The sequence below is a fragment of the Phocoena sinus genome, chromosome 1 (assembly GCF_008692025.1).
Source record: "Phocoena sinus isolate mPhoSin1 chromosome 1, mPhoSin1.pri, whole genome shotgun sequence".
Classification (NCBI taxonomy): Eukaryota; Metazoa; Chordata; class Mammalia; order Artiodactyla; family Phocoenidae; genus Phocoena; species Phocoena sinus.
In genome coordinates, this window is record NC_045763.1 from 150,467,043 (window position 1) to 150,539,131 (window position 72,089).

Genomic DNA, 72,089 nt, shown 5'->3' on the forward strand with positions numbered 1-72,089 from the left:
ATAAAGCAGGAAATATTTATCAGGAAACCAGCAGTAGAATTCAGAATCTATAACTGTTTATAACTCACAAAACTAGATTATAAAATAGTTTATAACTCACAAAACTAGCTTATAAAATATTCTTACCACTGTAAGAATTTAAATAGACTAATAATTTCAATCAAAAACTATCATTTTCAGTCAACAATAAAGCAGGATAAATATCACATCACAAATATATATATATATATATATATGTTCATTTTGTCATTATTTACTTATTTTTCTTAAATAAATATATATTAAGCACCTTTAATGGATCAGTACATTGAAAGGGGTGGAAATGCAATGCTCAGTAGGATAAATATGGTTCCTGCTTTCAAGGAGTTTACAGTTGAGTGATAAGACATAAAATTAAGCAAAACATACAATTACAATAACAAAGAATGATAAGTTGTATGGAACAGTACGTGGGGGATGTGAAAGTGTGCTTCTGGTGCAGCATAAATTAAGAGACAGAGAGAGGTGAAAGGTGTGGTTAGAACAGAGGGGCAGGCAGGCAGATCATAAAATGTCTCTGTTTTGTCTGGGTGAGAGGCAAATTATGCTCAGAGACTGAGATCGTTTTTTTTCCAATAGTCTAACACAGGTTCACTGCGGGAATTTCACAAGCCAGTAGCATACAATAATAAGTCAATCAAGAAATAACATACTCCAAACCAATGATAAATTCATCACACTATTGTTCCAGGCAAGGGGAAATAAGAGGAATAAAGTCCAAATTTAGTTCGAGAGTTTTGGTTTCTAACAGAGAACCGACGTCCAGCGGCCAGCGCAAAAAATAAAACTCTTACTAGAGCACTGTTGCTAGGGAACCGACGCACCAGTGTTGGCCGGCCCCCTAAGCTGCTCCCAGGGTTTTCACTGGGACCTGTCACCGGGCTTGAGCCACTGCCTAAGTGCCTCGCCGGGCAGGAACAGATGTCCTTTCTCTCCCTGAAACGGTTGCATGGTTTACTACCACTGCCCACCAAAAGTAGCCTGGTCACACACAGCAGAAGCAAATGTCTCAAGATCTTCAGAGAGCAAGATCAGCAAAGGGTAGCTTTGTCCTGACCCAAAGTTTAGGATACTCCTCACAAAATCTCTGTATCTTCAGTCTAAATGTACCCTCGTCATAGTTGCTTCCCCACATAGCTGCCGCCCCAGAGGGGCCCCTCAACATCTGACCTGCAAGTGCTTATCAACGACAACAGAAGGGATGATGACATCCTGACCTCATGCTTATAACAAAACAACTTTACTTCTAAAAACGACTTTTTTTGTATTTGTCATAAACAAGTGGATTAAAACAACTCCACTTAAGTTATAAATAAGTGGATTTGAAATTATATAAAACCAATACAGGACAGTCATTAAGACTGAAATCTACAGAATAAAACTAGCATCTTGTGTGAAGGTTCTTTGGAGGAAAATAACTGAGAGAAAATGTCACTCAAAAGTTTTGTCTTTAAAAATGAAATACTCATATATTTCATCAAAACAGGACTAAAATGTTCTGTTAAAACTCATGCTCAAAGAAAAGTTGTGATCATCAAAAAGAAAAATTAAAAACACATATTAAATAAATTCTACCTTAAAATATTTGAAATAACAAAATTTCTGAAAAAATATTTTATTTCAGTATGTGGATAAAATAAGTGAAACAAGTTAAAATAAACCATCATAATTTTAACACTATGATTAAATAGAAAAAATAATGAAGCATTTTCAGGTAAAATATTTAATACAGTTTCAAAAAAATATTGATATGATCTTATCATTGCTACCCAGGTTTATGGAACACTTATCACAACACATATTCTACTAAAATGAGAATATAAATCTTAGGAAAAATTACAAAGCAACATTATTGTTTCAATCAGTCGACCATTGTTGTAGCATTATTAATTTAATAAACCACATTTTCCACACCATAATATATGATACCTTAATCATATATTAAGATCCCTCATAGAACCGAGTCTATTCCTAAATTTTATTTGACATTTTTTTTTTTTTTTTTTTTTTTTTTTTTGCGTTACGCGGGCCTCTCAATGTTGTGGCCTCTCCCGTTGCGGAGCACAGGCTCCGGACGCGCAGGCTCAGCGGCCATGGCTCACGGGCCTAGCCGCTCCGCGGCATGTGGGATCTTCCCGGACCGGGGCACGAACCCGTGTCCCCTGCATCGGCAGGCGGACTCTCAACCACTGCGCCACCAGGGAAGCCCCTATTTGACATTTTATTTAATTTTATTTAATTACTTCAAATGTAAAATTCCTTATAATTTAATAATTTTGGTAGAATTAGAATTAACATAACATCTAAATTAACATAAAATTTTATATTTATTTCTTGATAAAAATGGTTTCCATTAGAAACATTTATTTGAAAATTCAATAAAATCTGGACAGATAATACCAGTGTAATGCTAGGAAAAATGTCTGTAACTTATTAGCCAAAATTTGAGAAAATTTCCAGATGTTTGAATTTGCCGCTAAAAGACAATAAATTTAATTATCTTGGAATGATCTAATACAAGATTTAAATCAAGCGAATCTCTTCAAATCATTTCTCAATAAACTTGTATTCACTTCTACACATCAAATAGACATTTAAAAAAAATAAGAAAATATAGTGATGGAATATATAAATAATGAAACCTCAAAGAGTCATACGTTGGTGGGCAGGCTATAATAATGTTAGAGGTGCAAAAGCAGTTCAGAAGTCATTCACACTTTTTCTATTCACTTTGATACAAATTTGTAATGAGAATAGTTAAACATCTGAAATGAATTCTTATGAGACTTAGCTTAAATGCATAAAAGCAATGTTAAGAATTTCTTTCCCCTTATGAGAAAAATACATTATTAAAATGAAAGATTAATTTAATAGAAATACACATATACAACAAAATATATAAAATTATGAAAATTAAAAGCTATTGGTGAAAGAAATATGATATATTCTTAAACAGAATGCACTAATCTTGTTTGCTTCTTAAGATCTATGTATCTATTTTTCCAGGGACAAGTGGACGGTATAGTGGACAAAAATATATAATTTTAAAACTTCTGTTGGAAGATACATACATGTTTAAAACTTGGTCAGGAAAATGTTTAAAATATGTGTGTGCGATAATTTAAAAGACTGTAAGCTTTGTCATTTTTAAGATGGTACCTAATTCACAAATATGCGAAATTACCAAGATCTATTACCAACTAAAAAGACACTTAAGATGGATAAAGAAGATGTGGCACATATATACAATGGAATATTACTCAGCCATACAAAGAAATGAAATTGAGCTATTTTTAATGAGGTGGATGGACCTAGAGTCTGTCATGCAGAGTGAAGTAAGTCAGAAAGAGAAAGACAAATACCATATGCTAACACATATATTTGGAATTTAAGAAAAAAAATGTCATGAAGAACCTAGGGGTAAGACAGGAATAAAGACACAGACCTACTAGAGAATGGATTTGAGGATATGGGGAGGGGAAAGGGTAAGCTGGGACAAAGTGAGAGTGCTACATGGACATATATACACTACCAAACGTAAAATAGATAGCTAGTGGGAAGCAGCCGCATAGCACAGGGAGATCAGCTCGGTGCTTTGTGACCACCTAGAGGGGTGGGAATGGGAGGGTGGGAGGGAGACGCAAGAGGGAGGAGACATGGGAACATATGTATATGTATAACTGATTCACTTTGTTATAAAGCAGAAACTAACACACCATTGTAAAGCAATTATACCCCAATAAAGATGTTAAAAAAATAGATACTTAAGTGGATTGTAGTTTTTGCTAATTTATTTTAGTCATAATTTATAAGATGATATTATTGGACTAGAACAAATAAAATATTGACTACCCATGCCAATATTTAGATAATAATTATTGTTTTCTTTCTCTTTTAAAATGAATTTAAAATCTTGATAGTGACTACAACTTTGAACTTCTGTAGAGAAAAAAGAGGGTAGAAACTGGGAGTTACTTTTAGAGACAGCAGAGCATGCTGATAAGTAGCACTGCTATAGAGTATCCCATTTCTACTTCTTTTTTGTGGAGCCATAGGAAAGCCCTTATGTTACAGAACCAATCTTGGTGTCCTCTTGCCTGTATGCAGTAAAGCCAATATACTGACACCAGGTTGTGGTGAAGGGAAGTGAAGCATTTACTGCCAAGTGCCAGGCAAGGAGTCTGGGCAGCTCAAAACCTCAAACTCCTGATGTGTTTTAAGAAAGCATGTTTAAAGGCAAGCTGAGGGAAGGGAGTCAGAGGGTGTGTGATTAGCTTCTGCACAATTCTGTGTTTGAAGTGACAGAATAGTGTCACAGGCATTAACATTATCAATCTTCAGGCTCTAGTTGGTCTGGGGACTACTTGCTCATGGTAATCAAGTAGTTAACATCTTCCATTTGGTGGGGGTTTTAGCATTAATTCTCCTGGCCCAACTGTTATTTTTGTCACTACATATTCACATCCCTTGAATCATTAATTCTTGAGCCAGGCTTTTGTGACTTAGGGAAGGCCTGGGAGGCTATAGCTTTAGATTTATTCAAACACAGATTTTTTAAAGTCTTTGTCTTGTTTCCATTAAAAAATAACAATTGGTACTGTGAAGCAGAGGACAAAACCCAGCGGGAATGCTTTTAAAAGAACCTGCCTTCCTCTAACTTTTCACTGTAAACTATTCTGAACCACCTTAAATGAGGTATCTGCTGAGAAAATCTATGGATACCATGCTGTGGGAAAGCAGAAGCACTGAGAGATTGTATTTTTGTAGCTTCTACCCATTTACTTGTAGGGAACCACAGTATAGATGGATTCAGCATGCAATTGTTAATTAATTTATTGCTTTACTTAATGAAGTCTTAGGGGAGCAAAGTTCACCATGCCAAATTGTCTCTTTGGCATAAGGATTAATCTAGGCTGATTGTTTTTAAGGCCCAAAAGTCTCAGGAAGAATTTTGACCTTCCCCCTAACTGCTTAAAAGAATGTAGATAGAGGACCTGTTCCAGGAAGGGAGCTATCATCATAGATAACTATGGTATGTACTAGGCATGATAGACAGGGAGGAACCTAGCAATGTCTGTTTGTTAAAATTCCTCTCTGTGTCCCATTATCTTTGCCTGGCCCAGCAAACATTTGTTTACCAAACATTTGCTTTTCCATCCCCACTAAATTGCCTTCCCTCCCCACTCCCCCCTTGAAGCCCCAAACCCCTACCCCAACATCCTCTTTGATCTTGAGCTGAAGATGGTATTTAAGATGAGGGTCAGGCATTTTAGTGAGTTATTCAGTTTTCCTGGGTCTCTCCCAGGTATATATGCTACTAAACTTTTGTGTGATTTTCTCTTGTTAATCTGTCTCATGTCAATTTAATTCTTAGAAAAAAAAGTAGAAGAAAAAAAGTAGAAAGATGGAGAAAAATTTCTTTCTCCCCAACAAAGTGAAAGAGATCTGCTAGCATCAGGATAAGAGAACGAGTGTTTAATGTCTGTCTTTTAGGAATAGATATTTCTGTGTTTGAGAGCTGATTAGGTTAGAATTATCTACTTCGGGGCAAGAAGTTTGTTCCTTTGTGAGACCTATAGCTTCAGGAGACAAAGTTTTCTAGCACTACAGGTAGACTAGGAGTACAGAGCTGAAGCTCTGGTGAACTCCTATCTTTAGTAGGAGGCTGTTCCTCACCACAAGAAACTGCCACCATCTGGAGAGTGAGAATGCAACGCAGGTGAAGATCTGGTTAGCAGAAGTGGAAGCTCAGGGGAGCTGCGTAAAAGGAAAGCTGTGTGTATTTTTTCTTCTGAATGTGTGCTTCACTCTTGAACCTGTGTCAAGCAGGCAAGCAGAAAGATGACCTTTTATCTGCTTACCTAAACTTGTTCTGAGTATATACAGTTCTTTCTTTTCTGTGGAAAAAAAGTGTAGTCACTGTTTAAGGGTCATTTCCTCCCTACCGTTTGTGAAAGCCAACATGAATGGAGATGGGGAGTGGCCAGAGGAGGATTTATGCTTGAAGCTGATAAAAGATATTTTCACATATTGAGGTATGGGCAAGACATTCTGGATTATACATGAGTTAACTTGAATTTTATGCCAACTAAAACAGCCAGGTTGTGGTCTATCAAACATGTATTGCAATCTGCTTTAATTATTAGGAAAAGGGCACATTGACCAGAAATAATGTCCATGTTAAAGGTTAAATGCATTTTTTCCTGGGACACCAAGGCAAGTACTCCCCTAATGATAAGACTCCCTTTCCAGGTGCCAAGGCCATATTTTTTTTTTTTTTTTTTTTTGCAGTACACAGGCCTCTCACTGTTGTGGCCTCTCCCGCCGTGGAGCACAGGCTCCGGACGCTCAGGCTCAGCGGCCATGGCTCATGGGCCTAGCCGCTCCGCGGCATGTGGTATCTTCCCGGACCGGGGCACGAACCCGTGTCCCCTGCATCAGCAGGCAGACTCTCAAACACTGCACCACCAGGGAAGTCCTAGACTAGTTTTTATTTTAGGGTTTCTTTTTTTCCTGTTAAACCTTTGGAAAAAAGTTTACTCCTGTTCTGTTTCTTCTTCTGAAAAAACAATTATGCATATGTTAGATCTCTTTTTGTCTTTCATGTCTATCATCTCTCAGGTACTGTTTTTCAATCACAGTACCTTTTTTTATGACCTTTTTATGTTGTTTTACATGCCTTTTCCATTCTAGCTACTATTACAATTATGACTGTATTTTTCATTGTGTTTAGTCCACTTTTTATTATGACTAAAGAGGCTTTCATTTCTATTTTATCTCCTTTTTTATCCAAAGCTCTGTCATTTTACTTATATCATTCTCTGTAAATGTTGTCTGTTGGCTTAAAAATCTCTTTTTTGAGTTCTCTTTCAGAGATCATGTTATAATTTCTTTAAGATTCAAAAGAATTATATTTATCTGAACTTTTCCACTATTTTCTTGATCTTTCTTTGATGGAGTTGGAGGGCTTAGGTTGCTTGCTTTTCCTTTCCATCTTTACTAATCTTTTTTTTTTTTTTTCCTAGTTTTGGCCATACCACGCAGTGTGGAGGATCTTAATTCCCTGACCAGGGATCGAACCTATGCCCCCTGCAGTGGAAGCATGAAGTCTTAACCACTGGACTGTTAGGGAGATCCTGTCCATCTTTAAATGAGGCCAGTTATTTGTCAAAATATAAGGTGGGAGGAGCAGGCTGTTGTCTCACACAGCCTACCACAATGTTTGTTATGTCCCCTGCCTGAGATGCTCTTCCCTCAGTTTTTAGCATGATGGAGATCATTGTGGCTCCTACTAAAGTCTTTTTGTTTTTTCACAGTTTCCTGTATTGGGATATAGTAATTGTTACTTTGCTTTCCACTTTCACCCTGCTTCACCTCTAGCAGTGTTACTTAGTAGATTACTGGTTTATTATAAGAGGATATAACTCAGGAACAGCTCAATGGGAGAGAAGCATGGGACAAGGGATGGTGAAAGGGTAAGGAGCTTCCATGCCCTCTCCAGGTGTGCCACTCTCCCCACATTACCAAACGTTCACCAACTTTAGTTTTAATCTATCCTTTTTCTTAATAACAAAGGCCTGCAAAAACAGTTTTCTCTGTGTTCCACATGGTTTGGTGAAAATTGTTCTTCTTTTCACTGTTTTTTAAATTGTTCATTTTTCAATTTTATCTTTAATATAAGGGTGATCTAAGAGTGTGTTTCTTAATTTCCAAGAAAAGATTTTGCTGATCACCTTCTTTCTTCTTATCATTTCATATTTACTATTGTAGCCTTTTTTAAAAGTTAACACACTTCGTGACAAACTATATGATGTCTATGCACAAAAGTTTTATGGACATATGAAAAACAAAAAATATTTTTTATTCTGAAACACATTTTCTCCCACATTTTTACCTCTCTGGAATTGAGGTGCAATTATGGCTGTCAACCCATAGAAATAGTGATGCAATTGTGTAAAACATTCAGTTCACACATTCTGCTAAGATCAAGAAGTCAAGAAAACACCAGCGTCAAAGTGTCTTAGAGTAAAGGAAAACCATCACATTCTCTCCTTGAGTGATATAAGGTTCTTTTTCTATGCCCTTCATCTCTTTCTGTCTACTATATCTGATTCTGGCAGAGGTATATTGAAATCTCATTATAATTGTATTTTAACAAATTTAGTGAATTACTAATAATTTTGTTTATATATTTAGATAGCTGCTATGTAGTTTGATATCTACATATTTATGAGTGTTTTTTTTGTAAAATTTTCCTATTATATCAATATTTTATATTTGCCCATCTTTTTATATTCTATCTTTCTTTACTGATTTAATCATGTCCCTATAGATAAGTTTTGTTTTCTAGCCTAGAGCATCAGTCTTTGTGCTTTAATGGAAGGATAAGATAGTCCATTCACATTTTATATAATGCCTGTAACTTATTTTTGTTGTTACCTATTTTATTTCATTATTTCCTTTTTTAACTTTTTCTTTTCTTTTCTTTCTTTTTTTTTGTATAAATTCATCTCACTTGTTCTTTCAAAGGTTAGTTGTGTGTTTTCATCCCTTTCATTGCTCACATTATGCTCTCAAGGTCAGAAATATGTGAATGTGTATCTTTCTCCATACAGCTGCATTAGCCCAAATTTCTTCTTACATAAACTAGATGAGATCTCTGGAACACTTTTCTTTTCTTTCTTCTTCCTTCCTTTATTCTCTGTCCTTCTCTACTGATGAGGCTTTCGGGAATAATGTTACTTTGTTCTTTTGCAGATTTCCTCAATCCTTAAAGTCTCACAAAGTCATTATTTAAAACTTACATTCCAAAACGGTCTATATTTATTGAGAGTCAGGGAAGATTCAGCCTACCTCCTTAGTGCCTTCTTGACCTTTGGGGGATCTAAAGAGTCTAGAAAAATCACATGGAGCAAATATCAGTCTTCCTAAGCAAGTTCATTAGATCAGCGGTCCCCAACCTTTTTGGCACCAGGGACTGCTTTCGTGGAAGACAATTTTTCCACAGATGGAGGGGGGATGGTTTCAGGATGATTTAAGCACATTATATTTATTGTGCATTTTATTTCTGTTACTATTACACTGTAATATATAATGAAATAATTATACAACTCACCATAATGCTGACAGGAGGCAGAGCTCGGGCAGTAATGTGAACAGTGGGGAGTGGTTGTAAATACAGATGAAGCTTCACTAGCCCATCCACCGCTCACCTCCTGCTGTGTGGACCCATAATGGTCAGTGGCCCAGGGGTTGGGGACCCCTGCATTAGATCACTGAACATCACACTTTTCCTTGGGTTTTATGGCTTTTGTTCCTTTGTCTCAAGGCACTAAATATCTTCTTCAATACCTTGCTCAAGACAGGGAATAAAGGTTTATAATATATCTAGCGAAAACCTCAAGCAATCACAAGTTCAGATAACAATTAACTGTTTGGAGCTTACAGTAGCCATTGGCTCAGATGAGGCAACTAGGTTGGAGTTGGGAAGGAAGAAGGAGAAAGCCCAGTGAAGGTCTCCAAATCCCCAGATTTTACAGTGGTTTGTTTTGAGAGACTTCATATTATGGAACCATCCTTGATGCCCCAGAATAATCCGTGTTTGATCATGATTGAGCTTTCTTTTAATACAGTGTAGAATTAAATATGCTAATTTCATCTGTATTTATACCATTTTGTACTTATATTAATAATAATATTTTGTACTTAAATAATAATTTCATCTGTACTTATACCATTTTGTACTTATATTAATAATGTTTATTCTATTTTAATAATGTTTTGCATTTTTATTCATAAGTAAAAGTACAATTGCAGGGATTTTTTTCATGCAATCTTAATGATGTGTTGGTTATCTTTTGTTAACTCTATAAAATAAAATGATAAGCTTTCCAAATTTATATGATTTGAAATATTTTGAATAATAGAATGAATATCTTAAAAAAACTCACTTAAAAAACGATCCAGTCTTGAAACTGGGGCCATTTGAAATTACAGATCTTTAACAATGTTTCTGGTTAATTTTTTGTCATTTTTGAGGCATTCTGTCCTTTGGGGTCAATTTTAGTCATTTATACTTTACTGAAATGGTTTCCTAAAATTTCAAATTTGCATTTCCAAAGAGTTCATTTTTTAAGCTGATGTGTGTTGAGTGATAATATGTGTCAGGCTCCATCTATGCAATGGACATATAATGAAAAACAGTGCAATGCTCCCATAAAGCTTATATTTTAGTGAGTCTGGGGCAGAAAGAAAGCAATCATGCCATTGTGTGATTGTGAAAGGGTGATATTTTTTCCATCACGTACAGTTATATGACAGTTCTTTCCACAAATATTTAATTATGTAAAATATATTGTATAGTTTCATTAATGACAAATATCAAGTTTTCTCTAATTGTGTTACACAAGGTAAAATATTACATTTTTACAAACTTACACTTGGATAACAGGAAAGGATAATGTATCTTTAGTAAATTATTAATTTTTATAAACCTTGATGATTGGTTTATGTTCTTAATCTACAAGCAGTAGACGTCAGTGAAAGGGTCACAGTGGTGACATTATTACAAGGATCTGAGGAATGCATATGTCGATGATGCATTATCTCCCAAATAATAAATAATTTCTAGTATTAACACTACTTTTGGGACTTCTGCACTCCCAGTGCAAGGGGCCAGATTTCAATCCCTGCTCAGGGAACTAGATCCCACATGCATGCCACAACTAAGAGCTCACATGCCACAACTAAGGAGCCCGCCTGCTGCAATTAAGGAGCCCACATGCTGCAACTAAGGGAGCCAGTGGGCTGCAACTAAGATCCGGTGCAACAAATAAATTAATAAATAAAAATTAATTAAAAAACATTACTTTTTACAACCATATGTACCTGTTAAGTTTATTAATAAAATTTAAATTTATTTAAAAGAGAAAAAATTATTTGATCACCAGGTAAAGTGGTATCAAGACTTCAGAAGCCTCACAATCCTCTACCAAATCCCCATTAAAACAGTGAAAAAAAAAAGGACAAGACCCTAAAAATTCTGTATTATCAGATGGGTGAGAATGAAGCATAGCTATAGATTGTCATACATAATGACAAGTATATGATGACTCCCCCTTCAAAATGAGAAAATAAAGCTTGACTCAGATTTAAGGTAGAAATATACCCATACATAATGGATGGGTATAAATCTTTAAAATGTCTGTAAATGTATCATTAAAGTATTTTGCAATCCACAAAACTCTTATCTATGTCACATAGGTGTACATTTGTAATCTCACAAATCTTGAACTTAAATATAATTTTTGGAATGGAAACAGAATCAACTAACTTTATGCTCTTTGGAGAAGAACAGTGTATAGAAAAGGAAGACGATCTGCCTGGCCAAGATTAGAAGAAAATCAAAGATCTTGGAAATATTCACCCAAACACAGTAAAGAGCTCCATGACACAGAGATTATTCCTCCACATTCTGTGACAAATTTATCACCACTGTGAACTTTATATCTAATTCCACTTCCTTATTATGAAAATTAGTAATGGACATTGTGTTTTAGGAAAGCTTAATGAAGATAAACCACATACGGTGACATTATTTTCAAATTTGCAGAATAAAAAAAAGATACTATAAACATCCAGGTAAATTAATTGGGTTATCCTCCAATAATCAAATTTCAAAACAAATTACACCTTTTCAACTCTAAACACAGTAAAATAATAGCATAACACTAATAGAGCTTTCAAGAAAATATGTGACTCTAAAGTTCAAAACACTCGTGAAAGCAACTGGATACAGGACAGATGCGATAACCATTTACCTCTTCTTTCTTTTGAGTAGAATTCTCTATTTTTGCATCAGTACAGAGCCACCTGCAATAGACAATGTATCTACCAAACTTGTGACTAAGTAGAAGTCAATTGCCCATAAGGAGAACTAGTATGTGTTAATTCCAGAACGTTACCTTAAAAGGAAGAGATGTGTATCTTTTCTGTCCTTTCTCAATTTCTTGTCTTTGCAATGCAGACATAATCTTTGGATTTTCACCAGCCATCTTGGATCATAAGTGGAAATTATGTTTGAGAATGACAGAGAAACAAGACAAAATAAACTGGGGTCTCTAAAGATTTTGGTACCAGGTTTGAGTTCAACCTGGAAGTCAGTTTGCTGGAAGTCAGTTTATCTAAGAAATACATGAATTCCCATCACACTTAAGCCCTTGTTATTTTTGTTCTATGTTACATGCAGCTGAACTAATACTGAGATTGTAATAAAATTTTATTCTTAGCTATAAAAGTGTTTAGCATGAACAAATTGCACTACCATTAAAACTACTAGTTGCATTTTATGATACAAAAGCTGAAGTCTTTCTTCTATCATCCTGGTTTTATGTCTCTCCCATCCTGTCTCTTTCTATTCTTCACAGTATTTGGTTACATAGTAACAAATCAATGATAGGTTTATTGAATGAAGGAATGAACAAAGGGCATCTTGTACATAATGAGCTCAGAGAGACACATGCCTCCATTATGAATAAGGATTTGGATCATACAATTGAAATTAAAAAACTAAAATAAAATTGTATACTGAAATTAATATTTTATTAAAAGGAGTGTTAACTTGCAAAAATAAATTCTTATATCCCTTTTTTCCCTCTCATGAGATATGTGGATCTTGTAAACAAAAAATGAAATTAGAGAAATGACATCAAAGCATTGACTCTTTTATTCACAATACAGAACACCTGGAATCAATAAACTATCATGGCCACAGGAAATCAGGTTCTTGCCCACCAGGAAAAATCTAGAATTACAAGCAAATGTAATGCCCACAATCCAACGTAGCAAATGAGTCAAGTGAACAACAACAATGGTGGGACCAACTTGCCTTGGGACAGATAATACTCCATGCTACAGACAACTTTATGAGGTAGAAATTGTTGTGCCCATTGTACAGGTGAGAAAACTCAGGCATGGAATGTTTAAGTAACTTGACAAAGTACTAGAAGCAGTCTTCAAACATAGACTGCAGTTCTAGAAAGTACTCAGATTAAAAAGCCAATCTCAAAATGTTACATGCTGTGTGACTCCATTATATAACATTCTTGAAATGAGAAAGTTGTAGAATGGAAAGTAAATTAGTGGTTGTCATGGGTCAGGGATGAGGGGGCAGGGAGGGGTAGCAGGAGGGAGATGGGTATGGTTGTAAAAGGGCAACAGGAGGGATCATTGTAGTGATGAAACTTGTACTATATCTAGACTGCGGTGTTAAAGATGTGAACCTACACATATGATAAAGTTGCACAGAACTAAATAAATATGCAAACAAATCAGTACAAGTAAAACTGAAGAATCTGAATAAGATGTATTAGATTTTATGTTAATATCCTGGTTGTGATACTGTACAACAGTTCTGCAATATGTGACCATTGGAGGAAAATGGGTAAAGGGAACAGGGGATCTCTCTGGGTTATTTCTTCAAAAAACTTGTCAATCTACAATGATCTCAAAACAAAAACTTTAATTTAAAAAAATAAAGTAACATATCAAATTTAGTATTTATCTAAAAGGACATTGGGTATGCTGTAATGCAGTATGCAGAATTTGTTATTGTTTCAGTTTATCTAACAACTTTTATAAATTGTATTTTAAGGTGTTATACATGCTGTGAACTTCAACTAAAAAGTAAAAAAATAGTAAAAGTAAATGCATTTTAACTTTCCATAAAAAGAGTGTTCAGAAATTTAGAGAGAGAAACTCCTTCTTGCTGTTAGATCAAGGGAGGCTATCTTTTTTAAAAAATTTCAGATCACAAGTGTAACATATGCTAAAAAATGTAATGTTATAGGGAACAGCCAATGGAAGTCAACATTTAGACAGGAATTCACTATGGGTGAAATAAAAAACTATGATAAAAACACCAAAATAAGTATTTGGGGAAATTAATGAAGTATAAACATGCATTAATAACTAAACTAAAATAGGGCAGGTATGAAGCACAGACTGTTAGATATAAAACAACTAGAAAACTTGGAAATGAATAATGGAATCATTTCAAATTGCAATCTCAATTAATTGTATTACCTCTATAGTTGACACAGTTTAAGAGAGAATCAGTGGGTTGGAAGACCATACTTCATAACAAAGAAGAAGAAACAGATTAATATAAAATAGTTAAGACTTGTGGAACATTGGATTAGCCACATTTCAGTGCAGAAAACAGAAATTCCCTTGTTTCTTTAAAAAAAAAAAGAAAGCTGGGAAGGCTAGAAGTCAGAGAACCATTTTTGGACTATTGACTTCAAAGCCACATCATTGAAGTCATGATCTGGAGCTCAGGAAGCTACTGCTATACCACTATCTTTCACAACAGATTTTTATTCCCATGAAGTTTGTGACTAGACAAAGGAAAGTGGAAAATGGCCACCACAAACATTTACCTCTGTCCGCTCTTAGCTTTCTAGAAGTAGAAGCAGAAAGAATTTGGCCTATGCCTTCATTCTGACCTCCAAATACTGCTTTTACATGGTAGATGTCATTTGCCTCCAGACTCCCAGCTTCAGTGGAATCTGAGAAATACAGTTCTTAGTTTTCTGACCTGTTTTTAAAAATAACACTTTGAAGGAGGGTTAAGAGAGGAAATGTATGTTTCTAATATAGATTTAGAATCGGTTTCTTAAAATCCCTGCTGGAATTATAGATTGATGTGTGAAAAACTGACATCTTATATTGTGTCTTCCAATTCATGAAAATGATATATCATTTGTTCAGACCTATAATTTCTCTCAGCAAAGTGTTATAGTGTTCTCTGTAGAGTTCTTTCATATGTTTTGTAAAATATATTTCTAAATATTTCATGTTTTGGATGCTAATGGAAATGGGTTATTTTTAAATTTTCTTTTTCTAATTGTTCATTACTTGTACATAAAATTATAATTGTTTGTATATTAACATTGTATCCTGTGACCTTACTAAATTCATTTATTACTTCTAGTATTTTCTATATACATAATCATGTCATTTGCCAATAAAGACAACTTTACTTCTACCTTTCCAATACATTGACTTTCATTTCTTTTTCTTGCCTTATGGCACTGGTTAAAACCTCCAGTAAAATACTGAATAGAAGTAGTAGCATAGATATCCACTTTTTGTTCCTTTTCTTAGGTAGAAAACATTGAGTCTTTCACTGTTTAGTACAATGAAAGTTGTAAGTTTGTTAAAGATGCCCTTAATTAGATTAAGAAATTTCCCTTTTCTTCTTAGCTTGCTGAGAGATTTTATCATGAATTGGTGTTGCACTTTATCAAACCTCTCTTCTGCATCTATTGAAATGATCATATGTTTTTTTCTTTATTTTATTACTATGGTGAATTACACTGGTTGATTTTTGGATGCTAAATCAACCTCTTACTCCTGGGATAAACTCGATTTGATCATGATGCACCATATTCTTTTATATATTGTTGGGTTTGTTTTGCTAAAATTTTGTTAAGGATATTTGTGTCTATTTTCATGAGGGATATTGGTGCATAGTTCTCTTTTCTGATGTCTTTGGCCTCATAAAATGAGTTTGGGAGTATTCCCTTTTCCTCTATTTTCTGATGGAATTTGTGTAGAATTGGTATAATTTCTTCCTTAAATGTTAGAATTTACCAGTGAAGCCATCTGGGCATAAGATTTTCTTTTTGGAAAGATTTTAAATGAAAACCCAGTTTCCTGAATTAATATAGGGCTATTCAAGTTTTGTATTCTTATTGGGTCAGACTTTATAATTTGCATCTTTCAAGTAATTTGTACAGTTCATCCAATTTTTTGTTGAAGTTATTGGTATAAAGTTGAATTTATTGGTATTATTTTTCTTTTAATGACCAGGCTCTGTAGTGAGTGATGTATTCTATTACATTATGATACCGGTAATTTTTGTCTCCTTTTACTCTTTATCAGTCAAAATGGAATTTTATCAGTTATATTGATTTTTTTAAAGACCTAACTTTTGATTTCATTGTTTTTTTCTATTATTTTTCTGCTTTCTATCTCAAAGATTTTTGCACTTATATTTATCATCTCCTTTTTTTTTTTGGACTTGATTTTCATGACCTTAACACTTTGGAAGTATACAGGCTAGCTATTTTGTAGAATGTCCCTCAAACTGTTTTTTTCTGATGCTTCCTTATAACTTGATCTAGAGTATATATTTTTAGCAGGAATACCACACCCAAATGACTCTGAGCTCTTCTCAAGGTGTTCTATCAGGATCAACTTCATGTTATTTGTCCCATTATTGGTAATGTTACTTTTGATCAGTTGATTAACGTAGTGTCAGTAAGGTTCAATCTAGGCATTTACCCACAACCACTGTACTGAAAGAATTTTGGACAAGGCCACCAATAGCCTCCATATTATAAAACTGAAAGTTGAATATTCATCTTCATCTTTCTTTCTTGGGTTCCCTGACACATGTTCTCCTATTGACGACTCCCAAGTATATCAAGCCTGGACACCTTCTCTGAGCTCCAGATTTGTATTTTTGACTATTTGTACATGTCCACTTTGATGTCTGAAAGGTATCTCAAACTTACCATGTCTAAAAACAAAAAACAAACTCCTGATCTTTCGTTTACAAAGTCTTCCCCTGCTCTGTAAGTGGTAACCTCTTCCTTCTTGTTGCTCAGGCTAAAAATCTTGGTGTCATCCTTGACTCCTTTCTTTTTAACTGCACACCTAATGCTTTAGCAAATCCTGCTAAACTTAACTTCAAAATATGCAACTTCAAAAGATGCATTCCCATCACTCATCTCTGGGTCCTTACCTCTCCACCCCAGAAACCCTCAGGATGCTTGGCTTGGAGACTTTGAGATTGTGAGCAACATCTGTCTTCTTTGTTGTTTACTGGAATCTTCTCTCTTCCTGGTTCTGCTTCTACCTCCCTCCCCACAGATTAGTCTATGATGAAAGCTAGGATTTCAGAGAGAAAACAAAAAACAAGGAAGAGAGCTGTCTTTAAGCTTCTTTAAGTTTTCTGCTTCCATTTTGTCATGAGGTTCCCATGGCAAGGAAGACCAAAATTTGGCTAGCTGCTTGGAATTGGGAGAGGAAAAACTACAGGGAAAATATTTTAACATTTTAGTAAATTAATTACCCTACCAGAGTAAAAGAACAATTGCTCTTTTTAAAGAATGTATAGGAGACTTGAGATGGAAGTAGTGACAAGGGGAAGCAAGGAAAACACCACCACCACCTCTCAACACTGAAGCATCTGAAGCCTGAAAATGAACCAGCCACCACTGGAATGGGCTGCAAAGGAAGAATCGACTTTAGGGAAGATGCTGTTTTTAATTTAGGCAAGGGGGTGGAGGGAACACTCAAGGTGGGCGAGTGGAAAATGAGGCATTTCCACTTTGGGCATTAACCAAAAAACAGTCTCAGGGTGTGATAAGACAAAAACTACTAATGTTCAAGTGTTCCAAGAAATTTGATAGTAATTGTGGGTTAACTATTATAAAATACAAATTTCTGTGGTGAGCAAGTATAATTTCTTACAACAAATAATTATCAGTCTCGAGAGTAAAGGCAATACAATCTTGGCAATTAAAGTATAATATTTAGGGGACTTCCCTGGTGATTAAGACTCCATGCTCCCAGTGTGGGGGGCCTAGTTTCAATCCCTGGTCAGGGAACCAGATCCCGAATGCTGCAACTAAGATCCTGCATGCCACAACTAAAGATCCCACGCACGGCAATGAAGATCCTGCGTGTTACAACTAAGACCCAGAACAGCCAAATAAATATATTTTTTTTAAATAAAGTATAATATTATAGGAGAGCTTACCTTGAGAAAATATAAAACTATTCAACTTCATGATAACAGGATACAAATAATAAGTCCTACAAGAAAATCCCACTACCCCTAACATACCTGTTCCTATTATTATTTTCTTCAAGGTAACTGGTTGTTAGATATTTTTTCAGCTTTTACCCTTATCTAAGTAATAAGATACAAGGCTAACTCAATGTATTTTATTGTCAAAGTTCAATGTTTTCCAATATCTAAAATTCTTGCTACCATAAACTTGTGAACATTGATTCCAACTTTTAATGTAATCACAGCAGAATAAACTATTTGGAATTTATAATTTTACTTTTACATTAAACACATGACATACCATAGTCCTCTCTCCAAGCCTTTCCTACTTTGAGCTTGCTGCACTATTTTCAGTCCCCAATCCTGCCATGTGAATCTCATCTACTTGTCCTTTCTCAATTTTCATCCTGTCCTGAATGGCTCTCAGCCCACCACTCATCCACTTAGCAAAGACAACTTAGGCACTCCGTATATTCTGTACAAGTGTAACACTTATAACTCTACATTCTTTCTCTCAATAGGTGTTATCGTTTTAGTCTTATAAGCAACGTGTGGGTAGATACTGTGTGGTAGTCATTTGGTAGCTTCACCACCTAGCACTATAACCTGCACATAGTGGGCTCTCATGTGTTTTTTTTTGCGGTACGCGGGCCTCTCACTGTTGTGGCCTCTCGCGTTGTGGAGCACAGGCTCCGGACGCACAGGCTCAGCGGCCATGGCTCACGGGCCCAGCTCCTCCGTGGCATGTGGGATCTTGCGGGACCGGGGCACGAACCCGTGTCCCCTGCATCGGCAGGCGGACTCTCAACCACTGCGCCACCAGGGAAGCCCATCATGTATTTTTATGAGTAACTGAATCAGTGTTATCCTTGCTACTACCCCAGGAAGCAGCAGATTGTCACAGAGTAAGCAGAGTAGGTCTTCCTATTTAACAAACGAATGAATTAATAGATAGATGTGAGCCTATTTGCAGAACTCTTAAGGAAGTTAAAAGAATTTCCTAAAATTAGAAACCATTAGGAAATTACCATTAATCTTGTTAGTTGTGATGATAGTGGTTAGGTAGGAAAAAAAAGTCTTTATTGTTAGAAATGCATATTTAAGTATTTATAGTGAAATGCCATGATGCTAATGGAATTTATTTTAAAATACTTTAACAACAAAGAAGATGAAGCAATATGACAAAATAAATATTGTTAAATTTTGTTATGTATATATTCTAGTCTATTCCAACACTTAACATGTAATTGACAAGATGACAAGAACATATTAAGAATCTGGAAATTGATGTGATTGCCAGTTAGGTAAATCAATAGCAAGTGATACATAAAAGTAACTGAAAATGATTCACCCTAGGATAACCAAAGGGCGGCATTCTAAACTACTTATGAAAGGCAGGAAGGGACTCTCTTATTTATAAGTAAATTATTTACATTTAAGAAAATAAATGTCAAATACCACCTGAGACAAAAGTGTGATCAATTATTTCTATTTAGGGAAAACAAATTTTTCTTTACGTATCTTCTTGAACTTTTTTGGTATACATGTAAAATATAAATAAATATAAATTAAGCTTAATATTACAAAAGAATAAGATTTACAATTTGAATACGAACATCTCACTTTAGAAATACAGAATCTTTTCTTATATTATAATATCTCTGGAGACCTTTAAAGACATTAAGTCAATAAAGACACCTTGCACCCTTTCCCAGGGCTGGTTTTTTTTTTTTTACATTATCTTAAGAACAAAATTATAGCTGATCTATCTGACAAATAAGGAGCTAATTCACTATCTGTACTTGTATGACAAAGGAAGAATTATTCCTTCATTCTGTATTCCTCCTTTGTCACCAAATAACCCAAGAAACTCAACACTCTTGGGTCATTGGCATGTTTTTCCTTTAAAAAATTTTGCCAACTGATTCAGACTCATTTAAATGGAATAAGAAAAGATGAAAATGCCTTTTAGCCAGGAAGGATTATTTTACAATGTTTCATCAGTCTTTGGCAATTTTTCTTAGAAGAGAGTGGTTTATTTGGTTTCAATATCCAATTAATGTTTTTAATTTGTTGTGTCCTTTGTAAGTAAAAATAACATTACATATTTGTTGAAAAAAATTTCACTTTTTTTCCTTTTCTTCTTGCTCACATTCTAAGTATCAACAAATCTCTCCACTTTCCCACACTTTTATGAAAGTAATCACTCTCAATCTTGTGAGTTCTTCTATTTTCAAGAGTCTTAAGAGTGCTGAGAATGTGATTCCAGGACAGATTCATTTTTCCTTGCTTCGTGGACATTCTTATGCATCTTAAAGACAAGATAACACGCAAAACGAAGAACACTACCACATATACTGTGTTCACTCCACCAGAAAGTTCTACAAAATTAGAAATATTCTGTGTACTCATGTGCACTTTCTTCTCAACTCTTCTTTGGCTCAGTTAGCCAATAGTTACTAGCATCATAAGCAAAACTGTCAATGTCGTACATATATGTCCTGAAAGTTAAAAAAAAGTTTAAATCAAAATAATTTTATTTACTGGTGATAAACATTATTTTTTTAGTTACTATGTGATAAACCATGAAAAAGAATTAGTTGGTTAATTTGGGGTGCAAAACAAATGCAAAATTCGTAAGTTATAGTATGGACAACCTCAACCAGCATAGTTTAGAGTTCGGTAGCTATAGCAATACCAACTAAAACATGACACTTGAGTTTTTAGTTTCTTGAGATTAAGTGGCCAAGCTGGATTCAACTAAGATTCTTTCAGATTAAAAGTCAGTGAAAACTCCCTGGACCAGAAGAAAGTTTAATCAAAAGAAGACACCTAGAAGGTTTCACAGGTACATACATATTAAGTTAGTTTTGTGTGATAATGTTGCCTAACAACATAAAACAGATAAGATCTGTAAACTTGACTTAGAAAAGACACGTTAAAATAGATTTAATATTTCTTAAACACTGGAAACTAAAAGTCACCAAGCAAGACGGAGGAGCAAATACAATATGGGCCAATCATCTCATGATGCAAGTAGTCACAATGAAGGCATTCCTATTTGTAAGCCCTAATGTACCAACCTTTTGTTTTTTTCCAGATATTTGTAGCATTGTAAGCATCTAATCATTTCAATAAACTGAGTATAAAGCACAGAATGAGATAATGAGTATACTGCTGAAGAGTGGAAGACTGAAGACACGTCATATTAATGAAAGATTCAATGTGTTAGTCACTCGTTCAACAAAGAAGAACAATTCTGTCAATAACAGAGGTTTAAGCCTCTATTGTCCTTTAATAGTCACAGATAGATATCAAGTTAATTGTGTTAATGGACATTTTCCAAGATACAGAAGTTGATTTTATTGAACCATATACCTATTGTAAATTAATAGAAGGTCTTACTTTCGTAGCATCACCAGTCACAAATTATGAAACTTAAGTGCTTTGTTGTTCTCATGTGTGTAGTAAGAGCTGAATAGTAGAGAAGGAAAATACTGATTGAATTATAAAAGTTTAAGTTCACTCAAAAAGCAGTATCAGCATTTGCTTACAATCACATTCTTTTCAAAAACTAAAATTTATCATATATATCCAACACTTCTAAAAGATGTAAATAAATCCTTTGATAGGCAAACACAACACCAGGTGAAGGTACATTACACCATCACATGCATTAACTCTTTCTCCTGTCTCATTAAGATCAAATTTTAATTAAATCAGTATGAAATTGAGAGAATAACCAGGAATGTATAAAGTTAGCTCTTACCCTCAACATCTTATACTTCCAAAATAAGGCAAGTGGAGTGTTTTTAAGTGCACATTAAAAAAGGCAAATTCTCTCTTAGAGGTTTGCATGAATTTCCTCTGATTCAGAAATAGAAGAATTAGGTTTACTGCAAAATCCCAATAAAATATAAAACAAATATTCCTTCCTTCTACATTTCAGCACTTTTCATTCTATTAAAAATATGATGGTCTATTATTTTACCAAAGTATCTAAAAAAGTAATGATAGCCAAGAGACAGCCAAGAGGGAGACAACTCATCACATTCCACCCCCCTCATCTACCAAGCCCCAGAGCAATGGTTTTAGAAGTAAATTAATAATGCTCCAATTCAAAAGGAGAACTGGACCAAATGTAAGGAAGTAGAGAAGATTGGTGGTTTATTCTTTCTTCCAGAGCAGTTTTGCTGAGACTTCTGTACCAACTTAATACCTCACATCATCCAAAGAATTGAAATAGGCAATTTAGTAACAGCATTAAAATATAGTTGTTCTTAATTAAGTAATGAAAAAATAGGTATTAGGGCACTTCAGAAAGAATTCAAGTTTATATGAACTCCACAATTAGTTTTCTGAACAACAAAATCTACAAAACAGAAGACAGTCAATTTAAATAATACTCTGTCTACAGGATACATCAGAGCCAACCATGACTTTATACTTAACACATGTAAATTCAATGCAGGTCAGATGTTTCAAATACTGATCTTTTTTTCTGTGTGTTGTTGTTTTATCACCTGAGTGCTTACCATGTGACAAGTAAGGTTCTAACCTCTTTACAGATGGCAATTTATTTGATCCCATGAAATAGATACTACAATCCCATGAAGTAGGTACTACATTTCCCCCATTTTTACAAACAAGAAAATTGAGGCATAGAGAGGTTAAGCTGCTCACAGCCACATGGCATTTAAATAGTAGACCCGGAATTGGAACCAAGCAGTCAGGTTTCAGAGCCTGCCCTCTTAACCACTGGGCTGATTTTGGCTAGACTGGCATCTGTTAATAAATGCAATTTATTAATAGGCCTAGTCACAGGCAATTTAACAATACGTTAGAGTTTCTCTTTCTAAATTTTTTTGCTTCTGTACACACACAGATACTCTCATAAATTGTACTGAGTAGAGAAAAAGGTGAGTTGATTAATAGATTGCAATGAGACTTCGGCTTTCAAATCACTTAATGTCCTCGTATATACTGAGAAATCTAAAAATGTTTTAAGACACAGAGTCTGTTCATCCAGGATAGTAATCATAGACAAAAGGAATAAAGAGACAGCATATCAAAAAATGCAATTAAGCTAAGAAAGTTATCTACTGGCATAGTGTCAAGTTTTACTGGAAAGAAGCTAAGAAAAATTTTAAAAAATCATCAGAATTTCTGTTCACCCTGATTTTCCACTGCCCCAGAAAACTTTAACTAGAATTATGGTACCAATTATTAGAGTACCAGCAACACATCCTTGAGGGGGAAAGAATTTGATAAGACAGTTAATATAGAAACATGAACAATGATATATACAGTAGTTCACAGTAACAAACATTAATTATGAGGCAAGTTAAAAAATAGGAGACATGAATTATATTTTGCTTGCTTGCTTATGTCACAACTCTGACAGTAAATGCTGCACATTATTTATCCTGTTTTCTTTCAAGGAAAGATGAAATATTTAGAATGAATTATCACAATGCTCAAATAAAATTTGACAGGTTTGAGAGGATTCTAAAGTGTTTCAACCCCACCATGCTTAATTTTAAATGATTTGATCACTGATTTAAATATGATGACTGTATTATATAATTTCAGCACTAGAAGGCATCTTAGAGTTCACGCTCATTTTGTAGATAATTAAATTGAGTCTCAGAAAGGTGACGCGTCTATATGTGGATAATGGGAAGGCCATTTACTTAGTTCATAAAGGTAACAGAGATGTAGGTATTTTCCCATCATAGGAAAGGTATCGTCATCTCAGCACCGAGAGTAAAACATACCTTGCCTATAGAAACGCTTTTCAGTGTTTAGTCTGTTGCAGATAAAATTTCTTTTAGGAAAACTAATATTTACTTTCAAGATTCAATGCACTATTTTGAGTTGAGCAACAGAAAATAATTGGTTAAATAAGTTGAATAACAGCAAAAAACTTTTATACCTTGACTTTTACACATAAACTTTCTTCTTAAAACCACCCATTGCCCTTCCCCCTCACCACCTTGGGTCTCCCTTTACCTCCCCACTCCACCCTCCAAATCCTTGAACTCTACTCTTTTGATCTGTACTACAAAGAAAATTATAGATGACACTAGAAAAGTAACTGAAGGTAATATGACTAACAAGTGTATCTGGTTCCAAATCAGCAAAATACTACAGATGTCGCACAACTGAACAGCCATGTCGATACATAATTTTAAAAATAGCTGTTTCCACCACAGGTTTTATACTATTTTACCCAATCAATTTCTTTAATTGATCCCTTACACCATAGCATTAGTTTGAAAAGACTGTACTCATAAAATAAATCATGGCTCCTCAAAAATGTGGGATTTCTTTTCCTTTCACCACTTCCCATTAATCCTACCATTTTCAAATGATGCAGAAAGATCCCATTTTCAGTTTGAATGATAAATGAAAATAGAAAATTTTAAAGCAATCCAGAATGTCTGGATGACATAACTTAGGAATATTCTTAGAACACTGATCAGCACATATAAGTGATTCAGGAAGAAAGTGTGTGGAGGTTGATGTTTTAACAGAAAACCAGTGCAAAATACAGAAATTGAGAAATATAATTCTAAATAAATGATTCCTCAATAATTAATAATTAATGAGAGTATTATTTTGCAAATTAGAAACAAAGGAAACTTTAAAGTATAAAGGCAATGATCTTAATATTCACCCAAAGGGGAATCAGTGTTAATTTAAGATTGACACAACTTGAGCTACATGAAACTATAAAATTATAAATGAAACTATGATTACAATTCCAATGTTCTTAATTATTCATTGAAGAGATCATAGGTAGGAAATCTACCTAATTTTAGAAAATGTAAAAGGAGTAGTTTAGTAATGTTCCCCATTATGTAGAATTATATTTACCTAGTACTTAAAACACTGCAAGGCAATTTGTCACCTATTATCTCGTTATCTCCAATAATTGGCATGGTACTTGTAAATAGTAAAGAGTGTTCAGTAAATATTTATTAAATTGCATTACATGATATTCTTTTCACAGATGAGAACACTGAGACTGCAAATGAATAAGACACACAGTTTATCACCAGAGAAAACCTATTTCTAACCCCTGGTTCAGGGCATGATTTTAACTGTTCACAATATTCTCAATAAAAATACCTGAGATTACTCAAACAAAATTTGTATTAGATGGGTATTACATTAATATATAGAGTATCACCTCCATTCCCAAACAACCCAAGTCAGAACCTAACTACAAGATCTGGTATTATCAAATGAGGCTTGTCTCCTTTTCTGAAGAAATGTGGATTCATCCAGTCATTTCGAAAGGTCTCACTTATACATCTCATAAAGTGGAAATGCAGTCTATATACTATGAAAAACTAAGAAAGCTATGAATAGGCTTTGTTCTTCCTTATAATCCTATTTAACATAAATATATAAGTCAATAAGTATGTGATATTTAAAAGAAAAAGTATTTTAGATATTTCACTGAGCATTCTCTAATTCTTTCTTTAATATTCCTCCAATTGACCTATTAATTCCCACAAGGGATTTATGAATGTCACAATATAGAATTTCAGCAATGGAGGGAAAAAAAGCAATACTTGTAAAGAATCAGGACTATCTTAATTGTCAAATTTGAGCTCTGCAGCTCTAGGAGAAGAATTTTTCTATCCTTTCAAGTATTAGTGCTGAAGAAGCTAGTCATCTGCGTCTATTTAAGAGCCTAATAGCTGTGTGACCTTGAGCAAGTTAAGAATCTTGCAAAGCCACAGTTCTCTCGGCTAAAAAGTGGAACATAGCTACATTATAGGATTGTCGTGAGAAGTAAATGAAATAATACATAGGCATATTTCAGTACAGTCCTCGTCACACACCAAACACAAATATTGCTCTAATAAAGGACTGTTCTTATTCTTTGGTGTGGCCAGAGAGAATGATAAAATTATCAGAAATCCATCTTAGGAAAATAGTGATAAAATAAAAATGAATTCTTAAAGCTAGGATTTATTCAATTTTTAGCACTATGCTAGTAGTTTTCACATCCGTTATCTCATTAAGCTTCCAAGACTTTAAATAGGAATCATTATCACCATCTCATAAATGAGAAAATTGGGAGTCAGAGAGATTAAGTAAATCACTTGGGTTGAATTATTACTAAATGGAAAAAAAAAATCCAAAAGAGGATTGAAACCAAGGTCTGACTGACTCCAAAGCACAAGTCTTCCTTCTATATGACACTGTTGACAAAAACAAAAACAAAAACCCCACAAATATATAGAGCATGTATTCTCAATGGGGTTGGTATCATCCCTAGAGGGGAAAAAAAAAATCTCACTTTTTTATGTATAAAGTACAAATGTGCATACAGTACATAAATAGATTTATATTACATCTGTAGTATTACTATTTCATAGGAATGATTAAGAAAAAATGTCTTAAAAGCTCCTTGAGGGGGAAAGGGTAATAATGAAAAAAATTTTTTTTGAAAAACACTGATACAGAGCCAGCAGAGAATAGCTTTAAAAATCAAAATGCAGGCTTCACTTACATAGCAGATTAGAAAGTTCTGGGAAGAGTCGTCAGTCTCTACTTCTTAGCAGAATTAAATAGGAAAAATATTAAATACTTGCAAAGTTCTAATATCATTTGTATCATTCATGTGCACTGCAGTGTAATCAATAAAAGCAATTTCCTTGCTATAGAGTTTATCTTTAAAATGAGAAAAGTGACCTCATTCACAGAATACATTTAAGAAGTAAAAATATCAATAATTTTCAGGTTTATGTTTTACAAGTATAGGATTCTAAAGAAAACTATTGTCATATGTCTGATAGAAGAGGGAAGGAGTTCCTCTTTATTTTTGAGCACATGTTGGAATTAAAACTAACCCTAAGGGAAGGTTTCTGGGAAAATACACAGTATACACTTAAAGAATTTCAGAGAAAATAATAAGCACCTCAAACCTTCATTGAATGCCACTGAGCTGTAAGAAAAAGCTCACCTATTAAATTTTTAAGCTCATCTATTAAAAATGTCATCAAATCATTAAATCATGAGATTTTCATTTAGAATACATTTATTTTTATTTAAAATATAGAATGAACAAAGTGAATTCTAACTGTTGGAATCTTTCAACATAAATCTTTTAGCTTAAAAGAGGTTCATTTAAAATATAAAAACTATAATAAATAACAATGAAAATAATAAAACAAGTACCTGCTTTCAGTTTTATAGTCCCTTGGCTAATTCATGCATGCATAAGATAGGAGACTTCAGCTTATTAACACATAAATCAAAAAATTCATTTTTTAATGTTTTCCATTAGACATTACTTATCAATATATGCCTATTTAGCTGTATTGCTTCTTAACAAACATTTATTTTACCATCTTCTTTAGGAGTTTATTAATCTTCTTGTTAATGCATAACATCAAATAATTTATTTACGAACAAAAAAAGGACTAGACCAAATGCTAGAAGAAACTGCAACACAGGTATGTTTTTGGCCTTATGCCTATAGAAACAGAATACTTTTTTTTTTTTTTGCGGTACGCGGGCCTCTCACTGTTGTGGCCTCTCCCGTCGCGGAGCACAGGCTCCGGACGTGCAAGCTCAGCGGCCATGGCTCACGGGCCCAGCCGCTCCGCGGCACGTGGGATCCTCCCGGACCGGGGCACGAACCCGTGTCCCCCGCATCTGCAGGCGGACTCTCAACCACTGAGCCACCAGGGAAGCCCGAAACAGAATACTTTTTAAAGATAACTTTAAACCATTGACAGGGAAGGGAAAATGAAGAGGATATAACCAAAGGTAAGACTCTTCGTTTTACTTGGGATAAGACAGACATCCAGAAATGGTCAAGGAGTAGTTTATGATTAATTATAAAATACTTGAGGATAGAAACTGTATTGATAACTCTCTCCTCTTGTGGTTCTTTAGCCACTAGAATGAGATGTATTGAGACAACAGGCACACAATAATACTTGATCAATTGGCCAAATGATTTGAAGTTGTCCTAAAATTACCTTGGAACAAGAACATGGTGGGGAATACTTAGGAACCTACCAAGCACCTGATGGTAGTACAAAACACATCGATAAAATGCATTTACCTGTTTTCTCTTTGGCATCCATAAACACTGTATTTTAATAGTATTCCTAAGACACTTAAAAGACAATATAATTTTCCAGGAACATAGATTACACATCCGAAAGCGAGGACAAATTCTGTTAACTGCCAGAGAGCCACACTTACCCGATGCAATAATGCTAGCACCTAAAGAAAAAAAAAAGAAAAGAATTACAAAACTAAAAATATTTTAAAGTCATTGATTTGCTAGCAATTTAACAAATATATAAATTTATCAACAACAGTACGTGAAAGTTCAAAAGTAACTCAGATTTTCATAACTAAAAGAAATAATTGTAAATAAATTGATGAAAACAATTATACAGTATTAACTTAATCAAGTAACATATATAGCAGTGCTATCTCTATTAAACAGAGTCAACACTATAAACATAAAATACGATAATGAGTTATTGAATACTGAAACAAACACCATGTAAATTTGGTTGTATGACTTGATGGCAAGTCAAGGTTATTGTAAGGATTAATACTAACAAATGGAAGGTGCATGGTACATGACACTATGGAACACACTCAGTAAGTAGTAGCTACTATTATTTTTTCAATAAGAGCAAAAATAGTAAATAATATTTAAAGGGTAAATTAATTATATATGAGAGAAATTTGATCCCAAATATTTGTTTGCATTTTTATCATAATAATTGACTCAGGTTTAGGTTAAATTTGTTAAATTATCTTGTATTCTTGCAGAAAAAAATATTTCAACAAATTTAGCTCTATAACAAATTTATATAAGGTGGAACTTGTTTCTCTTTGCCTTGCCCTATTAAAAATTGGATGTATTCAACCTAAAACTTTTAGGCCCAGAGATGCCATAAAATTTTAAGAAGTCAGTAACCACATATGTGTTAAAATTAATGAACTGAATCTAAATATATCAATATAAGCCACAAAAGCAAGGTTGAGCACAAAAAGTCAAGTTAGGTAATGAAATATATGGCATACTGTTTAAATTATAAAAAATATACAAAACAATAATATGTACTACTTATGGTGACGTACATGTAGCATAAGAACAAAAACAGAGAGGAAGCTTGCACAATGAGGTATTACCTCACACCAGTCAGAATGGCCATCATCAAAAATTCTACAAACGATAAATGCTGGAGAGGGTGTGGAGAAAAGGGAACCCTTCTACACTGTTGGTGGGAATGTAAATTGGTACAGCCACTATGGAGAACAGTATGGAGGTTCCTTAAAAAACTAAAACAGAGTTACCATATGATCCAGCAATTCTGGGTATAGATCCAGAAAAGATGAAAACTCTAATGCGAAAAGATACATGCACCCCAGTGTTCACTGCAGCACTATTTGCAGCCAAGACATGCAAGCAACCTAAATGTCCATCAAAAGATGGATGGATAAAGAAGATGTGGTGCATATATATAATGGAATATTACTCAGCCATAAAAAAGAATGAAATAATGCCATTTGCAGCAATACGGATGGACCTAGAGATTGTCATACTGAGTGAAGTAAATCAGACAGAGAAAGAGAACTATTGCGTGATATCACTTGTATGTGGAATCTAAAAAAATGATACAAATGAACTTATTTACAAAACAGAAACAAACTCACAGACTTAGAACATAAAATTTATGGTTACCGAAGGGGAAAGTTTGGGGGGAGGGATAAATTAGGAAATTGGGATTAACATATACACACTACTGTATGTAAAATAGATAATCAACAAGGACCTACTGTATAGCACAGGGAACTCTACTCAGTACTCTATAATAACCTATATGGGAAAAGAGTCTGAAAAAGAATAGATTTATGTATATATATAACTGAATCACTTTGCTGTACACCTGAAACTAACACAACACTGTAAATCAACTATACTCCAATATAAAATAAATTTTTTTAAAAACCAATAATATATACTACTTATGGTGACATACATGTAGCATAAGAATAAAAACACAGAGAGGAAGCTTGCAGTGATTGCCTTAGAGCAAGAGAAATGGGAGCAGGGAAATGTGCAAGGAAACTTTAACAGTAAGATCTGTAATGTTTAAGTTCCTAAAAATATTCAGGTAATGGCAAAATAGGCCTCAAGATAACCATTATTAAATGTATGAAATCATTATGAAAGTATGGTCATAATGTATAAAACACTATTCTAAAAAACACAACTATCTGATGCCACTGAAGAGTGATCAAAAGCGGGCAGGTTCTGTGACAAACCATAATGGAAAAGAATATGAGAAAACATACATATGTATATATATATATATATATATATATAAAACTGAGTCACTTTGCTGTACAGAAGAAATTAACACAACATTGTAAATCAACTATACTTCAATAAAATTTTTTTTAAGAAGGCAGGAATTGAAGTTCCCCTTTTAAAAAGGGGAACTAAATGGAGTGAGAGTTTGTGTATTTGTGGGTATTTGGCCTTTTACCTAAAGGAATAAAGAAACATACAAAGGAAATTTCAACAATAATACCTGTAATGTTTTAAGTTCTTAAAGATTCTGGGTAATGGCCAAATGAACTTGATCATGGCAATTACGAAATCTGGACAAAATATTTTAAAAACAACAACAACAATGATTTGAAGGCATGGAAGAGCAAACTAACTCAGACAGAAACTAATCAAAGCTGAAGAGCTCAGGCAGGCATTAAGCTGCAGGGAGTGAGATTTGCATGGATGCTGCAGGGGGAAATCCCTAGGCCACTTGGTGCAGGGAGCAGAAAACCACAGTCTCACCGGTTGGAGAAGTCAGAGAATAGAGTTCAGAATCAACAGGGCATCTGGAAAGTGAGGGGCTGCTGATGCTCTATTTCTTGAAATATGTGGTGGTTATACCAATATTTGCTTTAGAAAAGTTATTAAGCCTTATATGTATATTTCACACAGTTTTCTGTGTGTTGACGTCAATGAAAAATGAAAATAATTTTTAAAATTATCGCTTGGCTCAGTCCTATTGAGATTTTCCAAAAAACTAAACAAACAAAAAACACATATCTCTATTAGAGAACAAGAATGTCTATTAATATAGCTATACATTAAGCAAGTTGTAAAACAAGAAGACATCTGGGTGCTCTGAAACAGCATTAATTAGTAAGAGGGGTTTCATTCACTCAACAGGTTTTTCTGAAATCTACAGCATATTTTACTCTGCTTTCATGAAAACTGTCATTTAAAGAGTTAATATGAACTATTTCAAAGAACTCTGTTTTTAATTACTTAGAAGATACTATTAAGGTGCTTTACCAAATTAGCAACTCTAGGGAATCTGGAGAGTTCCATTAGCATGCTTGAAGGATGGGTCTCTGTCAATGAATCAGACCCAAAAATAAACCTTAAGGATTATACATATTTGAATCTTTGAGGGGTAGTGAGGAATTCAGTGACTCCCTAAAGCTAACATCAAAAACAGAATTTCTTCACTGACCTTAATTTAGCATTGCTTTTATGGAGCCACAACATTTTTCTATATTACTGCAAAATGTTTCTTTCTTAAAGGTGTGCCCTAGCACAATCCAAGTCTGCCTCTGAAGAAAGTCAGAACATCAGTATGAAGAAACTCTGCTACAATAAACCAGAGACTATTTAATTTTATAATCCCAATCAATTTGAAATTTCCACCATAGCACATAAAATACATACTTGGAAACCTGAACAGAGTAGTCAACTGACCTGAAGTAGAGCTTCCTCCTCCTTTAGGTGTGCTTGTTGCATGAAAACGTGTGGCTGCCCCGTGAACAGCTGGACTCCTTGTTGCTGTAACATGAGCAGAGGTCAATCTTTGTGTTGCATGGAGACTCTTGATCACTGGGGTATGTACAGCAGTGGACTTTTGTGTTGCTCTAAGATTCTGTGTAAGTGAAGATTTTGCCGTGGTGAATCTTTGGGTTGTTGGTGTGGCCTGTGATGCAGAAGCATTTGCCATGATGGGATTCTGAGCTGCTGTAGAGACAGTGTTTGATATGGGGGAATTTTGGGCTGTTGTGGCTGAATCATTTGCTGTGGAAGGTTTCTGAGAAGCTGATGAGACTTCTGTAGCTGGAACATTTACAGTGGTGGGTCTCTGAGAAACTAGTGGGGACTTTGTAGCTGAAGAATTTATTTTGATGAGTTTCTGAGGAGGTGGTGGGGCTTCTGTAGCTGAAACTTTTACAGTGGTGGGTTTCTGAGGAGTTGGTGGGGTTTCTGTAGCTGATACTTTTACAGTCGTGGGTTTCTGAGGAGTTGGTGGGGCTTCTGTAGCTGAAACCGTTACAGTCGTGGGTTTCTGAGGAGTTGGTGGGGCTTCTGTACCTGAAACATTTACAGTGGTGGATTTCTGAAGAATTGGTGGGACCTTTGTAGCTGGAGCATTCACTGTGGTGGATTTCTGAGGAAATGATGGGGCTTTGGTAGCTGGAACATGTACTCTGGTGGGTTTCTGAACTGCTGGTGTGACTTTGTAAATTTGAAAGGTTTCTGTGGAGGAAAAATGTTATTTAAAAAATTAGCTAAATAATGCTGTCCAAGTTAAAATTTAGGAACCAATTGTTTGCTCTATGACTCTTCTCTTTCCTCACAAACAACTAAATATGATTTTTAGGAAACCAAGTATTCTCATGTATTTCCCAAAGAACTAAAATGTTATATTGTCTTTGCTTTGAAATAAATTATACCTTTAGGCAACGAAAGTGAATTTACACCCAAGTAGTGTTGAGGTTCTTAAAACTGTTTTCTATGTGAAAAAGGAAACCAAAGTCAGAGTTGGCAGTGATCTCATTCAGTGACACACCCCAAATAAAGATAGTTTTTCTCATAAATTGTCTTCTTTACCTCATGCCAAGACCAAAGAACAGCAGGATGCAACCTTGAACCAACAAAGATAATCACAACATAGTTACTTTTTCCAAAGCTCTCAGGACATGTTAGTGACCTTGGGAACTTGTTTTGTTTCACTTCTTTTTTAAAGCAATAAATTCAATTAGAATAAAATAACTCCCTTTTTCTCCTCTTGTGTTGGTTACCAACTTTACATAGGTTAGTTTAGTTCCTCTTTGGATTTTAGGTGAGATAATAAATATCTCAAGTGCAAATTATGTGAAGGTCCTATTCTGAGAGTCACAAATCTAACATTAAAATTTTAGGCCTTCAGTGCCTGTTTGATTTTGGGTTGCTTATGCAGTCTCCATCATAAGGCAGTACTGAGCAGTGCCTAAGCCTGTTTGACCACATACTAGAGACTGTTGTCAACTTCTCTAAGCTTCTTTTCTCATTTGTAAAATGAGAATTGAAAACAATGTCTCTTAGTGCTTTTATCATTGCTTTAAGTTGCCAAAGTTTTGCTATGAGGTGCCTGGAAGTGGTTTTGGTTTTATTCTGCTTAGAGTCTTGAGAGCTTTTGGAATTTGTTGGTTGATGTATTTCATCAGTTTGGGAAAATTCTCAGTCATTATCTCTTGGAGTATTTCTTCTGCTTCCCTCTCTCTCTCTCTCTCTCCCCTCTTTTTTATCATATGCTAGAAGAGTTTAACATGTCTCAAATGTCTCTTAAATTTGATCTATATTTTACATTCATTTTTCTCTTTGTTCTTCAGTTTTAATTAACCTTTCTTCCAGTTCCCAATACTGTCTCCTGCTACATCCAAATCACTGTTAAACCTATCTATTGTGCTCTTAACTTTAGATATTATATTTTCCCATTGCAGAATGTTTATTTTACACCATTTTTATAGATTCCAATTCTCTGTTGAAGTTCTCTATTTATCTTTTCCGTTAGTATCTTAAATATATTAAACACTTATTTTAAAGTCCTTGTCTGCTGACTCAATTATCCAGATCTTTTTAATTTGATTTTCATTTCTCCTAATTTGGTTATAATTTCTTGCTTCTTTCTATATCTAATTTTTTTTATTATATGCCATACAATTCAGATGATATGATCCACCAAAGGGAGGGTCTCCTTTTCTGATAGGCAGATTGGTTTGAAGTGATCACATCCTCAGCCTATGAGGGACTCAGCCTATGAGGGACTGATTCTGTAAGACTCAGTCTACTTCTGCTCTTGTCTCTGCTCCTTGGAAGTGGACCTTCTGGGTTTTTGATTTGACAGACTGGTGGAACTTTGTTTCCTCAGCCCTGAGAGACTGCAGGAGAGCCAGGTCTGTCCTTCAGCAGTGTCCCAGTCCAGCAACATAGCCTCCTTCCCCACACAGCTTCAAAATGAGCTTAAATGTCGTAAGGAGGACACTGGCTCTATGCTTGATACAAGCCTCTTCCTGTGATGAGTTTGTTGTCCAAATACCATAAGGTTCAGGGAGATCTCATTTTGTACTTTGGAAGCTTGAGGTCTAGCTCCCCAGTCTCACCTGCACTCCCAGAAATCAGCAAATGGCTCTTGGGAAAAACTGGGTCAGCATTTGAGGACTTCCAGTTTCCAGTTCATTATCCTAGCTCACCGCAACTATTGAAAGCTTTGCTAGAATCTCTCTTTCCTGGCAATGGTCTTTTATGTGTGTCAGGATGGATCCTCAGCCCAGATGGGCCTCAGAATGGTTTGTCTTCACTCCCTACCCCCAGGAATTTTAGTTCATTCAGCTCTAGTTGTTCCCCTGAGGGAACAACCTATGCTTTTAAAATATGATTAAAAAAAAAAATCTACCCAGGTTTTGCAGTCATTGTCATGGGAGCACTGGCCTGCCATGACTTCCTTGGGCATTGCCATAGAGTTGTAAGCTCTAAATAACTGATGATTTAATAAAACAGGGGAAAGTAAATATGAAGTGGATCAAATGGCTAAATTTTAAAATATCAAAATTTACTCACAATTAAATGAATTCAACGATTAAGTAAAATTTTCACCACTTATACTATCACATCTCCATATCTTAATAACCATTTTCATTAATGGTGCAGAGAACAAAAATACAATATTGGTGGGACAGTAAATTGGTACAGATTCTTTGGAAGCAATATTGTTAATGTTTCAAAAGTTTAGATGCATATACCTTTGACACAGTAATTATACTGCAAGGAATTTATTGTAAAAAATGTATTTGCACGCATGTACAATGAACAGATATACAATAACACTTACTGTAGCACCTTTTGTAAAATAATTTCTTAAAAAACTAGAACAAAAATTAAATTCCCTTCAATAGGAGACTGGTTAAATAAATAATATATCCATACAATGAATATGATTTAAAAAAAGAAATATGTGTATGTATATTTATTTTCTAGAATAAAACACAAAAATTTGTAAACAGTGGCTACTTCTGAGAGTAAGATTGGAGGAGACTTTTACTTCTCATTTTATACAATCATTGACATGGTTTTAATATTACTTCACTATATTTATGTATACCACTTATATGAAAAAACTATTATTAACAAGCAATAGTATTTAAAAATTCATGCTAATAGAATTCAAGTATAATTATAAAAGTAGTATTTGCTTGAATGATATTGGCATTCAAATATGACACTGCTTAAATAAATGCCACCTCCTGGTCCTGTGCAATGTTATAATCCAGCTTCATTGATCTTCTAAGTATCTCTTCAAAAATATACTTAAAAAGCAGTTCTAAAGATTCTGAGAGTACAGCCTAAGTATTAAAAAGCACTGAGGGAAGAAGAGGTCTAGAAAGATGAAGAAGAGAGCATTCTCAATAAGAGAGAAATTCTGGAGGCAGAAAACAAATATAATATAATTCAATGAAGTCAACAGGTAGGCAAGAGTTTCTCTTCATTGTCACAACATATATAATCATTATCTAGATCCCTTAGTTCAATCTAAGATTCTCTCCCAATTAAATAAAATAAACCACTTTATACATTCTTTGTATAAACAAAGAGATATCTATATTGACTTACTGAAAGTAACATGGTAAGAAACAGCAAATTTAAGCTAATTCACTAAAAACATGAGACATATCATGTGTATGTGTACGTGTGTGTGTGTGTGTGTGTGTATTCATAAAGGTCATGTGTGTATTTATTTATTTATATGTTACCATATGTTCTCCACATCAGTTGTTCGTCCTTTTTGGAAGTCATAAACCCCTTGTAGATTCTGATGAAAAACTGTATCACCCAGAAAGATGCAAATACGCATATGTATAACATTTTACATTCATTTCTCAGGGATTTCATAGATTCTCAGATGCCCATATATAGACCTAAAGCAAGAATAAATCAGAAATATAACTCTGCAAACTGATTACCTTTGCATTCAGGTGGGGGGCCACTCCACTCTCCTTGGTCATCTCTTACAGTACAATTGATAGAGCTCTCTCCATGCAGGGCGAAGCCTTTCATACATTTATATGTTACAGATTGTCTATATGCGTAACTGTTTTGTTTCTTTTCAATCATTCCATGGTCAATTTCTGGTGGTTCTGGACATAAAATTTCTTAAAAAAAATTCCAACATATTTTAAATTAATTAAACTGGCAAAGAATTTTTATAAATAAGTAAGACTAAAATTTGTTAAAGATTTTATTTACAGAAAAAAACTTATTCTTCTAAATTAAGCATTTCATCTCAGAAGTGAGATGAAGCAGGGCAGAGATTTCCATTTAGGGAGTAAATGGACTTGAGTTTAAACCTAAGATGTACCCTTCTTCTTAGAGCAGAGAAGAGGGCTCTGCTTTTCATTCCAAGGAGAAAACATGCCAAATGAAAGGAGTTGGGAATGTTAAGTGGCAAGTTTGGGAAACAGGAATTTTGGATAGAGCAAAAGATTTTAAATGTCAGGATTAGACTTTGACTTTCAGGGTAAAAATTTTTTAAGCATGTGTTAACTCTTGGCCTTTTATTTAAAGTAAATCTTACTGAGCAGCTGAATTTGTAAGACAAATACAAACAGAGTATTGCTTGTTATATTATAAAAAGAAGCCTCTCCCTCCCAGTTGCCCTGATAAAAAATTCAATGGTTCCACATTCTCCGGAGCCATGAAGTTGTTTTTCTTTCTTTCTTTCTCTCTCTCTCTTTTTTTTTTTTAAGCAGGAAAGCAATGTGATCACATGTGAACATCAAATTATATTACACAAATACTCTTAAGTACCCAGAGAATACTAGTAATTTATGAATTACTTTTAGGCCATTGATCAAAGCAAGGAACAAGAACAAGTTAATCTGATTTACACTGGGCTGGGTGGGCGATGACAACACATATTACCATCAGTTCAGTTCCAACATTTTCTGAGCACCTAATACATACCAGGCATTGTTCTATAAATAGAAGCGAAAAACCGAATAAGATACAGTTCCTCTGTCTTAAAATACAGTGGAAAAAGACATTCAAAGAGATCATTTCAATACAAAATGGTGAGGATTATCACAAAAGCATGCACAGTGGTGTGCAAAGAGAGAAGAGGGACAGTTAACCAGCCTGGGAGGTCAGGGAAAGCTTCTAGGAGAACTACAAGAGCAGACCCTTAAGAGAAAAAAAAAAAAAACTAAGCAAAAAAGGGGCTGAAGGACATTCCAGGCAGAGGCAGTGTCACAAGGAATGATGGGAGGGCATGAAGAAGTCTGAGGTATCTGGACAACTACAGAAGTTTGCAAAGGATGAGGGCAAGACATAAGCATGGAGAAGCAGGTAGACCATGTCTAGCCTTGAACACTGTATGGAGGAGTTTAGACTTTTACACAATGAGGAGACACTAATAAGCTTTAAGAAGGAAAGAGACAAGTCACATTCGTGTTTTAGATGGATCACTAGGTAGAGTATAGATGAAACATTAATGGAGTGTAAGAATGGAGGCTGGAGGCCACTGCAATCAGTATCACTTTTGAACTCGAGCAAATGGGACTCCTGCCTTAACTCCCACAGCTTAAAAGGCCAAGCTCTGGCCCTCCTCTGGCTGTGCCTCTCTCTACTAGATGGGGAATCTGCAGGGCTGAGGGGGTATGTTCAATGAGAGCTCCTCCCCCACCCCATTCTAAATCATGCTCCAGGAACTGGCAGCCAGAACTCCCTGTGCCAACACCCCTTTCAAGTCTTCACCTGGTCCATATTCTTGAGGATGGTCTATACTGTGGATGTGTTCACCTTTAGGCCAAAGTTCAATGGAGTAGGGATAAGGGTTACAGGGGACGTGACTTGGGTGTGTAGGCCGAGCTATCCATTTACACGCATCAGAGACCCCTCACAGTGCAAGAAGGGGGCGCTGACTTGAGAAAGTCTGTGTCTTAGGCCAAGCGACTTCCATTTATACCCTTGTCCTGGATCCTGAAAATGTTAGGCATGGCCCTTACTGCAATAGTCCAGACAAGGGATAATAAACTACATTAAAAGTGTTATAGGTGGAAGATAAAAGACAGGTTTGAGGACTTCCCTGGTGGCGCAGTGGTTGAGAGTCTGCCTGCCGATGCAGGGGACATGGGTTCATGCCCCGGTCCGGGAAGATCCCACATGCTGTGGAGCGGCTGGGCCCGTGAGCCATGGCCGCTGAGCTTGCGCGTCCAGAGGCCTGTGCTCCACAATGGGAGAGGCCACAACAGTGAGAGGTCCGCGTACCGCAAAAAAAAAAAAAAAAAAAAAAGACAGGTTTGAGAAATAGATTAAGGAGTAAAGGAAAATTTACTGATTTAGTGATTAGAAGTGAGAAGATAAAGAGAGGGGCCTGGGACGACAGATATTATATAGCAGGGATTGATTCCAGGCTAGCATGTAGTAGCAGTCTACTAAAATTATTTTTGAAAAAGAAAATATTGGCAGAGAGAGAGGAAAACAGATCTTTCTGATACTGAGGCTTTGTTCAGAGGTGAACAACTATCACTCTTGATTGATTTATAACCAAGGATAATTTTTGAATATGCCCATTGTTCATTCGTTCTGTATATCCACACCTGCATATCCACATCCACACATGGACATCAATGCTGTCTCATGTGTTGATAGAGGCCAGGGCTGCATACTTGAGGTAAAACAGCTCATTGCTTAAGAATTTGTACTTTCCACTTGATGTTTTTGGTACTGTCAAAACAGGAAAGTTATGTGGGAAATCAACCCTAGGATAAGTAGGGCTTTAATAGGGATAATTGAAGACACTGGGGTTGCTGAGGAAAAAGGGCTCTTTCCTGCAGGGTTCAGATGTCAGTGCCTGCTGAGTTGCAGAGACAGATAAAAGAATCAAAGAGGAAAATATGAACTTCAGGATGTTCACCACAGAGTTGAAGACACCAGACAGAGAGCAGGATCTGTCCTAGCCACGGGCAAGCATGAAAAGAGAGTGGGTTTGCAGTGCAAAAGCTCTACTATGCTGGAATACGTGCTTGGTGTCCACATTTGTGACACTCGCGACAGCAATTGTTTGTAAAGATATTGGCCTCAACTGGGAAACCACTTGTTCAGGCTTTGTGACAAGCTGTTGCCTGTGTTAGAAAAAGATATGGTCCAGCCCCTGCTTGCTTTCCATATTTGGTTCAGTATCATTTACAGCATCCCTTACTGGATGGTGGAAATAGGAAAGGTGATGGTGGGTAGTAATGATGGATATGTGAAAATAATAATGGGAAAAAGGGAGAAATAGTAGCTATGGGAGGGCAGGGCGCCAGATGGGTGTGGCTGGAGTAAACTCCTGGTTGGCAAGGCTTCATTTTATTTGTCTTCATATCAGTTGACCCCACACATTCCCTACCATAGAGTGTCAGTCAATAAATGCTTGATAAATTACACTGCATCTACTCTAGTCTCCTGCTCCTAAAAACCCCCAAAACTTGCACTTAGCAATAATTTTAATGACAATGAGAGAAAAAAGCCTACTTTTTAGAATATTACATATATTTATTCCTCTCAATTTTCAGGAGACATATGTCTCTAATTCACATGCATTTAACTTGATATATCCATTTAGGAAATTATCTCTGTGTCCTATTCCCCACTTGAGAAGACAAGATTTTCAAGTGCAGAAACCATACTTCTTCTTTATTATGTAAGGTTATTTCTCTAATGATAAAACAATATACCACACTTTAAAACACTTCTACATAACTACCTCAGTTAATAATCCTTAAAGGAACACATAGGTAACACTAGGCGTTAGAAGACTTATGGGTTTGAAATCAAGAAATCTGGGTTAAATGCTTTCTTTTGCCGCTTATTTTGGCATACAGGATCAAGTCATACAGACCCTCTGATCAAAAGCATTTTAATCCATAAAATTAAAAATTATGGGGGAAAAAAACCCATATCTATTTTACTTGACTCTTAGAAGGAATGGTAAGATGACCAAGAACAATATAAACCTTAGTTTGTTTTTAATCCTTTATCCGCACAGTTAATAAATTAAGAAGCATTACTACTAGAGATCTTTAAATTACATAAAACACACACACATTGGAAGGTGAGGGTACTACAGATACATACTGTGGGTTATTCTTAAAGAGCAGAAAGCAATTTATTATTAATTATTCAGTCCCACACCTGAGTGCTTAGAATTTTTCAGTCTTACCTTGGCATTCTGGAAACGGATCACTCCACTCAACAGTATTTCCCGCAAGAGAACAGTAACTAGAAGTTGCACCAACTAATTTGTACCTAAAGCAATGAGGGAAGAAAAAAAGTTAAGTTCCATTCACACATACTTGACTTCCCTTAAATTCTCCAGAATATCATCTTAAAATATTTATGACACCAGTAGATAGAGACAAAACAATAGTTGATAAAAGTCCATGTGGCAGTTTAAAGGAAAAGAAAAAAATTATATCTAAAAGGGTGGCCTTAAAGAATAAAAAAGGGCGGCTTTGGAGGCGGCTGCGACGCTAGGATGAACGCCCCTCCCACCTTCGAGTCCTTCTCGCTCTTCGAGGGCAAAAAGAATATCACCATTAACAAGGACACCAAGGTACCCAATGCCTGTTTGTTCACCATCAACAAGGAAGACCACTCTAGGAAACATCATTAAATCGCAGCTGCTGATGGACCCACAGGGGCTGTTTGCTGGCTACAAAGCACACCCCTCCCCCCACCTTGGAACACAAGATCATCATCTGCATGCAGAGGGACTACAGCCCCCAGGAGGCCTTCACCAATGCCATCACAGACCTCATTAGTGAGCTCTCCCTGCCAGAAGAGCGATTCTGGGTGGCCATCAATGACAAGCAAGAAGGAATTGAGTACTGGGCCGCACCCGGCCCTTTTCCAGGCACCAGGTGGACAAGAGAACTTCTTCCAGCCGTGGGCCTCCTTGTAGAAATTCCAGTGAGCCCCTCACCCCCGACACTGATGTGCCCTGTACATAGTTTTATCTTCCTAATAAAATGTGGCAGGAAAAGACCCAGCTGTGACTTCAAAGCAAATGGGCCATCAGTTCAGTGGAGGTTGCGGACCTGTTCCAAAGCCACTCAGGGACCTCCTTTCAGCACTGGTCCAGAGACCCAGATTTCTGTCTGAGGAGGTGGCAGGAACAAACTCATTCTGGACAAAACCTGGGAACCTGGGGCTGCCAGGCAGCGTCTCAAGCAGAAGGAAACTGAAAACCCATGTGCTTCCAGGAGTCTCTGCTCTAGAAGCCTCAGCTGCCAGGCCTGCCTCCCAGCAGCTCTCCCCAGGCTTCTCTTACATAGTAGAGTTTAATAAAAATATTAACCGAAAAAAAGAAAAAAAGAAAAAAAAAGTATAAGACGGGCAAAATATTTTTGATTTGGGTAGGGCACATGTTAGAAAATAGTAAAGTGTTTTAAAACATTTTTAAAAGATACAGATGCTTAAATATTTTATATTTCTGAGTTCTAAAAGATCACTACAGACACCATAGAATAATAGAATGTACTTCTATTTAAAGGGTTCAAAGTACCCCCAGATTTAATATTAATGATATTAGTGATCCAAACATCTATGTTTAGTACAGGAGACAAGTGATAATGATAGTTTTATAAAGAACAGGGATACACACACATAATAAAATATCATAATTCAATTTGCAGATATTAACTGAGAGAATGAGTATAAAGGTTTTAGCAGCACCTGAGACACTGACAATACTCAGTGAGTAAGTTCCTTTTCCCTGCATAGAGAACTTATAAAAGATCTTAGGTCAGAATGATATTTTCACACTAGGAATAATTGTTTTTAACCCATGATATTTTATAACAGATTGTTCGTATATAGAAAAAACAAATGCAAATTCATTATTTAGGTAAAGAATGGTTTCATATTTAACACTGAAAGGATTTAATTTCTCCAAGGATCATCAACTTTTCACAAGTATTTTCCTATACATATCACACTTAAAATTTTATAATGAATCACATATGTACTGAAATCTAACCATTGAGAGAATTTTGGTGGTATTATAAGAAATCTTCCTTTCTTGCCCCATTTTACTAAATTTAACTGTGATGAGTTCATGATAAAGGGTCTTTGAATAGAGGGGTGGTTTTATTGCTACTAGCTTGTAAACACTGGCTACAAATCTAAAAGCTTCCATCTTAAATCCTAATTTGTTTTTCCATTTGTTAAATATAGTGTTTCATATACCCAAACTTACCCTGTATTACATGAAAAATGGATGGGCGATCCAAATAATAGGTCATGTGTTATACTGACATAACCATTTTTTATTTCTCTAGGGTTAGCACATGATTTTTCTAGAAGAGAATACAAATTGATTTTTTAAATTAAATTATCAGGTACATCTATGCAAATTCATCATCTGAACCATTGATATTACTTATCTTTAGACTATTTAAATCGTACCTTCATTTTATCAGTTTCAAGAAAGCAACATATTTAGACTATACACTATTTGATTTTAGGTAACCTTAAACTAATTAAATGAGAAATCAGTGAGTAAAGTAATATTTCTAGCTCACAGTTATTTAGTTTCCCTAATTTAAAATAAAATGGTTCCAATGGTTCATTTAAGAATCATTCTAAATAATAACATGTACACATAGACTTCCACTATGAGTGAAGGAAGAAACACTATTTTCCCCAAACACCATATGGTTAAGAATACTCTTTAAAAATTATACTCACTTTTACAAAATTCATCAGGTTTGGACCACGTAAAATTCTGAAGGCAAGTTAGTTTTCCTGAGAGAGAATGGTCCCTTATGTAGCCCAAACGGCAATCATATTCTACAGTGGAACCTTCTGGGAAATAATTCTGTTTGGTATAAGACTTTTTGAGAGATGCAAAAAGTAGCCTGGTTGGAACATCACAGCTACCTAAAAGTATTAACAAAAGCAACAACAAAAAAATTAATATCACTTTATTTTATAACCTATGTTTAATTATCTGGTCCTATATCACTCCTTTTTCTATACTTCTTTGTACATATTTGGTATTTATATTAATGTCACTATGGCACTGACAGTGTATCAAGCATATTCACATATAAATTTTCATTTCCCAGTTACTAGAGGCCTGTGAAGTAGATTTGGCACATAGAAGTCACTATGCCCACAATTTAGAAAATACAACTCATTTAAGTTGCCTGGCATAGTTCTGGAACTGACTCAATGCCAGCTCCCTTATCCTGCCCCATGTAGCACAGGGGTAGATGATAACTGGTATTTCCAGATCCCTGGGCTAGTGTCCTGGACAACGATAATAGTTAATAATAGTTAATATTTATTGAGTGCTCCTAAATGTTTTACACATATAAACTCATTTAATCCTCAGAACAACCTATGGGGACAAGGATCAGATGAGCCAATGGTGGACCTAAAAGTATTTACAAACTGTAAACATCCAGGCAAATGTGAATTTATAGTGGCCTGGTATAGTGGAAGGGGCACTGGATTTATAGTCAAAAGACTCAAGTTTCCACCCTGGCTCTCCTGCATAAGGGAGCTCCTGATCTCAAGGAAATTGTTTAACTGGGGGCTGCTTTCTCAACTGTAAAATGTGGATAAGTCCCTAACTAACCTCAGGGAGTTGTTGGAAGGATTAGATGAAGTACTATATGCAGAAGAGTTATAAACTCTAAAACATGATACATGTGCAAAGACTTATGTACTTCAACCTCCTGCCTTGTATCATGGATAGATAAAAAGTTAAAGCTGATCTCACACCTGATTTCAGAAAATACTTGTGGCAGTTTCTATCTTTACTGTAGCTTCCATTGCTCCAAGTTGTTCAAAGGCAGGAATCAAGTCTTACCTTTATCTTTACTTGTATACGTCAAAGCTAATCTAGGGCTATGCCTATAATGGCAGATTTTGAGATAAAAATTGAGAATTTTTAAAAATATCACTACAGAGTTGTATTGGGTAAGTCCTACTTTACAAAATGAAATTTAAGAAAACAGAGGATTTCTGTTATGTGTCTCAAGGTAATTGCCAAATGTAGTTATATATAATTTACTCCCTAGACAGTACCTATTGTTTATTTTTGCTATTACTCAGTTCAAGAGTTACAGTGTTAAGGGGGGGAAAAAAAACCGTTAACGAAGGGCAGGACCTATTCCAGAAAGCAATGCCGTCAATTAGCTAGATTGTGAAGTGCCAACAGGTATACCCTGGCGATTAATAATGCTAGAAAACGATCTATTACCAGTCACTCCAAACAGGGATAAAATTAAACTTAAGAAACATTCCATTCCCATAACTTTTCTAAGATGAAATGAAAAACTTACGATTACAAAATTCTGCAACCTCTGACCATTTATTATTCAGACAGACCACTGAGTCTGCCTTGCCAGGAACTTTTACAAAGCCTTCGTTGCATTTGTATGTTACTGTGCTTTGTATGGGAAAACTTGTAAGAGCTCCCAAAGCTGGTTGGGCATTAGGTACATCTGGGGGAAGGCTGCAGTCACCTAGGGAGGAAAAAACAGAACTGAAGGAAATACAACTTTTCAATTCATTGCAGCATTCCTTTCCCAAGACGAATAAGGGAAGCAGCAATGGCTTTCTATGCCCACATAACATTCCCATCCAATGCTCAGCTGACATACCGAGAACGTGCTAGGCTTCCTGTGTCAGTTAATTCAAAACTAAAATAGTCGAAAATAAATTCCTGCCCTTCGTTATCTAATATATACATACATATATATACACACACACACACACACACATATATATATACACATATGTACATATATAATATATATACAGTGCTTTAGACTTTCACATACATACTGTTGCTAGGCACACAATAAAGACAGACGCCCCCTTGGAACGTTACACCTGGAGGAGATGACGCGCAAACTTGTAGCGCCACGTCTGTACACGACTGGACCCTCTTGAGAGGTGAGAGTGGTCAACTATTTGGCCTTCCACCCTTAAGGAGATGCTGAGGATTCACTCTATTCGAGCCCTACCTTTTGGCTTCCGGGTGTTTGCTCCCTGTACCCTCCACGCCTCACTCCTAAAACCCTGCCAGCTGGGGTCCAGCACAGCAAGCTTCCTAACTGCCGGCTAGCAGCGGAGAGCCTCTTACCGTCCCCAGGGATCGTGCCAGTAGGAGCGCTGATAGAGGTAGAGGATTACGGGAACAATTAGGGATGCCGACATTCCTCAGCGACCCTGGTCCGCCGACTTTCCGGTTGTTGTAGAGACGGGCCCTGCCCCTCCCACACTGCCTAAAGGTTTAGTCTGAGGGGTGGGGTGGGGGGTCCCTGGGGGGTCCCCGACCCCCCACTCACCCGACGCAGCCGGAGGACGCAGGAGCAGCAGCAGCAGCGGCGGGGCCAGCCCGCCCAGTAGGCGCAGCACAACTGTAGCGCTCCGCCGCGCGGAACTCATGGCGAGCGGGGACGGGGATCCGGCGTTGGGACTCCGCGGTCTCTGAGGTTAAGACCAAGCAGGCTCGAGCCAGGAGCTGGAAGTAGGAGCAGCGCCCGGTAGTTCTGCAATTCGAGTTAAATTAGTGCCTTGGGCGGGGCCAGGGCTCTGAATCTCCAAAAGAGATGGGTGGAGAAGGGCTATGCTCACACCAGGTGCTGGGCTGGGTAAGGGCGGGGGCTCCATCGTCACTGGCCTCTGGGGACCCAAGCAGAAGAAAGAGGGATCCTGGGCAAGGAGAGGAGCTCTCCGGCGCTGGACGCTGGTGGGGCGGGCGGGGGGGCGGGGGGGGGCTGCAATGAGTCGCCAAGTGGAAATGTAAATATCTGCTTTCTTAAGTAAACAAAATAATGGGGGAACTGAAGAGAGAGCGGAATGGTTAAGTGGTGCAGGCTTTGCTCCCCGGGAATCTGAATTAGTTTAAGTGGAAATTAAGCGCACTTGAGTGCTACAAAGCTGAGCTGTATGTGCGTTGGATTTTGAGTTTGCTCCCGGAGCTGAGAAATAGGGCCCACCCAGGGACGTGGTGTCTTCAACTAGGAGGTCTGTCAAATGCCAACAAGAGGATGGGAGAATAAAAACCACAGTGTGTTGTCTCCTAGGAAACTCTGTAATATGAAAACAGCAAGTGGGAAACCACCCCAGAAAACAGGTCAAGAAACACAACAGGGAGTGAACATTGTTTTTACCGTGTTTGCATGAGAATCGCTTTCGTCTCCAGGGTTTTCCTTATATACCAAGGACACCTCTTGAATTCAACTTAGGGACTATTGTAGTGTGACTGCAGATAGAAAATCACCATCCTGTGGAGTATGCGTGTGTGTCGGGCCGGGAGAAAGATGACAAAACAAAAACTGAGCGCCAGAAAGCTAAATGGTAGTATGGTGGATTTTAAGAGGAAGGTTTGTTAGAAGACCTTAAGTATATGCCAGGGGTTTGCCAGGCTGGCCACACCTTAGACTCGCATGGGGTTTGTCGGGGGCGGGGGGTGTTTTTAAAATCCAGATGTTCGGGCTTCCCTGGTGGCGCAGTGGTTGAGAGTCCGCCTGCCGATGCAGGGGGCGCGGGTTCGTGCCCCGGTCTGGGAGGATCCCACGTGCCGCGGAGCGGCTGGGCCCGTGAGCCGTGGCCGCTGGGCCTGCGCGTCCGGAGCCTGTCCTCCGCAACGGGAGAGGCCACAACAGTGAGAGGCCCGCGTAACGCATAAAAAAAAAAAAAAAAAAAAAAAAAAAAAAAAAAAAAAAAAAAATCCAGATGTTCAAGCTACACCTGACAAGTTAAATTACAATCTCTGGAGATAGGACCGGGCATCAGGATTATTTAAAGCGCTCCAGGTAATTCTACTTTGCAGCCAGGTTGAGAACCACAGAGCTATATGGTGCTGGTCAGAGTGAAGATCCACCCAGCGCAGGACTGTCTCTGTCAAAAACACTAAAGGACACTGATGAGAAGGCCACTTACTCATCTTCAAGGAGGGTAACTCAAAGTACATGTTTCCCTTAAGTAATTTACCTGATCTGGTTAGCAGAGTCCTAGCCTAGGTTTCTTATGCCCTCAAACACTTTACCTAATTAAATGGAATCCCTGACTTGGAATTATGCCTTGTTCCACAGACCAGCTGTGGAATCCATGCCCCCTATCCTTTCCAAAATGCTTTCTGATCACTCTTTATTGGTTTGTATGAGCTTTATAAGGAGGAAAACAACAGTTTTGACAACAGCATTTTCTCTAACTCATGCTTACTGTACTGAATGGAGCCTTGTGTCACCCAGTGCGTTCCAGTCCTGTACAGATTCCAGGAAAGGAACTCCTATAGGCTTTCATGACCTATCAGTATTAAAACATTCTAGAGTTTAGAAGGGGGGTAGGGGAGGTGCTTTTAAAACCATCTAATATGATCCTCATATTTGATATTAAAACACCTTATTTTTACTCCCATATTTGACATAAAAACACAAAGTATATCAGGGCCCAGCAGTGTTTTAGAAGTAATACCAGGTCTTCATTTATTCTTTCAAAGAGCCTCCCATGACCTTAACTACCACTCCCTTCTGCCACGTCATCATAGGCAAGTAATGTACATTCCTGCTTGAGCTCATAGAATTGGTGTGAAAGGCAAGGTGGCATCATAAAAAATAGTTGAAGGTCAAGTCCAGTTACGGAACTGTTAGAAGACTTCACTTTGAGGCTTAAGACTTAACTTAGAGTTCTCTAAGTTTTTATTAAGTGAATATAATAGCTTTTTATCCGAAGAAAACAATGAGGTCTGCAAAAAAAAAAAAAAAAAAATGTCTCTCACCCAGCTTAGCCACACTAAATGCTCTAAGCATTTACCTTCCAAACTACTTAGTTGATAATACATTATTTAAAGGAACTTTTATGAGAAATAACTGGGTGGACTCTTTAGTAACACTTTTGGTAATACCACTCCCAGGAAATTTCAACATTTCCTCAGAATGTTGCAAAAAGAAAAAAAAAAGAAATCCAGTATCCATTTATTCAATTTAGAAAAAGGTTCTATGACAAAAATCTATACATGATTAAGAAAAATTAAATATGCAAACTCATAATTTACTGAAGATTGTTTTGGCCTCAAGTTGTTGTGTTCCAGTCACTTCATATACATTATATACAATTTTTCCAATACAACTTCATGAAGTGGAGACAATTGTCCACATTTTATAGATGAGGAAACAAGCTGTGTAGGCAAGCAATTTACCCACATCTGTGTAGCTACTAAGTGACCAGGTCAGAATCTAAATCCAGTTTGTCTGATTCCCAAAAGTACACTTACCTATCTTACCCTACCACACTACATCGTTTTTGTTGGAATCAGTCAGCAAAGGTTTCTTCTGTGTGGAGGACACTGAATTAGGCAATTGGGGAAGGTGATCTGAGACCCAGCTGCATCTGGTGTCAGCAGTGGTGCTGAGCCTTCATACTTGATCTACCAAAAACCAGCTATGTATTCTCAGGGACTCATGTACCCATTGATTAAGAAAGAGTTTGGGACTAAAATAGTCTCTATAGAGCTCTCCAATTCCCAAACAGTGTTTATATAACTAAAATGAAAAACATTCAACAAAATAGGAAATAGATCTATGATTTTGTCAGAGGTTAGAAAACACGGCTCCCACCGCTGTCCCAGGAACCATCCAATGACTACATCAAAGGTTTTTAATAAATTGAGGGCCACTTAGTACTCAGAAGCACACTAAAAAGGTACCAATACTTGTGTTCCAGAATCTGTAACCTAGGAGAGAGGTTTTACATGATAAATACTGTGAGCATGCCACAATCAATGTAGTATGGGGGTTCAGAAAAGAGAAAAAGGAACATGGCAATTGGGGTGCAAGAGGCTAACGGCCTAGTGATTCAGCTAAATATGAAAAATGAATATCAATGCAATAGGGAAAATGTGAGAAAAGATAAGAATGGTATGAGCAAAGGTTTGGGGTCAGGAAAATCTCATTTGATTCCACAAATAGTAAGGAGTTTCCTTTAGGGAGAGCTTGGGGAACTGAATTGGACTAATGGAAAAAAAGGCTGAAAGATAGGCTGGCAACAGACTTGAGAGAGCCTTAAACAGAAGGCTTCCACATTTTATGCTATTCAGAAGCATTGGAGGCCAGTTGAAGATTTTAAGCAGGAAGTATGAGGTTAATTTGGCAGTTGTGTATAAGATGTTGCAGTGGGAATGACTGTGAGTAAAGACTCAACTTAGTTAACTATGCAATGGTCCAGTGACTTCAGATTGGAGGACAGAAACGTCTTTAATTTTAAATTAATAAATCTATATAAAGGAAACAATCTTGTTCCTCTTAAAATCCCCTGACACAATTATTATAGCCATTTGAGTTTCTATGTTTGTTCCGACCAAATACATTTCAATGGAAGAACTCAGAATTTGGTGACTGATAAGGAACAAGGAAAAAAAGCATTAAAGCCGGCTCAGTGGTTTGGTGTCTGTGAGACTAGAGGCCCTATTTGAAAGAATTTTCTATTCCAAAGTCAAGAGGTAATTTAGGGAAGAAATAAGAATTTGGCTGAGCACTTGTTGAATACAAAATGCCTGGGCAGGGTGTCCGTTTGAAGATGTACAGCATGAGATGAAAATGTAGGAGAGATTAGGCTGAAGCGTGGATGAGACCTGGCTTGAAGGCGAGGTAACCAAGGGAAGGAGTGTAAACAGAAACTCAAAGGCCAGAGGAGTGAGCCTTGCTACCCCCCCTCCCTGCCACCCCCCACATTAGAGTACAAATAATAAAGTGGAAGGAGACCATAGTGGAAAGGGAAGAGGAGAACGTAATTTCCTGAAAGCCTAGAGACACAAAACCATGAGCCAAATATTATCACCCTAGTTATAAGTGAGACAGTCGGTGTTTAGGGTAGTAACTAGCCTCAAATCACTTGGCTTATGAGGGGCGGAGCTGGGGCTTAGGACCTTAACTCCCGTTACACTGCTCAGCATCACCTCCTCTGGGAAACCTCCCTGACCATGACGTCAGACCTAGTACCAAAGTACCCCGGTCTTTCAATGTCTTTCAGTGCCTCAATTCTAGAAAATCAGTCTGTTTCATATTTGCCTTCATACCTCAGCCTAGAATTATCCCCAATCAGTCTTAAAATGGCCGAAAAACCTTTTTATTGAGGTATTTTGTCATGCAGCTGCAAACCAGAGCAGCTGTGCTGTACAGAATAAGTAAAGTGTATTCTTGAAAAGTAAGTGAAAACAAATGAGCAGACTCCCATTTCTTATAAAGGGAGTTTATTCTCCAGGAATTCACTAATCAAGGCATCAGTCTACTACATCAGATATAGCTTCTTTTTTTCCACTGGGTGCAGGTTTAGCAATACCCAGTAAAAGTGACCGAATACCGTGAGACATTTTCACCTGGCACAATGGCATCCTGCCCTGCCTCTGGCTTCCTTGTGTGTGAGGAAGGGCTCAGCAGCCAAACGGAAGCATGAAGCTTGACTCACATAAGCAAATGTTTCTTTGCTGAGCCCTAATTTTGTGAGACAGCATGAATTTTTGCCAAAGTGGAGGTGGTGGCAGGAGCCAGAAACTTGTGTGTGGTGTGTGTGTGTTTGAGTATATGTCTATGTGCATGTATTTATGTGTATTAATGTGTGAGTGGCTGTGCATCTGAGAGGATGTGGATGTGGATGTGTGGTGTGTGTGTGTACATCCATGTGTAGGTATGTAAGTATGTTCATGTGTGTATGAGTATATGTGTATGTGTATTAGCGTGTGTGTATGAGTGTGTGATGGGGGACAACATAGCACAAAGACTGAGTGGGCAGGCTTGGAAGTCATACTGACTTAGTCTCAAATACTGACTCTATTGCTCCCTTACTTTCTGTGTGGGCTGGTATCCAAACACTCTGTGACACAAATTGCTCATTTATAACTCAGGTGTGATAATGTTGCCTACCTCATAGGGTTTTTGTGATGGACAAGTGAGATGATGTATGTAAAGCATTTGGTATATTGTTTGACCCACAATAAATACTCAATAAATATTGGCAACAATTGACGGCAATGACAGGCATGACTGAACACTTCATGTACCAGGATGTGCCCACTTTTCATGTAATTTATAAAAAGAGCATGTCATGACAGAGAATTTGAAAAATCTATAAAAGAAATATAAAGGAGATGCTAATAGTGTTGAGATCATTCAGTTATTCTCCTTATTCTTTCCCCACCCAGTAGAATTTCTTCTTTGGCAAAGATGACATCATTTACAAAGATCCAGATTTGTTTAAACATTGTCCTCCTTCCCTTCCTCCCCTGTAGTCCCATCTGTGTTTTGTTTGCCTTAATTTATTATGCTCTTGCAAATTAAAAAGCAGAACTACAATCTGAGCTCATTGGAATTGCACAAGGGTGAGAAGAGAAGAAAGAAATTTGTATTTAAGGATCACATAACATGTGCTACTCTTCGTTTGAGGCTTAACCTAACTGCTTAACCATCACAGCAGTGCCATGAGTAAACTACTATTATGTCCATTTTCACATGATAAAACTGAGGCTCAGAGGAGAAAATGATCAGACCAAAGGATACAGATGGCAAAGCCAAGATTTGAATCCAGGTCTAAGTAGCTTTAAAATTATAGTACTTCCGGGCATCCCTGGTGGCGCAGTGGTTGAGAGTCCGCCTGCCGATGCAGGGGACGTGGGTTTGTGCCCCGGTCCCGGAAGATCCCACATACGTGCCGCGGAGCAGCTGGGCCTGTGAGCCATGGCCGCTGAGCCTGCGCGTGCGGAGCCTGTGCCCCGCAACGGGAGAGGCCACAACAGTGAGAGGCCCGCGTACCACAAAAAAAAAAAAAAAAAATTATGGTACTTCCACTACACATTACTTTATATTTGTTGGTATATAATTAAAGCTAACTGTTCCTTGATATTTCTCAGAAGTATTCATTAGTGGGTAAATATTTTCCTACCACTTCTCTTTTAGTTGTCAAATAAAACCCAATTACCTAAAGGTGAGCATTTCCTTGGGACAAATTGTATTTTCTCATATAAAGCCAAATAGTTTGCTATAAAGAAGGCAATTTACCTCAAACAAGCATTAACTGCAATCACTTTTGAAAATGCTCTTTCCTCAAGGTCTCCATCTATTACCACCTCCTCTAAGACTTCCATGGTATCCTTTCTTCCCCTCTCCTACACATTAATCCTTGTGGTTCGAAGCACTTGGCCTCTCCCTGCTGGTACTTTCTTAGTCTGTTCTGCCACATATGGGCTAATTGTAGGACAAGTCTAAACTGCAAGGAGGTTTGAACTTACTGGTGGCAAGTATAAGATCTAATTTATCATTTTATCTTTTATTCCCTAGTGCAATTCCATGCACAGAGTAGGCACTGAATAAATTGTCGTTAAGTTGTATTTACCAGTCTATCTTCTTTATGACCCTGGAATTTATTGACTTGTTTAATAAGTACTGCAGATATATTAAGTAAGATGAGGACTGAAAACATTATTCCAACCTTTGGCCGTTCCTCCCTCGTAATTCATAGTTTAGGTAAATCTTCCCTGACCTCTGTATCAGATTAGAACTTCACTAGGTCGAAAAGAGAGGAAAGAATTTTCCAGGATAAAAGAACTATAAAGAAGATTTTGAATTTATTTGAGAACTATATGGAAGTGAGCTCAGTTTTATATTCGATCAATCACCTCTCTTTCTACTTCAAACCTGCTTCATTCAAAGAATGGTATCTTTATCCACCCAGATTTAGGTGCCTCGCCATCTATTGCTTTCATCACTTGAAGACATTTTACAAAAAAAAAAAAAAAGGTATTGGAATGGCCAAAATAAGCACAGGGGGAAGAAAAGCTCAACATCATTATTCATCAAGGAAATGAAAAGCAACAAGGCAATAAGCTACTACTAAACACCCATTAGAATGACTAAAGTTTAAAAAGGCCTTTTATTGGTGAGGATAAGAACACCTGGCATTCTCATACACTGTTACTGAGTATGTAAAATAGTACAACCACTTTGGGAAACACTTTGGTCACTTCTTATAAAGTAAAACAGATACCTTATGACCCTGTAATTCCAATTCTAAGTATTGACCCAGGGAAAATAAAAACATGTCTACAGAAGACTTGCACATAAATGTTCTTAGCAGCTTTATTCCTAATTAGTCACAACTGGAAACAGTTCAAATGTCCATCAACAGCTGAATGGATAAACAAATTGTAGTGCCTGCATACACTGGTACTTCCATATCTACTCAATATTGAAAAGGAACAAATTAGTGATACAAACAACAACATGAATGAATCTGAAAAACACGGTGAGCCAAGAGAAGCTAGACACCTAAGAGTACATACTATATGATTCCATTTGTGTGAGGTTCTGGAACACACAAAATCAATTTACTGTGAAAGAAATCAAATTAGTGGCTGTCTAGAGTGGGCACTGCAAAGGGGTAGGAGGACTGGTAAAAGGGCAACAGGGAACTTCTGAGGGCAACAAAAATGCTCTGTATATTGATCAGGGTGGTGGTTATGCATGTATGCATTTGTCAAAACTCATCAAACTGAATACTTTAAATGTTCCCATTTGGCTTATGTAAACTGCACCTCCATAAAGTTGATTAAGAACCATAAAATGAGACCAAAGTTTTCAGTTCTGGAGTTGGTGGGCTTTAGCAACAAGGACCAAGTAAATCATTATGTCGAGGACAGCACAATCAAACGTACCTCTTCCCTTTTTGCCCCCTAATTTAGTAGATCAGTTTTAATTAAGTAGTGTTAGCCTTGGTTGTGCAATAATCTTAGCCTATAAGGAACAACGGTAGTGGCCTTTGCTGACTTCCAAAAAACTGAGTTATTATATATGAGAAAATTGACAACATGACAAAAAATTATAAGCATGTTGGATCAATCTTCTGATTTGGGTAGTATAATCCTGGTTGTTTACTATATTCTGAGAGGCCCAGGGTCAAATCAGAGGGCTCACCATTACCAGAACATCCGTGGGAACTTCCAGCGTGACTTACCATCAAAGGGAAACCAGGAAGATTCCATTAACTGTATAGTTTTGACCCCTGCTTGTTCTCACTGTTCCATCTGAGGAGCTGTGAGAACAAGCCACTAATCTGATTTCTCAGAGCTAGTGAGGAGAGTTTCTGGCTCTCCTCCAGTGACCTCTCCCATGTAGTGAATCCCCACTAAACCTTGTGCCAGCATAATGTGGGGGACAGATGTGATGACAGCAACAATTCAGATGCTTGGACGGTCTCGTTGCCCCTAGGGTGCCCTACACTGATATCTCAGTTAGTCCTCCAACCTCTCCTTGAGATAGGTGCTATGATCCTCCCCTAAGGGAGTTTCAAGAATTACCTAACTAGTCCAGAGTCATACATCTGGTAATGATCAGGGCGAAACTTGAACCCAAATCATCTGACTACAGATTTTTCACTTGGTCCATCACACCACTCATACCTCACAATATATGTCCCGCAAAATGAAACGGCAACTCCTGCAGGCACCACTCCAAGCACATGATTTTCACTCTAAGTGTCAGTGGATACTAACTGGATCAGATATCTCTTTCCCATAATCTTTACTGTTTCCATGAATTCAGGATTTTTAAACAACAGTAGGATGAATTAGGAGAATAACTGTACCCACACTTAAGAATGTACTATGTCCATTTTCCCAGTTATCTTAGAAAATACCTGTAAAGGTAAATGCAATATAAAAACACATAAATATAGATATAACTAGAGTGTGCTTCTGATGTCAATTATCAGACCATAGTTGTGCCTACTTGGATGTTTTCTATGAGCTATTTCCCATGTGTCATTATCAGTTGTCCTTCAGGGGCAGCAGTGTGGTTAAAACAAAGGGTCATTTTGTTGTCTCACTAAGGTTTTGCAGTTTAACTCTTTCACCTCCACCTAAATAGAAGTTATGTTTAAACTAGCTGCTCATTTCATACTCTCTTGTTTCTCCTAAAGATGTTTATCTGGAAAATTAGTCTAAGGACATAATTCACAATTCAGAAAAAACGACTTTAAGCAAAAAGATACTATACTTATATAAAAAAAAAATTTTTTTTTAAAGTACTTAAATATCCAATGATATTTGGTTACATACCTTTTGGTATGTATACCCACAATACTGAACGTTATGTAGTGATTGAGTTATATAGACAAATAAATTTGTAACAGAATATGAAATGTTTTATTACAATGTTATCAAGCAAGATAAAAATTATAAATTCTATACATATTATGATCATCAATCTATGTATCAACATAAAAACAAAGTTATATATAAAAGAGATTGAAAAAAAATTTGTAATGAGGTGGATAGACCTAGAGTCTGTCATACAGAGTGAAGTAAGTCAGAAAGAGAGAGACAAATATCATATGCTAACACATATATATGGAATTTAAGAAAAAAAAAATGTCATGAAGAGCCTGGGGTAAGACAGGAATAAAGACACAGACCTACTAGAGAATGGACTTGAGGATATGGGGAGGGGGAAGGGTAAGCTGTGACAAAGCGAGAGAGAGGCATGGACATATATACACTACCAAACGTAAGGTAGATAGGTAGTGGGAAGCAGCCGCATAGCACAGGGAGATCAGCTTGGTGCTTTGTGACCGCCTGGCGGGGTGGGATAGGGAGGGTGGGAGGGAGGGAGACGCAAGAGGGAAGAGATATGGGAACATATGTATATGTATAACTGATTCATTTTGTTGTAAAGCAGAAACTAACACACCATTGTAAAGCAATTATACTCCAATAAAGATGTTAAATAAATAAATAAATAAATAAACCCAAATGTCAACTAAGGATATATCTGTGGAGTATGCTTACTGATTTTTTTCTTCTTCCTATTTTAATTTATTTTCTCTATTGAGCATACATTACTATTAATTCTAGAAATCCTTACTCTCATTTTAAAAGAAATCCTATCTGCTGATTCAAGATCATAATTGCTCAGTATTTGATTGTGTTGGGTTATAACTTGTTTGAATCTAGTGATCTGAACTTCTTTATTTGAACTTCTTGCAATTTAATTCCATTTTGATCATATCAGTTCCATCCTTTTTAGTTTGAAAAAAATTTCTCCTTGGTAGAGAAGACAAAATCCAACATTTTTTGGCAAGTCTTGATGGTTCTTCCCATCCAGAATCCAGCCCTCAGATTAGAACTTAACTCTCTTACACCCCTACTCTCCCCACATACTTCCCGTCTCTCTCCCTCATGCTCTCAATATAGTTATATAACAATCTTTACTTAAAGTAATATTCAGTATTTATATATTAGTACTATAAATATTAACAGATTAGTATGTAGTACATTATTATTAACTTTTCTTTTTGCATTAATTTTTAAAATATTTCTTTCCATTGATAATTGCCTCATTCTACTGTTTGCTCAGTTTTTCTATATACCTCTCACTAACTTTACACAGAACTATAAAACTCCCTAAAATATGGTCAGACATTAAATAAACTATGAGTTCCATTTTTTTCTTCCTCTTGGAGTACAAACTTTTGTAGTCTTTCATTATCTTATACCAATCTGTACCTCTGTCATCTTGGGACTTCCTTTTATCATGATTCTGAGAATTAACTTTGCCTCTTTTGTTATTATTGTTATTGGATTTCCTGCTTCCTGCACCTCTGTCTTCTTGTCTTGAGTTTCTCCTCATTTTGATAGCTTCCTGAAAGGGGGAGGGGGAGCATTGGAGGTAATTTTCTCTTTCTAAATTTTTTGAATGCTTGAAAAAACTTGGTTTTACCCACAAACTTGACTGAAAGTTTGTCTAGGTTTTTTAAATCTAAGTTGAAATTTCTTTTCCTTAGAATTTTGAAGGCATTTCCCTATTGTCATCTATTTTCAGGATTACTAACTTCCAGAATTTAGATGTCATTCTGACTCCAAATTCTTTATGTTTGGCCCAGTTTGATTCTCTATAAAGCTATACTTTCTTCTCTTTGAGCTTGGAACTCTGAAATTTTATCTCAATACGCCTTGTATTAGACTTTTTCATTCGCTCTGCTGGACAAGTCAATTTAGAAATTCATATCCTCCAGTTTTGGGAAGTATTCTTATATTATTCTTTTGATAATTTTTTTCTGTATTCTCTTCCTTAAACTCCTATTAGTTAGACCATTAGTCCTAAGATTCCTATTAGTTCTCTAAACTTTGTATCTTTTTTTTCTATCTTTTATCTCTTTGTCCTTTTGTTATATTTCCTTAAAGATGTCCTCAATTTTATCATTCAGTCCTTCTATTGAACTTTTATTACTGCTATGATCTTTTCAGTTACCATTAGCTCTTACTTAGTCTCTGAATATTCCTTTGCTTTTACCAGCATCCTTTTCTCATTTCATAGATATAATATCTTTTTTTATAGATGATGATATTAATTATGCAGGTTTGGTTTTGTTTTGGTGGTGGGTAACTCTTCCACTGTTTGCACTGTCTGCATGTGTCTTCTGAGTTCCTTTTTTTTTTTTTGGCTCTGTTTTTTTAGTTTTGGCCTCTGTTTCTCATGCTGGAGGCTCTTCTCAGCTCTCTTATGATTTGTAATTTTCCTTTAATATTGAAGAGTAAGGCTCCAAAAAGTTGGTACAAATCTCTCTGTGTGTGTATGGTCCAGGTTGGTTTCCTCGTTGGCTTGACTGTAGAGTTATTGACAGTAGGAAGTAGCTCCATATGTTATTGTCTGAAAATACTTTCTCTTAGGTCTATCTGTTTCTCTAGAAAGAAATCCTCCAAAGCCTTGCCTGGGATGGAACAGAGAGGTATAATCCTGGCTACTAACATCCTGAGATCTTAATATTTGTTTTTCCTACCCCTCTTCTTTCGCTTTCTGTTATCTTAGAGTCGAGAATTATTCTGCCTTGATTTTTCCACTTAATACCCGCTTCCTCCTGCCAAGGTAGTCACCTGGATGCTCTGGATATGAGAAGGATCCTTCGAGGTCTATATACTTCACATATATCTTCAACCCATTCTCCTAATTTCAGTTCAAACCCTCTTTCCCCCATCTTCAGAGGTTTTGGTGCCTCCAGTTTCTCAGCTTTTCTGAGGTTCTTCAGCATAAACAGACCAGTTTCTCCCTCTGCAGGCAGTTAGGTTTTAACTTCCTACTCTCTGCTAAATTAGTTACCGTTAGGACACCCGTGTGCATATCCTCACCCATGGTAATTCTCTTGTGTTTTTCTGCCTTAAAAAAAAATTCCTTTCCTGGACTTCCCTGGTGGTGCAGTGGTTAAGATTCCACCTGCCAATGCAGGCGACACGGGTTCAATCCGAGGTCTGGGAAGATCCCACACGCCGCGGAGCAACTAAGCCCGTGTGCCACAACTACTGAGCCTGTGCTCTAGAGCCCGTGAGCCACAATTACTGAGCCCGCGTGTTGCAACTACTGAAGCCCACGTGCCTAAAGCCCGTGCTCCGCAACAAGAGAAGCCACCACAATGAGAAGCCCATGCGCTGCAACGAAAAGTAGACCCTGCTCGCGGCAACTAGAGAAAGCCCGCTCGCAGCAGTGAAGACCCGATGCAGCCAAAAATAAATCATTCATAAATAAATAAATTTATTTTTAAAAATTCCTTTCCTATCACTTTAGTGGCATTTTGGGAAAGAGTATAATAAACATGAATGTTCATTTTTCATCATTTTAAACCAGAAGTCAGTGTGTGTGTGTGTGTGTGTGTGTGTGTGTGTGTGTGTATATATATTTACCACTTAACTATTTCGTGTGATGCTATTATCACTTAAAGAACAGAAACATCTTTATCAGCCAATATTTATTTTAGCATCTGGGTAGGAACTTTGAGAAAACTAGATATATCAATTAAAAATAGAGAAAAGAGTCAAGAGTTTAAAAATCTTCATTGTCCTTAGGACAGAAACATTCAGCAAGTAAGGCAAACTGTGGATTAGTTGTTTCCTTTTAAATGGCTTAGAGAGTAAGCTCTTCTTATCCAAAATATTACCTCAAATGCAACAAAGTGCGTCAATACATGTCCTCCTAAGCCAATTGTGAGTTACTAAAGAAAATCTTCAGGTTCTAGTCACGTTTCTTAATAAAATCATTTGACAAAGTGCTATTCACCATGGATAAAGTAATGGGGCATGTTGACCCAAGGAGAGCCTTCCTTCTCTAAAGCAGCCAATACAGAAGGGCTGCCAAGGATCACAGGAGCTCAATCTGTGCACAGAGCACTAATATTTTTACTTCTAACTGAAGTACTATCTCAGAAATAAAGTTTTTATCATTTCAAATATGTGACAAGTCCAAGCTTCCAAGAGGAGGTCCCCAAACTAAGAATTTTTCTGTGATGATATCAACATGTACTTAAAAGGCAAATCAGATTCTTGGAGAGATGTCAGTGGTTTTAACCTAGGGGCTGAAATTATTCGGCTATCTGTTCCTGGTGAACTAAGACCAAAATATTAAAAAGAAATGTAAGTAGTTCTAGTGTGGATGATGCAATTTGAAATCACTTCAAGCTTTATTTCTTCATTTCGAACCCAAATTCAGCTATTTCCAGGGCACATGATTCCCTCAAAGTCCCATCAATTATGGGCAGAAGCTTTATCTTGGCAATGTTTACAATGAGGAAAATCTGAATGTTGGTGATGTTTCCAAAGAAAGCTTTTTCTGCTGTGAAGGACCCACAATGTCTAGTATATTTTCAGGATAAGCAGATATAATGTGCCGATGTTGCAAACTTGCGGCCTGCATGCTGGACCCAGGACTCAGTGTGTATTGTTGTCTAGGCTCCAAGCCTCCACTCAGGCCCTGGATCCCATCTTTACCTCTCCTACTCTAGGACATTCTTCCAGCAATTGTCTCCCCTCTCACCTGCATCATCAGTTTTTTCTCTCAGTTGGATCTTTCCTGCAAACATACACACATACTCTTATTTCTCTGATTTTCAAAGAAACAGAAGTCCTCTCTGGACCCACTTCTCCCTTCAGCCACTGTCCCATTTTTTTTTTTTTTTTTTATCTATGGCTGCGTTAGGTCTTTGTGGCTGTGCGGGCTTTCTCTAGTTGCGTCGAGCAGGGGCTACTCTTCATTGCAGTGTGTGGGCTTCTCATTGCAGAGGATTCTCTTGTTGCGGAGCATGGGCTGTAGGCGCGTGGGCTTCAGTAGTTGCAGCATGCGGGCTCAGTAGTTGCAGCATGCAGGCTCAGTAGTTGTGGCATACTTGGGCTTAGTTGCTCCACAGTATGTGGGATCTTCCCAGACCAGGGATCGAACCTGTGTCCCCCTGCATTGGCTGGTGGATTCTTAACCACTGTGCCACCAGGGAAGTCCCCCTGCCTCATTTTTTATTTCCCTTAGGACTCTTCAAAAGATCTGTAAATAATTTCTGGGTCTAATTTTTCTCCTCCTTGAACTTATTTCAATCAGGATTTTGCCCCTCCCCCCATGGCTTTACTAAAACTGCTTTTATCCAGGTCATTAATGATGCTCACACTTCTTAATGGTCATTTCTTGGGACTGGCAGCAGCACGTGGCACAGTTGACCACTTGTTTCTTCTTAATGCACTTTCTTCTCTGGGATATCACATTCTCTTGGTTTTTCCTCTATTTCTCTGGTTGTGTCTTCCCAGTTGGCTTTGCTGCCTCCTTTGAATTTCTCCCAGTCCTAAAGACAGTGCTTTAGTGATCAGTCCTTTGACCTGTTCCCTTCTCTATCAACACGTACTTCCTTGATGACATCTAGTCTAAATGGTTGGTATGATTCCTAAAATTATATGTCCAGTCTGAATCACTCCCATGAATTCTAAACATATCTACCCAATTGACAACTCTGCTTGGAGATCTGATGGGCATTTCAAACCTACCAGGTAAAAAAACCGAGCTCCTATTTTTTACCCCACCTCCAACATCAGTTTTCCCCATCGTAGTTAACGAAAACCACATCCTTCCAGATCAGGCCAAAAATCCTGGGAGTCTTATTTGATGCTTCACTTTTTTGCACATCCTGCGTAGACTCTATCAGCAAATTTTGTTGTCTCTACATCCAAATACATCCCAAATCTGACTCCATCTCCCCACCTCCACCCTTTACAGTCTTGTCTGAGTAGGCTTCATTTCTAGATTGGATGACTGCTTCCGCTCAGGTCTCCTGGTCTGTCCTGACTCTGTAGAAGTATGTTCTCAGCATAGCAAGCACAGACCCTCTCAGCTCAGATGTACCAGCAGTTTCCTGTCTCTCCCAGGATAACAGCTCAGACCCTGACGATGGCCAGACAGACCTTGTAGGGTTCATGGATTCAACCATTCGCAGACTCAACCATCATGTAGTACTGTAGTATTTTTTTCTTTTTTATTTATTTTTTAACATCTTTATTGGAGCGTAATTGCTTTATAATGGTGTGTTAGTTTCTGCTGTACAACAAACTGAATCAGCTATACATATACATACACCACCATATCTCCTCCCTCTTTCATCTCCCTCCCACCCTCTCTATCCCACCCCTCTAGGTGGTCACCAAGCTGATCTCCCTGTGCTATGTGGCTGCTTCCCACTAGCTATCTACTTTACATTTGGTAGTGTATATATGTCCATGTCACTCTCTCACTATGTCCCAGCTTACCCTTCCCCCTCCCCACGTCCTCAAGTCCATTCTCTATGTCTGCATCTTTATTCCTGTTCTGCCCCTAGGTTCTTCAGAAACACTTTTTTTTTTTTTTTTTTTTAGATTCCATATACATGCATTAGCATACGATATTTGTTTTTCTCTTTCTGACTTACTTCACTCTCTATGACAGATTCTAGGTCCATCCACCTCACTACAAATAACTCAATTTCGTTTCTTTTTATGATTAAGTAATATTTCATTGTATATATGTGCCACATCTTCTTTATCCATTCATCTGTTGATGGACACTTAGGTTGCTTCCATGTCCTGGCTATTGTAAATAGAGCTGCAATGAACATTGTGGTACATGACTCTTTTTGAACTATGGTTTTCTCAGGGTATATGACCAGTAGTGGGATTGCTGGGTCGTATGGTAGTTTTATTTTTAGTTTTCTAAGGAACCTCCATACTGTTCTACACAGTGGCTATATCAATTTTCATTCCCACTAACAGTGGAAGAGGGTTCCCTCTTCTCCACACCCTCTTCAGCATTTATTGTTTGTAGATTCTTTGATGATGGCCATTCTGACCAGTGTGAGGTGATACCTCATTGCACTTTTGATTTGCATTTCTCTAATGGTTAGTGATATTGAGCATCATTTCATGTGTTTGTTGACAAAATGTATATCTTCTTTGGAGAAATGTCTATTTAGGTCTTCTGCTCATTTTTGGATTGGTTTTTTTGTTTTTTTGATATTGAGCTGCATGAGCTGCTTGTAAATTTTGGAAATTAATCCTTTCACAGTTGCTTCATTTGCAAATATTTTCTCCCATTCTGAGGGCTGTCTTCTCATCTTGTTTATGTTTTCCTTTGCTGTGCAAAAGCTTTTAAGTTTCATTAGGTCCCGTTTGTTTATTTTTCTTTTTATTTCCATTTCTGTAGAGGTGGGTCAAAAAGGATCTTGCTGTGATTTATGTCATAGAGTGTTCTGCCTATGTTTTCCTCTAAGAGTTTTATAGTGTCTGGCCTTACATTATGGTCTTTAATCCATTTTGAGTTTATTTTTGGGTATGGCATTAAGGAGTGTTCTAATTTCATTCTTTTACATGTAGCTGTCCAGTTTTCCCAGTACCACTTATTGATGAGGCTGTCTTTTCTCCGTTGTATATTCTTGCCTCTTTTATCAAAAATAAGGTGACCATATGTGCGTGGGTTTACCTCTAGACTTTCTATCCTGTTCCATTGATCTATATTTCTGTTTTTGTGCCAGTACCATACTGTCTTGATTACTGTAGTTTTGTAGTATAGTCTGAAGTCCAGGAGCCTAATTCCTCCAGCTCTGTTTTTCTTTCTCAAGATTGCTTTGGCTATTTGGAGTCTTTTGTTCTTCCATACAAATTGTGAAATATTTTGTTCTAGTTCTGTGAAAAATGTCATTGGTAGTTTGATAGGGATTGCATTGAATCTGTGGATTGCATTGTTTAGTATAGTCGTTTTACATGGTTGATTCTTCCAATACAAGAAAATGGTATATCTCTCCATCTGTTTGTATCATCTTTAATTTCTTCCATCAGTGTCTTATTGTTTTCTACATACAGGTCTTTTGTCTCCTTAGGTAGGTTTATTCCTGGGTATTTTATTCTTTTTGTTGCAATGGTAAATGGGAGTGTTTCTTTCATTTCTCTTTCAGATTTTTCATCATTAGTGTATAGGAATGCCAGAGATTTCTGTGCATTAATTTTGTATCCTGCTACGTTACCAAATTCATTGGTTAGCTCTAGTAATTTTCTAGTAGCATCTTTAGGATTCCCTATGTATAGCATCATGTCATCTGCAAACAGTGACAGCTTTACTTCTTCTTTTCTGATTTGGATTCCTTTTATTTCTTTTTCTTCTCTGATTGCTATGGCTAAAACTTCTGAAACTATGTTGAATAATAGTGGTGAGAGTGGACAACCTTGTCTTGTTCCTGATCTTAGTGGAAATGGTTTCAGTTTTTCACCATTGAGAAAAATGTTGGTTGTGGGTTTGTCATGCATGGCCTTTATTATGTTGAGGTAAGTTCCCTCTTTGCCTACTTTCAGCAGAGTTTTTATCACAAATGGTGCTGAATTTTCTTGAAAGCTTTTTCTGCATCTATTGAGATGATCATATGGTTTTTCTCCTTTAATTTGTTAATATGGTGTATCACGTTGGTTGATTGATTTGCATATATTGAAGAATCCTTGCATTCCTGGGATAAACCCCACTTGATCATGGTGTATGATCCTTTTAATGTGCTGTTGGATTCTGTTTGCTGGTGTTTCTGTTTGTTGAGGAGTTTTGCATCTATGTTCATCTGTGATATTGGCCTGTAGTGTTCTTTCTTTTTGACACCTTTGTTTGGATTTAGTATCAGGGTGATGGTGGCCTCGTAGAATGAGTTTGGGAGTGTTCCTCCCTCTGCTATATTTTGGAAGAGTTTGAGAAGGATAGATGTTAGCTCTTCTCTAAATGTTTGATAGAATTCACCTGTGAAGCCATCTGGCCCTGGGCTTTTGTTTGTTGGAAAATTTTCAACCACAGTCTCAATTTCAGTGCTTGGGATTTGTCTGTTTATATTATCTTTTTCTTCCTGGTTCAGTCTCAGAACATTGTGCTTTTCTAAGAATTTGTCTATTTCTTCCATGTTGTCCATTTCATTGGCATATAGTTGCTTGTAGCAATCTCTCATGATCCTTTGTATTTCTGCAGTGTCAGTTGTTACTTCTCCTTTTTCATATCTAATTCTATTGATTTGAGTCTTCTCCGTTTTTTTCTTGATAAGTCTGGCTAATGGTTTATCCATTTTGTTTATCTTCTCAAAGAACCAGCTTTTAGTTTCATTGATCTTTGCTATTGTTTCCTTCATTTCTTTTCCATTTATTTCGGCTCTGATCTTTATGATTTCTTTCCTTCTGCTAACTTTGGAAGTTTTTTGTTTTTCTTTCACTAATTGCTTCAGATGTAAGGTTAGGTTGTTTACTTAAGTTCTTTCTTGTTTCTTGAGGTCGGATTGTATAGCTATAAACTTCTCTCTTAGAACTGCTTTTGCTGTATCCCATAGGATTTGGGTCGTCATGTTTTCATTGTCATTTGTTTCTAGGTATTTTGATTTCCTCTTTGATTTCTTCAGTGATCTCTTGGTTACTTAGTAGTGTATTGTTTAGCCTCCATGTGTTTGTATTTTATACAGATTTTTTCCTGTAATTGATATGTAGTCTCACAGCATTGTGGTCAGAAAAGATACTTGATATGATTTCAATTTTCTTAAATTTACCAAGGCTTGATTTGTGACCAAAGGTATGATCTATCCTGGAGAATGTTCCATGAGCACTTGAGAAGAAAGTGTATTCTTTTGTTTTTGAATGGAATGTCCTATACATATCAATTAATTCTATTTGTTTAATATATCATTTAAAGCTTGTGTTTCCTTATTTATTTTCATTTTGGATGATCTGTCCATTGGTGAAAGTGGGGTGTTAAAGTCCCCTACTATTATTGTGTTACTGTTGATTTCTCCTTTTATGACTGTTAGCATTTGCCTTATGTATTGAGGTGCTCCTATGTTGGGTGCATAAATATTTACAATTGTTATATCTTCTTCTTAGATTGATGCCTTGATCATTATTTGGTGTCCTTCTTTGTCTTTTGTAATAGTCTAAATTTAAAGTCTATTTTGTCTGATATGAGAATTGCTACTCCAGCTTTCTTTTGATTTCCATTTGCATGGAATTTCCTTTTCCATCCCCTCACTTTCAGTCTCTATGTGTCCCTAGGTCTGAAATGGGTATCTTGTAGACTGCATATAAACAGGTCTTGTTTTTGTATCCATCAGCCAGTCTATGTCTTTTGGTTGGAGCATTTAATCCATTTACATTTAAGGTGATTATCGATATGTATGTTCCTATTACCATTTTGTTAATTGTTTTGGGTTTGTTATTGTAGGTCTTTTCCTTCTCTTGTGTTTCCTGCCTAGAGAGGTTCTTTTAGCATTTGTTGTAAAGCTGGTTTGGTGGTGCTGAATTCGCTTAGCTTTTTCTTGCCTGTAAAATTTTTAATTTCTCCTTCAAATCTGAATCAGATCCTTCTTGGGTAGAGTAATCTTGGTTGTAGGTTTCTCCATTTCATCACTTTAAACCACTCCCTTCTGGCTTGCAGAGTTTCTGCTGAAAGATCAGCTGTTAACCTTATGGGGATTCCCTTGTATGTTATTTGTTGCTTTTCCGTTGCTGCTTCTAATATTTTTTCTTTTATTTAATTTTTGATAGTTTGATTAATATGTGTCTTGGCATGCTTCTCCTTGGATTTATCCTGTATGGGACTCTCTGTGCTTCCTGGACTTGATTGACTATTTCCTTTCCCATATTAGGGAAGTTTTCAACTATAATCTCTTCAAATATTTTCTCAATCCCTTTCTTTTTCTCTTCCTCTTCTGGGACCCCTATAATTCGAATGTTGGTGCATTTAATATTGTCCCAGAGGTCTCTGAGATTGTCCTCAATTCTTTTCATTCTTTTTTCTTTATTCTGCTCTATGGTAGTTATTTCTACTCTTTTATCTTCTGGGTCACTTATCCATTGTTCTGCCTCAGTTATTCTGCTATTGATTCCTTCTAGAGAATTTTTAATCTCATTTATTGTGCTGTTCATCATTTTTCGTTTGCACTTTAGTTCTTCTAGGTCCTTGTTAAACATTTCATGTATTTTCTTCATTCTATTTCCAAGATTTTGGATCACCTTTACTATCATACTCTGAATTCTTTTTCAGGTAGACTGCCTATTTCCTCTTCATTTGTTTGGTCTGGAGGGTTTTTACCTTGCTTGTTCATCTGCTGTGTGTTTCTCTGTCTCCTCATTTTTCTTAACTTACTGTGTTTGGGGTCTCTTTTTCGCAGGCTGCAGATTCATAGTTCCCATTCTTTTTGGTGTCTGCCCCCAGTGGCTAAGGTTGGTTCAGTGGGTTGTGTAGGTTTCCTGGTAGAGGGGACTGGTGACTCTGTTCTGGTTGATGAGGCTGGATCTTGTCTTGCTGGTGGGCAGGACAGCATCCAGAGGTGTGTTTTGGGGTGTCTGTGAACTTATTATGATTTTAGGCAGCCTCTCTGTTAATGGGTGGGGTTGTGTCCCTGTCTTGCTAGTTGTTTGGCATAGGGTGCCCAGCACTGTTAGCTTGATGATCATTTAATAGAGCTGGGTCTTAGCATTGAGAGGGAGCTCTCTGGGAGAACTTTTGTCATTTGATATTACATGGAGCCAGGAGGTCTCTGAGGGACCAATGTCCTGAACTTGGCTCTCCCACCTCAGAGGCTCAGGCCTGACACCTGGGCCGAGCACCAAAACCCTGTCAGCCACACAGCTCAAAAGAAAAAGTAGAAAGAAAGAAAAGAAAAGAAAGTTATTAAAATAATTTTTTTAATTATTAAAAATAAAAAATTAATTAAAAAAAGAAAGAAAAAAGAGAGCAACCAAACCAAAAAACAAATCCACTAATGATAACAAGCGCTAAAAACTATACTTAAAGAAAATACGGACAGACAGAACCCTAGAACAAATGGTCAAAACAAAGCTATACAGACAAAATCACAGAAAGAAACATACACATACATATACACAAAAAGAGAAAAAGGAAAAAAATACATATATATACATATATATTTTTTTAAGAAAGGAAGAGAGCAACCAAATCAATAAACAGATCTACCACTGATAATAAACTCTAAATACTAAACTAAGATAAACATAAAACCAGAAGCAAATTAGACGCAGAAAGCAAACCCCTAGTCTACAGTTGTTCCCAAAGTCCACCGCCTCGATTTGGGATGATTCGTTGTCTACTCAGGTATTCCATAGATGCAGGGTGCATCAAGTTGATTGTGGAGATTTAATCCGATGCTCCTGAGGCTACTGGGAGAGATTTCCCTTTCTCTTTTTTGTTCGCACAGCTCCTGGGGTTCAGCTTTGGATGTGGCCCCGCCTCTGCATGTAGGTCACCTGAAGGAGTCTGTCCTTCGCTCAGACAATACGGGATTAAAGTAGCAGCTGATTTGGAGGCTCTGGCTCACTCAGGCTGGGGGAGAGAGGGGTACGGAATATGGAGCAAGCCTGGGGCAGCAGAGGCCAGCATGACATTAGAACAGCCTGAGGCACGCCATGTGTTCTCCCGGGAAAGTTGTCCCTGGATCACGGGACCCTGGCAGCGGCGGGCTGCACAGGCTCCCGGGAAGGGAGGTGTGGATAGTGACCTGTGCTTGCACACAGGCTTCCTGGTGGCTGCAGCAGCCGCCTTAGCATTTCATGCCTGTCTCTGTTGTCCGCACTGGTAACTGCAGCTCACGCCCGTCTCCATAATTCGCTCTGAATCCCCTCTCCTCGCACACCCCAAAACAATGGTCTCTTGCCTCTTAAGCAGTTCCAGACTTTTTCCCAGACTCCCCCGTGGCTAGCTGTGGTGCACTAGCCCCCTTCAGGCTGTGTTCGCGCAGCCAACCCCTATCCTCTCCCTGGAATCTGACCTCCGAAGCTGGAGCCTCAGCTCCCAGCCCACACCAGTCCCAGCGGGTGAGCAGAGAAGCTTCTCAGGCTGGTGAGTGCTGGTCAGCAATGATCCTCTGTGCGGGAATCTCTCCGTTTTGCCCTCTGCACCCCTGTTGCTGCACTCTCCTCGGTGGCTCCAAAGCTTTCCCCCCGCCCACCCCCGTCTCCTCCAGTGAAGGGGCTTCCTAGTGTGTGGAAACTTTTCCTCCTTCACAGCTCCCTTCCAGAGGTGCAGGCCCCATCCCCATTCTTTTGTCTCTGTTTTTTCTTTTGCCCTACCCAGGTACGTGGGGAGTTTCTTGCCTTTTGGGAAGTCTGACGTCATCTGCCAGCATCCAGTAGGTGTTCCGTAGGAGTTGTTCCACATGTAGATGTATTTCTGATGTTTTTGTGGGGAGGAAGGTGTTCTCTACATCTTATTCCTCCACCATCTTGAAGGTATCCTACCAGTACTGTAGCATTTATTGAAAAAATCCACATATAATTGGACCCACAAGGTTCAAACCCGTGCTGTTATATGGTCAACTATATTTGCTGATGCCACCAAACCATGGTCTCTCAAAAATAAAGATTAGGAACTAAACACCTTTATGTTTCTAGCAACTAACTTTATGTTTGTCTAGCAGTGTATGACGTAGAAGATACATTCAATAGACATGTGAATAAATGGATAAATTAGTGAAGTTGCCAAGGACAGAGATTTGATTCAATTCTCTTTCCTTTCATTAACTCTCTTTGTCAAGGGCTGTGCACATAGTAGCCGCCATCTCATGGACTTATAATAATAAAGTATCAGATCACTTAGCTGCAAATGAGTGATTAAATATCTCTCAATCTTTCCTAGGAATTGTGAGTCACAGGGATCTGGGTGTGGTACATGATTCACTCTGTCATAATATACTACAGGGCTGTTTACTTTGCAAACAAGTCAACTCTTCTACCAGACACAGAGCAGAACAGATCTGTTTTAAGAGAGCCTAAAAGTAGGATAAACTCAAGAGGCAGAAAACATGACACAGAAAATATACAAGCAAGAGAACAAAATACATGCCATCTACAAGATGCTAATTCATTTTCTATTTAAAATTTTCTAAAAGAAAAAGTTAAAAATGCCAACTCAGCCTTGCCAATTCTGTGATTTCTATTAGTAAATAATATTTTTGTTCCACACTGTCAATTTCAGATTCTTTCTCTTCCACCACCTCTTTAAAAAATATCCAGCCTCTATGGAAACAGTTCCATTGAGCAATACTATTCCATGCCTTCTTCTTGCTGTCAGCTCCTGACCTCTCTTTACCACTGCTCTTGATTTATTGAAGCCTTTGGCATCCTCACAGGCTTCCTCTCCATCCAGAATCCACCCATTTTTCAGGCTGTCATCATATCCATGTTTAACATCCTAGACACTTATTTCCTTAGTTTCAATGACTTCCCCTATTTCAGCCACCCATTTCCATAAACACACCCTGGAACTTTTCACCTAGAATTGTTCTGGCTCCAAAAATATTTTGTTAGACACCAGACTCTGAACGTAATCTTTAATCAATTACTCCCAATCTACCATTCTTTGTCCTCAGTGAGACCTCCAATACATAGATTCCTCTACTTTCTATCCCTCTCTGAACTCCTGTTTTCATTTCTTCCTTTCTGATTGAGATTCTCTGACCCATCACTTCATTTTTCTTTTCAATGTCCTTAACTTTCTTACCCTGTTCTCCCATTGTACCTGCCTGATCAAATACCAAAGGGATGAACCCCCGTGCAGCCCACTTCAAAATCTTCAGGCAATCTACTAGAGAAAATGAAGACAACCCAATGGCCACTAAATCAACTGGACTGTGTTTCTCCACCAAATCTCTCTGCCATCCTCTATCTCACCTATTTCACACTTTTTCCACTTTTCTCAGATATCTACCCTCTCCCCAACATATCTCTCTCTAAATCTCATTGGAGGAGTTTCCCTAATTAGGGAAACACACTTTAAGGTTCACTTCACCAGTGTTTCAGGAGAAGGCAGGCTTTGTCTCTTGAGCCCTTGGAAGCTGCTTCACTCCACTGTCTGCTTCTCCTCAACTCTCCTAAACCCACCAGGAGAAAACCTTTCTTTGCTGCCAATCACCACTTGGAACCCATGGACACAGCCTCTTCAAAGTCATGTTGGAATTCAGCAGAGGGGTAAATATAGGACAGGCCACACTTTTAAAAAAAATTCTCCATCCATTTATTCTTTGCAACATTATCATGTAAAGTTATCCTGATACATCAAATTTTCTGACAAGTTGGTGGTAGGTAAAGAGATCCTACTGTGTAAGGGGAAATTAAAAAGATAAGCAAATCAAAACAATAACAACCAAAACTCTTAGCTAAACATAACTGTAACCATAGTCCAAGAGAAAACAAGGAAAAAGCTCAAAATATTAGCAAGAAGTGCTCTCATGGACAGACTCCATTTAATGGCTTTGGCCCCTTGTCCTATACGGCTGCAGGTCAGTCTTCTCCCTAATTTTGGTCTTTGGTCTGGCCATAGGATCCAGTCCCCAGCTTCCAGGCAATACATAGGTGGAAATGATGAGTAGGAGCAACTGTCAGGTCCAGGAAGGAAGGGGCCATGTCTGTCTTGCTTGCTCTTGAAATCTAAGACCTAGCACAGAGCTTGAGAGAGAATAAGATTTCAATAAATATTTGAGGTAACAGAGGAGAGAAAAGAAGAAGATGTAAACAAAGACCATCTTGATATTGACTTTGTCTAAGTTGTGTACTGGCTATTTTTGTATTTTCTTCTGACAAACCCAGGCAATCTTTGACTTCATCACCTTTTCCTTAGTCTCTCATAATCCCTTTGGAGTTCTAGTGGACCTTCTGTAATGTCCATTTATTCTTAGACTTGAAGTTCTTGGTCTACTTATGACTAGCAGAATAAGTGTGGATTATGTCATGTATCTAGCATCTTGATAGATATGTCATATAGCTCTTAACATTTACGTGGATCACACATTATGTAGCATCCCTTCTGTACCAATTTCTATTCTAGGTCCTTGATGAGGGCAGTAAGAACAAGTTCCACATATCAAGATGCTTATCATCTAATAGGTATAATAAAGTAATGAATTTTGTAAAAGATGACACCCAAAGGCAATTTTTACCTTTAATGCAAATGTAACTTATCCATTTAAAAAAGTTAGTCATGTATATTTTCCTTTATCCACATAATAGGGAGGCACTACATACATCCCTGTTGACAGACCCATTGAAGAAAAGCAGTCAGAAACAAATTATAGAGATGCTGTAATTATTTCAAATCCAGTACCTGCTAAACATTGCCAGGAATACATTGGTCTCTGTGGAAGTCTCTGTAACCAGGCAAACATGATATTGCCATGGTATTGTCTCTTGGAACAAAATAAAGCCCCAAGGTCTTTGGGGAGTTGAGGCCACTTTGGACTTTAGATCAAATTGGAGTCTAAAGAAGTCAGCCATAAAGTACACCAGAAGCATAGTATATGTTCATATATACACTGATGTACCCACAAATATAAATCCTGGGTTCCCACTGTTAGTACTCTAAACATGTGGTTGGTTCTTCTACTAGGATGTCTATTTTGTCTTTTGACAGAAGAATAGAACTTCAACTTAAATATTTATTTTTGGAAAGCAAGATTGACTTATTTTAATAGAGTAAACAACTAAAAAGAAAGGAAGTA

General features: G+C 37.1%; 1 protein-coding gene and 1 pseudogene across 9 annotated transcripts; one reads left to right on the top strand and one right to left on the bottom strand.

Moving 5' to 3' along the window:
- Window positions 1-19,623: 19,623 nt before the first annotated feature.
- CD55 (CD55 molecule (Cromer blood group)) lies at window positions 19,624-45,824 on the bottom strand. 9 transcript variants are annotated; one of them, XR_004350645.1, is made up of 10 exons: window positions 45,599-45,824; window positions 44,588-44,770; window positions 42,984-43,175; window positions 42,493-42,592; window positions 40,456-40,541; window positions 36,218-36,406; window positions 31,689-32,474; window positions 21,281-28,159; window positions 20,986-21,041; window positions 19,624-20,403 (listed from the first exon to the last, which is right to left on the bottom strand). XR_004350645.1 is itself a non-coding variant. In XM_032636817.1 (10 exons), the coding sequence occupies exons 1-9, from the start codon at window positions 45,696-45,698 to the stop codon at window positions 21,034-21,036; spliced, it is 1,665 nt and encodes a 554-aa protein (XP_032492708.1). In that variant the 5' UTR covers window positions 45,699-45,823; the 3' UTR covers window positions 19,624-20,403; window positions 20,986-21,033. The 9 variants fall into 9 exon arrangements, 5 of the variants coding, with proteins under 5 accessions (XP_032492708.1, XP_032492691.1, XP_032492700.1 ...); XM_032636817.1 differs by having other exon boundaries at window positions 28,139-28,159; window positions 45,599-45,823; XR_004350647.1 differs by lacking the exon at window positions 20,986-21,041.
- Window positions 40,614-41,396, top strand: LOC116760315 (annotated as a pseudogene).
- Window positions 45,825-72,089: the final 26,265 nt, after the last annotated feature.

Excerpts from the sequence above, each read along its gene's own strand:
- CD55 (XM_032636772.1), bottom strand. The coding sequence starts at position 45,698 with ATGAGTTCCGCGCGGCGGAGCGCTACAGTTGTGCTGCGCCTACTGGGC. Across the intron at positions 44,771-45,598 it reads GCGTCCTCCGGCTGCGTCGG|GTGACTGCAGCCTTCCCCCA; the intron begins GTGAGTGGGGGG and ends TTTCCTCCCTAG. Across the intron at positions 28,160-31,688 it reads AGGAGGAAGCTCTACTTCAG|GTGCTAGCATTATTGCATCG; the intron begins GTCAGTTGACTA and ends TTTTTTCTTTAG.